This window comes from Chenopodium album, chromosome 10, assembly GCF_948465745.1.
Source record: "Chenopodium album chromosome 10, dcCheAlbu1.1, whole genome shotgun sequence".
NCBI classification, from domain to species: Eukaryota; Viridiplantae; Streptophyta; class Magnoliopsida; order Caryophyllales; family Amaranthaceae; genus Chenopodium; species Chenopodium album.
The window spans coordinates 27,358,590-27,430,678 of NC_137843.1; the positions used below are offsets into that span (position 1 = coordinate 27,358,590).

The 72,089-nt window shown below is 36.6% G+C and overlaps 1 protein-coding gene, 2 long non-coding RNA genes and 1 other non-coding gene across 5 annotated transcripts; 1 reads left to right on the forward strand and 3 right to left on the reverse strand.

Annotated features, from left to right (window-relative positions):
• Nucleotides 1-4,412: 4,412 nt before the first annotated feature.
• LOC145563851 (uncharacterized) lies at nucleotides 4,413-7,164 on the reverse strand. 2 transcript variants are annotated; one of them, XR_014094636.1, is made up of 6 exons: nucleotides 7,014-7,164; nucleotides 6,686-6,821; nucleotides 6,228-6,292; nucleotides 5,490-5,646; nucleotides 5,226-5,378; nucleotides 4,413-4,760 (listed from the first exon to the last, which is right to left on the reverse strand). It is a non-coding gene; the product is annotated as an uncharacterized LOC145563851 (long non-coding RNA). The 2 variants fall into 2 exon arrangements; XR_014094637.1 differs by lacking the exon at nucleotides 6,228-6,292.
• A 20,702-nt stretch (nucleotides 7,165-27,866) lies between these two features.
• Nucleotides 27,867-29,588, forward strand: LOC145562383 (uncharacterized). The gene is made up of 3 exons (XR_014094356.1): nucleotides 27,867-28,322; nucleotides 28,594-28,789; nucleotides 29,341-29,588. It is a non-coding gene; the product is annotated as an uncharacterized LOC145562383 (long non-coding RNA).
• A 6,743-nt stretch (nucleotides 29,589-36,331) lies between these two features.
• On the reverse strand, nucleotides 36,332-36,437 carry LOC145565754 (small nucleolar RNA R71). The gene has a single exon (XR_014095133.1). It is a non-coding gene; the product is annotated as a small nucleolar RNA R71 (small nucleolar RNA).
• A 31,451-nt stretch (nucleotides 36,438-67,888) lies between these two features.
• Nucleotides 67,889-68,568, reverse strand: LOC145565106 (secreted RxLR effector protein 161-like). Its single transcript, XM_081625203.1, has 2 exons — nucleotides 68,338-68,568; nucleotides 67,889-68,257 (listed from the first exon to the last, which is right to left on the reverse strand). The coding sequence occupies exons 1-2, from the start codon at nucleotides 68,566-68,568 to the stop codon at nucleotides 67,889-67,891; spliced, it is 600 nt and encodes a 199-aa protein (XP_081481329.1).
• Nucleotides 68,569-72,089: the final 3,521 nt, after the last annotated feature.

Here is a 72,089-nt window from a genome sequence, read left to right on the forward strand (position 1 = left end):
AGCGATGGCAAGCACCGACTCTGCTAAATGGCAAGAGGCTATGAGATCTGAAATGGATTCCATGTTTGAAAATCAAGTCTGGGACTTGGTTGACTTTCCCAAAGGTTACACACTTATCGGATGTAAGTGGATTTTCATGTTGAAAATCGATAAAGATGGAAATGTATTCATTTACAAAGCTAGATTGGTAGCAAAAGGTTACAGACAAGTTCATGGTATTGATTACGATGAAACCTTTTCTCCAGTGGAAATGCTTAAATCCATTCGGATCCTCCTAGTGATTGCTGCATATTACAATTATGAAATATGGTAGATGGACGTTAAAACCGCCTTCCTCAATGGTATTTTGGAAGAAACTATGTATATGACACAGCCTGAAGGTTTTGTCAACCAAAACAATGCTGGGAAAGTTTGCAAGCTTAAGAAGTCCATTTATGGACTAAAGCAAGTAAGCAGGAATTGGAATCTGCGATTCGATGAAGCCATCAGTAAGTTTGGTTTTATCACGAATCCAAATTAATCTTGTTTTTACAAGAAGGTCAGTGGGAGTGATATCGCCTTCCTAGTCTTATATGTCGATGACATATTGCTCATTGGAAACAGCATTCCGTTGTTAGAGTCTGTAAAGGTCTGGCTCGGAAAGTGTTTCTTAATGAAAGACTTGGGAGAGGCTCAGTACATACTAGGCATCAAGATCAACAGGGATAGATCGAAAAGGATGATTGGATTGAGCCAATGTACTTATATTGATAAGGTACTTGCTCGATTTGGCATGGAGGAGACCAAGAGAGGTCACCTGCCAATGTCACATGGCATAACCCTAAGCAAGAAGCAATGTCCACAGATACCTGATGAGCGGGTAAGGATAAATCAGATTCCATATGCTTCGCTTATTAAATCGATCATGTATGCCATGATATGTACTAGGCTAGATGTATCGTATGCCTTGAGTGCTACGAGCCGTCACCAATCAGACCCAAGAGAGGCCCATTGGACTACGGCCAAGAATATACTAAAGTACCTGAAAAGGAACAAGGATAAATTCCTGGTGTATGGTGGTTCAGAGGAATTAGTTGTTGAAGGTTATACCGACGCGAGCTTCCAAACAGACATAGACGATTTCAAATCGCAATCTGGATATGTGTTCTGTCTAAATGGAGGAGTGTTTACTTAGAAGTGCCAAGTAGAGCACAACTGCAGATTCTACAACGCCGAATACTTGGCAGCTGCTAAATAACTAAGGAGGCTGTTTGGATTCGTAAGTTCGTTGGTGAACTTGATGTTGTACCCTCAATCAAGGGTCCCATAGCCCTCTATTGTAACAACAATGGAGCTATTACTCAGGCCAGAGAGTCAAGGGAATATTAGAAGGTCAAACATGTCAAGCGGCGATTTCACATGATTCGAGAATGGAAATAAGAAGGTGAAATCAGAATTTGTAAAGTTGGAACGGATGACAATGTAGCCGATCCACTTACTAAACCTTTGCCTCAAGTGAAGCACAACAAGTGTTTTGGATGTTTTTGTCCCTCGGGAGAGTTACATCTTAGAGATTGATCCGACTGCGCCTGTACTTGCAAAACAATGGAGACTCCGGGTGATTGGAGCTCCGCCTCCGACGGTCAAGTTAGTACTTGAATGAGAGTAGGAAAAAGGTGCAGAAATTTAGGTGAGATCTTCTCGGATTCCGAGATCAGGTGTTTCTCTGATGTAAGAGAATGTAGGGTATGCTGTAATAAATTGTAGGTGCCCCCAAAATGGGGGAAATCTCCCTATTTATAGGGTAATCGGGAGATGTGCCCCTGATTAGGTCACTCTGACCTAATCCTGCTGGGCTATGCCGAATTACGGCTTTTTTAGGATTTGGGCCCTTGAGGGCCACCTTTTTCTCCCATATTCTAGGAGTGACACGTGTCAAATGGAGATCGGTCCGATTTGGACCAATCAAGGTATGACACGTGTCACGATCTGGTTGGTCCACGCGGCATGGGTAAAATTACCCAAAACAACAAGCACGTTGAGGCAATGGGAATCAGGCATGTGGGAGACTGGCTCTGATTTCCTAATTTAGTGTTTTAGTTAATTATTAACATTTAATGTAAGACACTAAGAAAAACCATTCAAGTTTGGAGTAATATAAATTTCATGCAATATTTTATCACTCTGTTTCCTATTTAATTGTGGTTTAGGATTAAATAATGAGTCCATTCGATTATGAGAATATTCAAAATAGGGTATCAAGACCAGTCTTGGTAAGGAAACACCTATTAAGTGAATATTGAATATTGTAATTGAAAATTATCCCTAATCGAGGTTATTTAAACAATGGATGGTTAATGACCATTTAAGATTAGTGTGTAGATTGATTTATAGAACCGTTTCTTGTGCTACAAGGACATGATCGTCATAAATCATTTGCACGGGTATTGGTTTAGAACCATACTGGATCGACCTATGAGAATACTTTAAGAGATTAAAAATCGTCATAAGTATACTTCTCATTATGGCTATCGGAACCTATTTCCTCGACCATGAGTGTTGTGAGTTCTCTTGTTTGAGTACTAGTCCGCTTTGATGTTGTCAAACGTCTCCCGAAATAGGGGATTATAACGGCAGCACTTGGGCGGCTAGGTCCTCTCAGTAAGAGAAGCTACATTACAAGATTGGGAATGTCCCCCTACTAAAATAAGGAAGATGTCTTTGTTGTTTACAAGGCCTCTCGAATAACGAGACTGTAAAATGCATGGCCGTGCTCGGATGGATTTTAGAAATCATTTGTTTATTGACAGTCGGACTCGGGATCGAGAAACACTTCTGAACATAATAAGGATGACGAATAAATCTTACCTTATAGTTCATGAAGAGACATTAAGTGACATAGGAAAAAGGCTATACACTAAATGCGCACTTCTCCAGAAGGATAAGTGGGAGATTGAAAGGAATGGTGTCCTTCGAACAAGTTTATTATTCCGATAGAGGGTTGGAATTATTAGAAAGCTTATTATTCAGTGAGGTCAAGTGATCAAAATGCCTGGGTAGAGGCCGCTTCCGATCAGTAATATTAATGAATAATTAATATTACAGCTTAATCTTGACTGAACCCTTCGGGTCACACCCAAGCAACTAGCGAACCGAAGCGACGAATTGATTCAGAAGGAATTAATGAGTCGCCCGAGTAATTAATATTTAGAAGTCGAAAATTCGAGCTTGGAGCGTCAAAAGTCGAGTCGATAATAATAAACAGACGAGACAAGAAAACTAATAAATCAACAAATTCCCAAAATACCCCTAGCATCGGAATGCCCTGAGCAAACCGAGTGCTAGGGGCATATAGCCTAGCAAGGTGGCTAGCAAGCGCACCAAGCCGAGCCTATGCTGGCTGGTGCATGCTAGCGCACCAACGTTAGCAGCACCAAGCTTGCAATGCTAGCTAGCAAGCAGCGCGCTAGCATGCTAGCACTGCTAGCAGTGCGTGCGTGCTGGCGCGTAGGGCTAGCCAAGGGGAGCTGCGGCATGGCGCGCCATGCCCAGCAGCAAGCAGCCAGCAAGCTTGCTAGGCTGGCGCTGCTAGGCAACAACCATGCCACAAGCACCAAACGGCCAGCAGCAGGCCTCCGCCAAAGCAGCCTGCACGCAAGTGCGTGGCCTGCTGGGCCAAGTGTGCGGCAGCAGCAATGTAGCCCACACTTGGGTACCTTGGTGCCCAAGTGTGGGTGGCACTTGGCGCGATTTGAGAGGTGGGCTTGGTGGTGTGTTGGCCAGTTTTGGGAGAGGGAGTGAGGAGCAAGTTTGGTCGCCCCCTCTCCAAATGGTCCTCACCTAACCTCTCATGTGAGCTTGAAACTTGTTGATTTATTAGTAGCTTGCTTATTTATTTTATTTTAGATTTAAAATAAAATGAATAAAATCAAAATTTCCCACATTGAAAGATGATGGGAATTTTGAGAGAATTTGCCTATAAATACCAACCTAGGAAGTTGGGAATTCTTCACTTGAGTCAGTGTTGAAAAAGGCATCACAGTGTGAAAACCTTTGAACACTAATTACTCGGGTTTTGAGGTCTGGCCTTGCTAACTCCAAGGCAACAGACCGAGTTCGGTGCTCGCGTTGCGGGTGGACTTCGTTGGAGGTCCTCGTGTGAGCGGGGCTAAGAGCTTTCGAAGTAACAGCTCAATTAAGTGAGCGAAGCACGCTACAAAGGTATTAATCTCTTTCTTAATCTTATTGTTTAAGGTAATTATGCTTTATGGTTATAATTATTATGAGTGTGGTCTTAGCTCGGGTTTCCTTTCGCGGTGGGTCGGCCTCATCGAAACCCAACACAGAGTGCTAACGCCACGGCTATAACAATAATTATAATAATTTTCAACAAGAAAAAAAAGAAATTATACTTATAATAATTGTAATAATAATAACAATCAAATCCAAACTTTATTAATATAAATTGTAGACTTGTACATTGTTAGTTTGTTACCCTTAGTGGAAATTACAAAATTATATAGTATCTCACTAATTAAACTATGAAAAAAATATCAAAATTAAATATTTGTGTGTCGTGTCTTATTAAGTCTTGCTTGATACAATCAATTCAGGCATTCTGCTTTCCAGGCTTGGGGTTGTGCTCATTTCTTCCCCATATTTTTGGTACTTTTATCACCATCTTGTGCCTTTTTCCCATGCATAATAACTTTTTAATTTCCTTACAATAGACCACGACAATAACCAACATTCCACTTTTATCATTAATTCTCATTTGAATCCTGCCATTACACAAACTGCTAATTAAAAAAAAATCAATGTAAAAAATGACAATATGACGTTGATCAGATTATAACTATGTAGAAACAAAGCTATTCCTTAGTGTAGTATGTAACAATGCATAAAAATGAGAGAATAAGGGCCTGATGATATGGAGAGTAACTGAGGCATTGTGAATATGTGGAGGAATAGTAGCTAGAGTACCAACCCAAATTGCAGACAAAAGTGTAAATAAGCTTCAATAAAATAAACGCTATATTGATATATTCATAAAAACAAAGCTTATTAATTCTGACTAGGATATCCTACTGTCCAACTGCCCATGCTCTATCAATTCGCAATGTAACCAACCATATTTTCACACTGACATTTACTCGGCAATGACTAGGGAATTCTAAAATAAAAAAATAAAAAAAGACCAAGGAATTATATTAAGAAAAATATGAGAAAAGAACCCAAATACATACCTCCAAAAGATGCAGCTATAGCAATCGAACCACCAATAGTTCTAGTAGCTATAGCAGCTAGAGCAAATCCACTTGCACCAATGGCAGGTAAAAGGCTTCCTAATGTTAGAGCCACAATGTTCAGCCCTTGAGCAATTGTAGGTGCAACTACTCCTACAATATCAGAAGAGAAATTTAGTAGTGAGAACTGGTTCTAAGTCCTTCTAACTATTTGAGATTTATGATATTTTTAACCAATATAGTCTACACTCTACAGACATATACCTCCAGATATAGCTAACACTGCTCCTCCAACTAAAGTAGCTCCACCAATCATGCCACCTTGCTTCCATTTCACCCTAGGATCACTATCATCTCTCTTTTCGACTTATCCTTTGATTATGATCATCAATGAACAAGCTAATATTATCTCCAATGCTTCCTATGAACAAACAATATTATGTATTTAACAAAAGTAATAGATAGCCCCAAAATTGCAATATATGTTAACAATTAAGGATCCACGTGAGAGTTCCTTAAAAGACGTATGCAATACATTACAAATAAAGGTAAATTAATCACAAAGTAACTTTAAAAAATGTTTATACCATGATGACCAAATGACAACAAAAGTAATATCATGCTATCTTAAATTGATAGAAGGTCAATGAGATGCTCACAAAAGCAAAGGGGCAGTTTCATTTCCATTATAATTTTAACATATCGTATTATATCTTAATCTGATGAATAATAATGATTTAATATGAACATAGATAATATATCTAACCAGCACACACAATCGACCACAATAATACACAAGTATAAAGATTGAACTAAATTAATAATAGCCTGATAGCATTATATTCAAAGATCCTTAATTAAGAAAATAGCAAATTCTTATACTAGGACATACATTATGGAAATACAAACAAGAGAAAGCAATAAACATGTAATTTCATGTTTTCAACTAAATAAAAAATGGAATTTACAAAAATACAGATATTAAGAAGGGTTAAAAAAAACCTTCATAAGCATATTGAGATGGACCCCAACATTAAAGTACTGCATATTATCTTCAGCGAGAGGAGCTACATTAATAGTTCCAAGGATTATTAATTATACACAAACTACAAAACAATTACAATTTAAAAAATAGAACCCAAGCAAAATTACAATCAGGCCTTTTGAGACATAATTATGTCCAACATCAAAAATTACACACCATGGGTAGGTGATGCTCTATAGATTTACAATCCCTATTATTTTTTTTAATTTTTTCTATAGGAACTCCAATTTCAAAGTACAAAATATTAATCAAATAACACAATTCAAAATTCTCAAAGAAAGTAATGTAAGACAATGAAGCAAATATATTTTAGTTTCAATATACAATTTGAAAAAAGAAATCAAAAACATAAATTGCATTTTCAATTAAGAGCTGCAAGAGGTATTAGAAATTGAGTAAGGATAAAAATACTAACCCAAACCCCTGGCGGTGTCGGTTGTGTTAGTGGTGTCAGCTAGGAGGTGTGGCGCTGTTGGTGGCACTGACTTTTGGTGGTGCGGTGGTCTGGTGGCATATTAGATCTCCCTTCGCCTAATCTTCTCGAGGTGTTACTGATGGTGGTCAGACACAAGATCCACGACCATTGGAGTAACACGTGATACAAATAGTGAGTAAATAACAAATTACTAGAAATTCAAATCCACCAAAGATCTCTAGATTGTCTATATTGACAATTAAATCAAAGATAGTTGAACCCTAGATTGTCAAATTGATATTTGATGATTATGAAGAATAATAAATACCTCAACCCAGCTTCAATGGAGGGAAGAAACCCCAGAGTACGCCACTTCATTGGAAAGCTCGGTTCAATGGAGAAGACAGAGAGAGTGTGTGTGAAAGAGAGAGAGAGTATGTATGAGAATGTGCGGAAGAGAGGGATAACACGTAAAGTGGGTCCTCCAACTAGTGACTCACCAAATTCTTGAAAAAATTTGAGGTGCTGATTTATCTAAATTTAAGTGCATTTAAAAATTTCAAATTCAGTACCGTGGCATTAGCATTTTAGGCCATTGTATTAGCACCCCTAATGCAACGGCTTTAAGAAGCCATTGCGTTAGCCCCACCTTTTGATGTACAAAGTTAATGCCGTTGTATTAGGCTTACCTAATGCAATGACAATAAAACGAGCCGTTGCAATAGCTCTTTTTCACCGTTGCATTTGATAAAAAATGTAGTAGTATACTATAAAGGATAGGCAAAGTAGCTTATAGGTTGGCCTTACCTATGGAGCAAAGAAAAGTACATGATGTATTTCATGTATCTCAGTTAAGGAGGTATATCCCTGATAAGTCTCATGTGCTACAACCTGAAACCATTGAGTTAGATCAAAGCTTCACCTTTGAGGAAAGACCTGTCAAGATCCTTGACAGTAAAGTGTGTAGTACACGCAATAAGAATGTCAAGATTGTTAAAGTGCTATGGTCTAACCAAGAGTATAAGGAAGCAACTTGGGAAGCTGAAGATGAGATGAAAAAGAAATATCCCGAGTTTTTTCTAGTATGTTGAGTTTCGGGGATGTAACTCGTTTTCTTTAAGGGGGGTAGAATACGGTTGAATTTCGCGCTTGTTCCTTATATTTTTAGTTATTTTTGTGCTTTTTGAACAATTTGAACGAGTATTTTAAGCTATATTTATCTCAAAGAGTCACAAAAAGGTAAAGGTATGACAAAAAGTACAGCAATATTATACGAAGCGAGGAAAAAGTTTGAATTTCGTTACCAAAGTTTCGAGACGAAACTTCTTTTAAGGGAGGTAGACTGTAATACCCCGTATTTTTATACATATTTTTTTATTTAAATAAGTATTTCGTAAAGTATTTAATTAATTTGAAATGAATTATTTATGGCACTTTAATTATTTATTTAATAATTTTGGAAATACTTTATTTTATTATTTAAAAATATAGTTTGGGGCATGTGATTTTATAAAAGGAAAATTTTAAAGTCAGTCAAATACAAGTTTGAATAGAAAAGAGATTATTAAGGGTAGGAAGGGAATTTATGTAATACCCCGTATTTTTGAAACATATTTTCTAATTAATTAATTAATTATTATTTTCTAAAATGAATATTTTAGTAATTTATTTTACTATTTGAATTTTGGAGCCAAAATGATATTTGAATTTGGGCACTAAAAGTATTTTAAAACTCAATTATTATTTTGGATTTTGTACAAGATTTATTATCTATTTATTTTATTGAAAAACCGGATTATTTATATATATTTCAGATATTTTAATTAAACAAAATTATATTTTATTATTTATTTAAAAGGGCTAAAAATTCCTAAATTATTTACTATTTTTGGATTTTCTATGTGTACAAAATCTGATTTACTTAGTTATTTTATTTAGTGAATAATTGGTATTATCTTAATTAATGATTTTATAAAATAAATATTATTTACACAATTATTTTTAATTCCTTAAATCTAGCAAAAACATTCCCTAAATACTACAATGGAAATCCGAAAATTTATAGCATGGAAGCTCAAAATATTTGCCACCTTTGTTGGGTTTCGGGTAAATTATTTTGGTTATTTGTATTTTTAATTATCTCCTTAAAATCTCTTATTTTCCTCAATTTATTTTTCCATATCCTAAATATTTTATCATCTTATTTTCTTACCTTATATCTCCCTTGATAATCCTCCAAGTAATCTCTTTTGCCATATTATATTTCATGACAACACACCTTCCTTAAATTAATTATTCTTAGTCACCTTAGTATTAAACTTTCCATAATTGTTTAACTTTCTTCTCCAAGTAATTTCCTTAATTCTTTTTACCGTAATTCTTTCTACATTCTCCTACCATAATTCTTCCATTCATGAACATATAAATACCCCCCTCGTACCTCTCATATTCTTCACACCAAAACCCAATTCTCTTCTTCTCTCTTCTTCTTCTTCTTTTCCCTAAACCTTTTCATACTTTGCTTCTCCTCTTTTAACACAAATCAGCCCGTATACCTTTGAAGCCACTTTTCGGGTAATTCTGGTGAATTTTTGGAGTTTTGGTGTATCACGGAAGATTGTTCCTCTCTCGAAAAATCCTTGAGGTTAGGCTCAAGAATCACTCAATTCGGAGTTATATTGAAGGAGTTATGGCCTCTGCAAGTTCTGCCTATTCTTTCCAACGAAAATTCAATTCCCTTTAATCCTATTCCTTTATCTTCTTCATGATTAGATTTCTAAAATATAAATACTTATTTCAAAGCCATAATTTTATATTAAAGTATTATTTTAAAAGAGTTTTATAGTCCATGCACATTAGATTTGAGTTTATGTTGTGATAACCTTATAGTTATGTTATTTGCATGGTGTATTCGTGATTGAACTTTGAAAATGCGAAGTGTTGTTTGATATTTGGAATCAAGGTAAGTTTAGGTGGCTAGATACCTTTGAAAGTGATTGGTTTGAATAACATGTTTTGAATGAATTTATGATGATTAAATTAAATTGATTTGAATTATGATTTTTGTAATAAATTATGTTTGGAGGTATTGATTTTAATTAATATTTATTTTAATAAAAGTATTTTGAATGATTGAGTTTAAAATCATGTTTTGAATGATTTGAATTACTTACCATGTTTAAATAAAGGAAATGATTTGAAAAGTTTGTTAAATTAAATAAAAGGGTTTTCAAAGGAACAGTTATTGATTTTGAAAAGTTATTAATAAGAGATTTTATTCTAAAGTACTTATTAAAAGGTTGATTTTGAAAGCATGACTGAATTGAATAAAAAGGGGTTTGATTTAACCTATTACAAAGGTTGATTTTATTTAAGGATGAGTTATTGAATTATTATTGAATTAAAGTTTTACAAGCATGTTAGTAATCCCACTATGCAGTTTTTGTTTGATAAGGCCTTGGAGTTTGTATGAACGAGTCTTTCCTAAAGAATAGCCTTGAAATAGTAGGAGACTAACTTGAGGGGTGTTCACACTTGGGTTAGGAATTGGTTTTAAAAGAGGAATTGGTTTTATTATTTATTCTATTGAAATATTGGATTATTGGTATTGGATTCAAATCATGAATCTTGGAATTATTGGATTAATTATTTAAATTAGTTTTAAAAGCATGTTTGCAAATAAAATTGAGTTTATATTATCTTGCGCTTATCGAACTTAGCATATTTTGCTAATCCGTATTTCCTATTTGTTTTGGTTCGCCCTGTTTACCGTAATGGTAAGCAGTGTTGACTATTTTCAGGTGGAGTCATGAATGAGCATATGGGAGTCCCGGGATTTGCTTCACCTAGTTTAGGAATGTTGGTCTCGTCTTTATTTTGAATACTCATAACAATGTTACTATTTTTATAAGTATTAATAAAAGAAAGTTAAGTTTCCCCTCCAAGTTTTTGTTATTGAGTTAAGTATTGTGAGTAGCCTTGCATAATCACATGACGGTAATACGCCTAAGTCTATCTCTATGGTATAATTATACGTATTATACTAGTATTTCCGTAGAGGAAGATTTTAGGGTGTTACAATTTAAGTTTAGGAAGGTTTCTAGAGAAAAGGGATATAAATATTCAACACATAGGCAAATTGAACTTTGCCTAGAGCGGAGAATACCAAAGGTAAATTTTTCTCTCTCTCCTATTATTTTCTCTTTCTCTCTCTTATTTCCCCTTCCCCTTATTTTTTTTAGCACCACCGCCAGCCACCACCACACCGCCGGACGACCGTTGCGCCATGAGCAGGCGCCGGCAGCAGCGATGGCACCACCAGCGGTGTGGTAACATCCAGCTGTGGTGTCGGGGCTGCTGCTCGGCACTATTAAAAAAATGTATTTTTTTAATTTTCTTTCTTTAATCCTAAACTCGCCATTATTTAATTGATGTTTTTGGATATTTGTGATGATTTTATGACGTTTGATTATAAGTATTATGCAAATAAATTTTCAGATTTGGTTTTGATTTAAAAAGCCCCAAAATTGAAAACCCTAGGTTTCTAAATTAGTGTATGATGATGGAATTTGGTTATGGGTGGTTTAAATCATTAAATTAGGTTTTTTAAAACATATTTACAGCAAGTTTTAATGATTTAAAAAAAGCTGAAAATTTTATTAGGAAGCCATAATTGAGTTTCTTGAAGGGATTTTTGATTATCCATTAATTGGGATTAAAGTAAGGGGTTTTTAAATAATTTTCAGCTTGTTTTAAATAATTTATGAGTGATTTAAGGAGTGTATATATTGCTAGAAATTTGTGTAGAGTAGACTTTAACGCCTCTTCATAATTTTTTATTGTAGGAGATTTCTAAGTGAATGAGTTCGTATAGTTATGGCGATTTTAAGATCATATTCAAGGTACGTTCGCGTAGTTGGCATTTATTTGATGATGTAGGAACATTCTAGCTAGGCCTTGAATAATTAATTCCAAATAGTATCATGATAGATTTTGATTGAAATTTGTTATTTGGTTGATGTTGGTGATTGAATTATGAAGTATAAATTATTTGTGATGGATTAGTGATTGAAAATAATTAATTTGGCATGTTGTATATGAACCACACTTTTATTATTGGCATGATAGTGAGCATGTTTAATTAAAATAAATGTTTAATTTGGTTTGGAATACTAAAAAGGAATTTTATTTTGGTTTATATAATTTTTATTGATGCTATAAGCATTAGGAGGAGCTATTTAAGTGTCTATGTACACGAGGAATAAATTATATATTGGTGCCTCAACGCTAAATGAATAAATTAGTTATATTTATTTAAGGGTCATGTTGTATGTTGTATGCTTGTAAACAGGCGCAACAAGATAAGTTGTGTGATGATAGGATGAAAGCATGTTAGTGTGTTTAATTTACGCTTATGTACTCAACATTGTTGATTGTGTGTTGTATGTTTATTGGCCTTGTCTTTACTTTGTCCCTACGATGACCCATTTCTAATGGAGAGTAGTGGGGACAAGTAGAGAGGAGCTTTTCAGGTGATGAAACATATTCATAATGGACATGAGTGAAGAGAGAATCATGCTTAGTTTCCAAGGGATTTCGATGTGATTTAATGCTTTGATTATTTTATATTATGCTTTTGAGACTAACGCAAAGGTTTTTAAGTTGTTTAATTTTTTAATAAGGGCCTACAATGGATCCAAGTTGTAGGTTGACTTCGTTTTACTTTGGTTTGACTTTACTTTCCTTTGGTTGACTTTTAAAGGTTAAATGTTTTGAATGTTTTTAAAGACAGTCTTCCGTTGTGTGTCTTTGATAGTTGTCTTAGCCGTTTTCACGGTGGCGATAATGTCTTAGATTTTCCTATTTTAAGTTTTAAAAAGAGCAGGTATTTTAAAGGAAAGGAATTTCTAGGGTGTTACATCTCAAGGGTCTAACACCGAGACTCACACTTTTCTCGATGAGCATGGTAACTATGATTACTGTGTTCCCGATGGGAGCGACTATAGGGGTGATTCTAACTACCCATATGTCGACCCCACCAATCCTTTACCACTAGCATTGCCTTGGAAATTTACTACCTTGGCCCCTTGTCAACAAGAAAAATTAAGGGGCCACTATGGTTGGCCACCCGGCTACACCGGGGAATGGGATACTTATGGTCCCCCATCTGGGTTCTCCTATGATAGGGATGACAACAATGATGATGTTGGGCCTAGTGGTAATTAGTTCCCCCTCTTTGTGCTTTTTCCTCCATCCCTTTTATTATGTGATCTTTTGTTTTGTATTGTATTGTTGGGATGTTGAGATGTATTTTTGTCTAGCTTGGGGGAACATTTTTCTTGTGGGAAAGACTCGGTGGCCAATTTTGTTGTTGTGAATATCCTTGATCTTTAGTGCCTTAATGCCTTGTCATTGCTTGTCTTGATTGATGATGTGGAGTGTTGTCAGTTATGTTGTTGTTTCCTATGAGTGTCTCATGTTTATCTTGTTGAGTATCTTTTTGATGATTATATTGAGATGATTGTTTATGATGATGTTTTGATGATGATTTTGCTCCCTTAATCCAAACCCCTTTAATCCAAAGCTCTTGAATCCAAACTCTATAATCCAAATACTTGTAGATTAGTGTATAGTTTGATTTTGCTATTTTGTTATTTTGTTTTGAAGTTACTAACCTTTTTCCTTGTATATAGTTCCATTTTCTCTTTTATTCTTACTTGGTTTTGAGGTTCATGCTAATGCTTTTTGGAGCTTCATGGAGGTGGTATTTTCCTTTACCCCTGTTTTATTGGCTTAGCTTGGATAACTCGGTGAGATCTTTCTTATTTCTTTCTTTTCTTTCATTGTTTGCTTAGATTAGGATTAGTTTAGGAAGAGTTGAACGGTTCGAGGATGTTTGATCATTGACGATGTTGTCGAATGACCACTTGTTTGTCGATTGGGATTTATATGATATGCATGCATCTTTGTACTTTTCTTTATCTTTTCCTCTTCTTTTCCTTCTCTTCTCTTTTCTCTTTTGGGACCTGGTGTTGCTCCCTTTGATGGATTTGAAACTAATATTGAGTTATTCCTACAACCATGTGAGGTTTAATTCTTTTCTAGATTTCTACATATTTTGTATGAGCGGCACATGAATCCTTGACAATTGTATTCTTTATCTAAAACTAGACTCTTATCTCCCGAGATCGCGGCCAAACCATTTAGGAAGGACAAATACATATTTTTCGGGGTAGTAATTTTTATTTTTCTAGGATAGATTACATTTCTTTATTTTGGATTTACATTTGCCTACTTGCTAATTATTTGAGCCATAAACCTCCTTTTCAAACCGTATCTTTAGCTTTTGAGCCTTTTGTTTCATTCTTGTTTCAATTCTTGGTTTTTGTGAAGCAATTGATCATTATTGTTGGAGATTGTGGTGGATGAGTTTGAAAATTGGTTCTTATAATGTAAGCAAGTTTGTTTTGTGTATATTTTGTGAATAAAGGCCAATACCAAGTTGAAAAAGCTGTCCATTATAGTTAAAAGAGGCAAGGATAATGCAATAAAGTGAAAAATAAATAGAAAAATGAAAAAAAGAGAAAAGGCAAAGCAAATTCAAATGCTTTGGCAAAAGTGAAAAAAATATGAAAATTGAAAAGTTCAAAAATATTTTGATGTAAGTGTATTTCTCCCTATTTTGAGCATTGGGGACAATGCTTCATTTTAGCTTGGGGGGAAGCGTTCTCACGCTTTTTGTATATATGTTTGTGATTTTGGCTTTTAATAAGCTTGGGGGTGTTGATGTTTTTGTTTAATGATTGCTTGATTATGGTGTTGGCGATTGATCACTCTTTGCTTCACAATTTAGGTAAATCACCAAATTTCAAATTTTAGCCTACCTTCACCCTTTTCGCCCTTACATTACAACCCTTTTCAAGACCTTTTGACCTTTTTGGTTTAGTCACAAGTTGGTGGAGGGAGATGTGAGTCAAGCCTATGTAGCGGTGTACATAGTCAAGATGTCGAGTAGCCCTAAAATCTCTTCTTTTCTGACTCCTTCGAGGAATCATTGAGATGCTCACTAGAGGTGGATTTGAAACTAGTTAGGAGAACGTGGTAAGATTTTTTGAGATGAAGGTGAATTGTATTTCATTAGTTCTCTATGCTTAGCATATTTTATGTTTCAATCAACCTTGGATATATTGGAACATGCATACCCTTATTGTATAGAAAGTTGTTTATTCACTTGTATTTCATCATTTGTAAAAGTCCATTTCAAAGGTTATTAGTTTTAATTTTTCCTTTTTAATTTTACTTTCCTTCTTATGATTTGCCTTATTTTTACCTTTAAGAGTTATGGGTCAAACTCTTTGGATACCCTTAAGAGACTTCACTGACGGGAGGAAGATTCTAGGTCGTTGGATTCTAAAACTCCCCCGATCAAACAAAATTTATAACCAAACCTAACCCTAATATAGGGGTAAGTCTAAGTCGAACCCAAGGGAATGGAGGTAAGAGTTATGGTCTTAAGTCAAGCTATTCCGAAGTCTAGGTAAACGGTTTGGTCTAAAACAAACTAATCAACACTACTATTTGAATATGAAAAACGATATCAAGCGATACTAGGGAATTAGGATCCACATGCATCGACAATCATGCAAATTGGGTAATAAATCAATCAATCGAATAATGCGAGGGAAAGTAGTAATCGCAATAAAAAAAAACACTTGAAAAGCTATTTCCTAGGTGCCAAACTAGTGGTCTCTACGAATGACTGACATAGGAACATCACGAGACAAGTTCAACAGATAAGAGTAGCTTCCAAATCAATGTGACGTATCAATGAAAACTATAATGCAATCTAACTTGATAATTAAGGTTGATCACTCCTCAAGACATCAAACACATACACAATTTCTACCAACCAATTTAATCGGAAAATCAAATCAATCAAAATCCCCCAATTAGCTATGAATTATCACTCATACATGCTTCACCACAACCCTAACAAGCAATCTACTCACTACACATTGCAAATTTGAATAGAAAAACTAAACTAATCACCAATTTCATTATCAACATTGTATTCAAATTATCAAAAATCAAATCAAACATTCAACTAGAAATTCCACCAAATATCAAGAATCAAACACTAAAATTGCATTAAAGAGTAAAGAACTCTTACAAAACTTTGATCAAAATCAAAGAGGATGAAGATTAGAAGTAGCAATCATCAAATCACCAAGTTTCTCTCTCTAGAATCTAAGAACCAAAGTTTCCCCAATTTTAGCTTCTCTCTATAAAAATCTAATGTAAATCAAATTCTAATACAATTTTAGTCTAATTCTCTCCCTAAAAATAAGAAAATCTATAAATAGCGAAACTAACAAAGGAGAAGTTAATTAGACATCCAAAAATAACCAGTACAGGTGCACCCTCTCCTCATAATGCGCGGACGCGGAGAAATGGGTACGGAACGGGGGAAGCAGGGTTGCGCGCTCGCGCCTCGCACATACGCGGTCGCGCCTCTACTCTACGCGCCCGCGCCTGGGAGCATGGCAGCTCCTCCGTGCATCCATCGCTGCCTCTGTACGCTCCACTTGATGAACATTGGGGGTGGCAGATTCCAAAGGCCCCCACGGTGGGTTCAACACCATTTTTTATGCCCATGCAGCTTAAGAGCGCAGCCTAGAAGGCTTGGACCTTGCACCCCTCAACACTTGAGCTTCAAAGGGGGAGACCGGCTTGTATCTTAAGCCTTAAAAATCCCGAAAAAAATCCATGGAGATCCTCAGACATCACCTTTCTCCTAAAATCAAAGAAAAGCAAACAAATAAAGAGAAAAAGCGAAATAAACCAAGAAATGCAAGAAAATGGGAAAAACAACTAAGAAAAGCACAAACTAGAGAAAAGACATGTAAAGCTAAAGAAAAAGGGATAAAAGAGATATAAAAGAGATTAAAAATCATCCTAAAAGAGGCTAATTGAGTGCCATAAATGGCACTCATCAAATTCCCCTAAGCTAGACTTTTGCTCGTCCTCGAGCAAAACAAAGGAAAGTGGGAATAGGATGAAAAACTTATTCAAACAAGAATAAGGAAAGAATATAATAAGAATATACACTAAAACTCATTTTCGTAGGAATCACGGTTGTTTTTAGCTACAACAAGCCCTTTGAACCCCAAAGTCGCCAATGAGGACGAGTGAGGTCTTGTAAGAGTATCCAAAGAGTTTAACTTATAACTCTTAAATAAAAATGAGGCAAAAAATGAAAAGGAAACTAAAATCAAAAGGAAAAAAGTGAAACCAAAAGCTTTTGAAACGGACTTTTACAAATAATCAAATACAAGGGAATAAACAACTTTCTATACATTAAGGGTATGCACGTTCTAAGATATCCAAGGTTGATAGAAACATATGATATGCTAAGTATAGAGAACTAATTGTTGGGTTTCGTGATATCCAGCACCACGCGGAAACAAAACCCGACCCCAAGACCCGCACATAAATAAATGCAACTAAACATAAGCATATTAATTAACATAATTAATAAAATAATTTACAAGAGAAAAGAAAGACGATCTTACCCTTGCAGCGTGCTTCGCTCACCCGAGCTTTCACTTGAATGAACACGGACTCAAGAACGGAAAGAGCCCCCTTCCAATAGATTCCACCTTCAAGCACGACCCGTACGACCCTTACCTCGGAGTTTAGCCGGGGCTAGACCAAGAAAGACTAGAGTATTACGAACTCAAAGTTTCTCACCTAATGGGAGATGCCTTATTGAGTTCAACTCAAGTGAGTAATTCCCAAGGTATGCCTTGGGTATTTATAAGGAGTTCTTCCTTGTGAAATCTTCTCATCTTTCAATGTGGGACTTTTTCTCAAAAAGATCCCACATGTAAAGAATGTTAAATTCAATTCCTAATTAAATTAACCAAGAAATCACTAAGTAACAAGTGTCACGTGGTTAGGTGAGGACCACTTCCGCACTTGCTCAACAAGGCAACTCACATCCATTATGAGCTAAGCATGTGGCACCCAACCTTGAGCCCCAAGATGGTTTCGGTTGGGCCGCCATCCATCGGCCCGCGTCCGTAACCCGTCACTCGGGTCCGCGCCCCGCATGGCTGGACGCTGCCACATGGCGCGCTTCCCTAGCCTTTCGCATGGCTGGGCTATTGCGAGGCTAGGGTTTTTACTTGTTACTTGAAGCATTTTCCCGTCTCGCCAATTCCCAAATTTTGCCTCAACTTTTAAGATTTGGTTCCGACGCTCTAAGCTCGGAATCCGATGTCTTTCTTCGTAATACTCAAATGACTCGTTAATTCTTTTTGGGTTAATTCGTCGACACGGATCGTCAACTTGATTGGGTGTGACCCAAAGGGTTCATTCAAGATTACGTTGTATTTAATATTACTAATCGAAAGTGGCCTCCAACTAGGCATTCCGATCACTTGACCTTGCTGAATAATTAGCTCCTTAATTGATTCCGAACCCTCTATTGGAATAATACACTTGTTCGAAGGACACCATTCCTTTTAATCTCCCACTTATCCTTCCGAACAAGTGCGTTTTTAGTGTATAGCCTATTTCCTATGTCACTTAATGTCTCTTCATGAACTATAAGTTAAGATTATTCGTCATCCTTATTACTTCCAAAAGTGTTTCTCGAAATCCGAGTTCGACTGTAAATAAGCAGATAATTTCTAAAATTCATTTGAGCACGGCCATGCATTTTCACAGTCTCGCTCATCGAGAGGCCTTATAAACAACAAAGACATTGTTCCTTATTTGTTCAATAGGGGGACATTCCAAGTCTTGTACTGTAAGCTTCTCTTACTAAGAGGACCTAGCCGCCCGAGTGTTGCCGTTATAATCCCCATGTACGGTAGATGTTTGATAGACATCAAAACGGACTAGTACTCAAACAAGAGAACTTGCAATAATCATGGTCGAGGAAAGAGGTTTCGATAGCCATAATGAGAAATATACTTATATCGATTTTTAAATCTCTTAAAGTATTCTCATAGGTCAATCCGGTATGGTTCTAAACCAACACCTGTGCAAATATTTTATGACAATCATGTCCTTGTAGCACAAGAAACGGTGCTATAAATCATACTACATACTAATCTCAAGTGGTCATTAATCGTCCAATCATTTAAATGACCTTGATTAGGGATAATTTTCGATTATAATATTCAACGTTCACTTAATAGGTGTTTCTTTATCCAAGACATTGTCTTGATACCCTATTTTGAATATTCTCTAAATCGAATAGACTCATTATTTAATTCTAAACCACGATTAAATAGTTTTATGGAATAATTAGTAAATTTTTATTCCACTATGAAACCTTTCAACGTTTCATCTTATGATAAATAGTTTTCCTAAAATGTTTTAAGTGTAATACTCTTCAAAAAACATTAATAGAAATCATACCCATATTTTAATATGCTTGATTTCTTTCATGCAATTGTGAATGTTGTCATTCCCTTGTTTCATAGGTTTAGTTATAATTACTTTGCAGATCTTAGCGTCTTCATTATCGAATACTTTCATAATAAGATGATAAAATTTGAGAGTGTTATGGATTATATGTAATTTAAGATTTATTGTCTAAGTGATGACTCCCACTCATTTTCATGATTTGAGTTCTTAAACTTGACACCCTACAATCATCAACGTTCAACAACGAACTTTCCATTAAACAATTTTCTTGTTATTTCTTTTAAGGAAACAATATTCTCAACATATATTTTAGTAGACTTCCTGATGATGCTTTTCTTAGGTTTCACTCCAAACGGCTCACAACGATTTGGGATACCCTCATCACTTGTGATCATGAAAATTTAACTTTTCGCACATTACACATGGATGCACATCCATGTTACCATTCTCAAGCCACGACGCTTCTTAGCTCGTGCTTACAAATGGCTTCCTTGTTAAGAATCTGATCCTTGTTTAAGGTTATTTGCTTGCAACATCAATACTCAAATTATATTTGTTTCCATGCGTCAAGAACTCATCCTCTTACTTATCCAAGTAATTTGGATGTTCTTGATCATAATCTAACGATCCATTACTTAGATTTATTTTTATTGGTACTTTATACTTCTCATGCTTTAATCATGTAAATTGTGTGACGACTCCATATCATAGCATACATTATCACTACTATAAAAGGAGCCTTTTTTCGACACTATTGCCTCGACGCTAAGGTTGGGGTGTCAACAACAAATTAATGATTCCGTGTGTCCTCGGCGCTTTTTGTTTGGAGTATTTTAGGCTGTTTTTAGCGTCAACAACACGAAACTGTGCCCCGCACGTGTACTCTACCAGGTGAAACCACGCGTTCATTATACCGCCCAAAATCACAAAACCCACCACTCATCATATTTCTATTCTTAACCCTAACTATTTCTAAAAAAAAAATTTCTTCATTCGATCGAAATTCTATGTAAAGACTCATGGAATTATGGGCGAGATTTTGAATTCAGATCTTCTTCCTCCTTACGTTTCACAAATTCTATCAAAATAATTTATATATCTTGCTAAAAATTATTTTCTTTCTCTCAGATCTGATTGTTTGCATAGAAAATTGATTTGCGACTACTACCGCTCTTGGTCTCCTCACATGTTACATTTTTACATTAGTCTTTGTTGATTTTTAACTCCTAATAGTATTTCTTTCATTTTATTTTTTTTGAGTTAATTGATACTAGCAAGTTGCAATTACCCAATTTTTACTCGTTTCAAACCCTATGTTATAGATCTTGTTGAATTTCTGTTTCTTCAAGTAAAACTCTTAGGTTCTAGATTTTTTTATACATTTGTAGATTGCAAAGTTTAGATATTTTTTATTACGATATAAAATAATCGACATTGAAATTTTTGGTTATTAGAGTAAAAAAAAAATAATTACTCTTAGAACTTTATCTTGGTAAACAGGGTCATAGATACCAAATCGTCATTTGATAAGGTCCTTATAATTACAACTATTTTTTCAAAAAATATATCTACAGAATTTGACATGAATATTATCCATTGAATAAGCTCTTCTCTAGAGTATTTTCTACTAAATACTGGTAAATTTTAGTAGGTTTATAGAGGATGTGACTAACCTTTGCAACCTAGCTTCTATTCATTCATCATCTATTGTACTTGGTGTTTGTAATCAATTTTTTTGTCATTTCTTAATGTTTTGTAATTGGTGTTACTCGTCTTGATTTTGATTTCACTAAGCTCTAGAATTTCATTTTCGAGCAATTATTCTTAGCTAAATTTTACCCATCCTTTGTCTAAAGAGCCAATGCCTATTTAATCAATTACAAATTAGTGCTTGTTTGGTTGGAAGATATTTCCCTAGGAAATGGAAATTCCTAGGCAATAGCTAAGATATGTTGTGTTCGGTTGCAAATTTCCTAGAAAATAATATTTTCAAGGGAAATGTAAATTCCTACATAGCATGGGAAATAACTCACCAAGCCCCCTAGGTGAGTGCATTCCTACAATCCATAGGAAGTTATTTCCTAGGAAATACTAATTCTCATGATGTCAACCAAACACTTTTGAAAAAATTTTATGCAATTAGCAAAAGAAAAAAATTTCCTATGGTATATGATTTCATGTGGGAATTTATTTCCCATGTTGAACCAAATAAGCACTTAGCTCTAAGAAAACAAGGTCTTGTTATGCTTCAAACCTGAGGAAAAAAAAAGTTTTCTTTAAATAATTGTTAGGCTGTTGCTATGTTTTGAGATGAAGGTGAATTGTGTTTCATTAGTTCTCTATGTTTAGCATATCTTATGTTTCAATTAATCTTGGATATCTTGAAACGTGCACTCCTTTATTTGTTTAGAAAGAATTGCATCCATTTGTGCTTGTTCATTTGCAAAAGTCCATTCATGAATATTTGTTTTCTTTTCTTTTCTTTTTTGCTTCTTTTTCATGCTTTGCCTTGTTTGTTTGGTTTGTGAGAGTTATGGGTTAATCTCTTAGGAAACCCTTACGAGAGCATCACTCGTCCTCTAGGGCGATCTAGGGGCTTAAATGGCTTGTCTTTAGTTGCTAAAATTGACCGTTATTCCCATAAAAGTGAGTTAGTGTATATTCTTGTCTCTTCTCTTCTTCTTTTGTTTGTTTGAATAAGATCATGATTTTTTCCTTACTTGTTTTGGTTTTGCTCGAGGACGAGCAAAAGTTAAGCTTGGGGGCATTTCATGAGTGTCATTTATAGCACTCATTTGATGAGTATTTAGCTTGTTTTTACCTTCTTTTCATAGCTTTTCTTCTTCATAAATGCTTAGTTTTATGCATTTTCTCTTTATTTCCCTTCTTTCTCTTGTTTTGTGTTTTTATTGTTTTTCTTGTGTTTTCTCCTTTATTTCTCCTCTTTTCGTGGTTGTAGATATTGCACGAGGTTCAAGTCTTGATATTGATGGTTTTCTAAGATGATTTTGGAGTAGGCTCATAACATTGGGAAAGCTTAAGATGCAAGGAAGTGGGTGCTCCAAGTTCTAGCTCTTGCACTCTCAAGCCGTGCCTCATGAAAGGTGGTGTTGAACCCACTGGAGAGTCCATTTGAATCTGCCATGTTTAGTGTTGATCATCATCATATGCGTGCTCTCGAATGCCCTAATTGCGAACGCGTGGCCTTAACACGGGTGCTCCTCTCTGTTTTCCGACTTCGCTCGATTTCGTTTTCCGAACCTCTATAAATATCTTTCTTAACCCGATTTTTGAGAGAAGTTTGGAGACATAATTTTGATCATAATTTTAGCTTAGTAAAGAGCTTCTCTGTCTAGATCTAGGGTTAGTTTTAGGAGTAGAGTTAGAGAGAGAAAGAGAGGAATTTCATTGGGGATTTGAGAGATTGAAGATTCAAGGTGACAATTGTATTAAAGATCTCCATAATCAATTAATGAGTATTTCTAACTCTATCTCATTTTATTGCTTTGTTTAATTTCATGTTTGTTTGGTTTGATTTTGATGTTTGATCTTGATTAGTGTAATTGTTCTTCATAATTTGTTGATTCTTGATTTCTTTAGTTGTTTGTTGATAGATGATGATTCTTGAGTAGTTGTTTGGCTAGGAATTGGGTGAAACTTGTATGATTGATTGATTATGATTAATTTGGGAATTGTGTTGATTGATTGTTGAGATTAAAGTGATTAATGTAAGTTTTCATGTATGTAATTCGATTAGGCCTTGAGAATTATGCTAGATTGCATTGTGATTGCTAATGACACGACCAATTGATTTAGGAATTGCAATTATCGATTGATTTGGTTTGTGATTTTCTTAGTTTTTTATTCGTAGAGACATCTAGCTTAACGATTAGGAGATAGCTCTTTGATTCCAATTGATAGCTCTTATCAATAGTATTCACAACCATTGATTGGCATGTTTGTCCCAAGTTGTTGCAATTGTCATGATTACTTGTTGATTCCCATTCCTAGTATTTTATTTGTTTGGTTGTTTGTTTGTTAGTTGTTAGTGTTACTTCTTTACTCATGACTTCAACCTAGCTTAGCGCCCAATTCAAAGCTCTTGAACATAACCATTCCTTTGGGTTCGACCCTTGACTTACCTCTATATTGATATTTAGATTTGTTAAGTGTTTATAAATTTTGTTTGGCTTAGTTTTCCCCTCGTCAGGAAGTAGTTAACGGCCTAGAACTGGCTCTCCTTCTCCTTCTATAAGTTTGCTTAATCTCGGGATCGTAAGACACCAACAATTAATTTAGTTACAAGGCTACAAGTGTAGCCAAAAGGAAACACACTCTTTTTGAATTTTGTAGTTTTATGGTGAACTAGACTCAAGTAATCAATTAGCAATCAACAACACCGCTCCCCGGCAACGACGCCATTTGATGGGAGTTAGAACGGTCGCACATTCTACACTTTTTCAAACACATTTATTAATAAACACCCTACATACCAAGCACATTGATAAGGGACGGGATATGGTTGCTAAGGATCTTAACACTTAAGCTAATTCGAAGTCTTTAGTGATTTGGGATTCGTCAAGTAGATAAACAAACTATAGTTCTAATTCAATGGATTAAATACACTAGGGAGTGGGACCCACTCAACCAAGGCAATTAGGCAAATAGGGAGTAAAATAGACAAGAGATGGCAAAGACTATATGTAAGATCAACCTCATGCAATTAGGAAACAACTCACACTACTAAACTTAGGTTCCTCATTAGTTTAGCAATAGAAGATACATAATCAAATTGCAATAAGTAATGACATACTCAATTCACATTTCCATGTCAAACTACGCATACCATGTTATCAAGCTCCTGAATCAAGGGTAGCTAATCCTATCATGAAGAACTAGCAAGCAATCTCATACAATCAATTTAATTGCAATTCAAACATCAACACTTCTCCCAAATTTACATAACTAACAAATAGGTTGAGCTTCACCCAACTCCTAGCAAGGAAGACTACTCACAACTCATCTTAAGTAACATGCAAACAAAGGTTAGGGTTCTAACTACTTCAATAATTGGGGAAAAGTGATTAACTAATGAATAAACTATCATCCAACAACAAATTATCAAGAATTAAAGAGATTCAAGTGACTTGCAAATACAAAATGAAATTAGAATTTAAATAGATGAAGGTGGAAGAGATTACTAATTGAAACTTCAATTGTTGAGTACAATGTGCCAAATCTTGAGAATAATCCTTGAAGCTCACTATTACAATGATAAATTTGATGAAAACTAAACTAAATTACCAAAGTGAATTGTTTCAAACTAAGAAGAGCTGCTAAAAACTATGCTACTGTTGTCTGTGTCTCAAATGAACCAAAGAGGAAGTATTTATACTCCTCGAATTACATAGGTTAATCCGTCAAAATAAGACAAATTTCCAGCGAGGAGCGCGCGCTCCTAGATTAGGAGCGCCCGCTCCGAACAGCTGCGTGCCTGCTCTTGCTTGCCTCGGAAGAAGTTAGAATTCAAATAATCGGGGAGGAGCGCCCGCTCCAAAGGCTCTGCACGCCCGCTCCCCTATTCTTCAGCATTGTGGCAGAAAGTATTGGAGCAGGTAGAAGCGCCCGCTCCTCACAGGATGGGATCTTGGGCAGAATATCTTGATTTCGATGGAGCGCCCGCTCCTGGATAGGTGCACGCCCACTCCACCAGGAGCGGATTCTCCTTCCTCTGTTTTCATGCCTTGAACTCCATTCCGAGCTTTGATTACTTGTCAAAGTGAGTCATAATACCTGCAAAACATGGACAAACACATACAAAGAGGGGGTAAGGCCGAGACACAACTTTTATATACTAAACGGGTTAGAAATAGGGGAAAGGATTGCAAAATCGAGTTAAAATCACCGCAGTAAGTGGTAAAATAAACCACTTATCACCTGTATATATGGAAAGTCATGAATGTTAGTCTATGTTGTGACTATTTAGGTTCTATATTATAATTGAATGAATGATTGAGAAGGATAGTTGTATATCGTGGCACATTTGAGAATTAGGTGATAATAATTATTGTTTTGTGTGAAACGTTTGGTCTTTGATAATTTTAGTATTTTTTTTCTTGCTGCTGCTTGGACTCTTCTCTGCCCTCTCTGGGGTATTTTATTTAGCTAATGTTTGTTCTATGAGTCTTTCTCTTTTTTCACTATTTTTTATCTAGCATTTTATTGTTATGCAATTATTATTAGCAAAATTTTACCAATATTTTATCAAAAGAGCTAATTCTATTAAATTAATTACAACTTAGCTGTAAGAAAACAAGCTTTTGATAACTCTTTATGCTTCAAAGCTGAGAAAAAAAAAACTTTCTGTAATTCATTGGGTTCAAGGTTAATTTCTTCCTATACTCTATCAGCTATAGTTTTGTACGTAGTTAGTTCCATGTTTCAATATTAAACAAGAGATAAATTATTTTATTAATGAAATTATACTCTGACATTACAAGCTGCTGACATCTAGCTCTAAAAAAATAAAACCAATAACAAATCTTTGTATAAGTTATGCTTGTTCTCATTTGTTCTTCTCATTACAGGAGTTGTTTTCTTTTCATTGATTTGGCTTGGTGCTCCACTTGCACCTGTAATTGGATAGTAAGTTGACTCCTTTTCTAGCAGCATTTTATGTGGGTGCCTTGCAAAATTTTTATTGCAAGAGTGCAAGTACAGTTTGTTTGATCTTTTCAAAGAAAATGGCTTACATTCCATTGGACAAGGACTCTAAGGTTTCATCTAATGAATCTCTAATTTATACCATCTTTGTCTTTTGGTTCTTCAGAATATGGAATTGTATAATGTCATATTTTGAGCCTATAGAGTCATATTAAACATTGGCAAATGATGTCTTGTCTTCTTAATATGGATGCCTTGATCCTTTGGTAAGCTTTCTACTCCGTAATTGATTTTGAAAGCTGTTTGTGATTTTGGTTTGATTAGGTAAAGACTATTTTTCAGGGAATGTATTCTCTATGTTTTTTTTTTTTTTGGGATACTGCTCCCTAGTGTTACTAATTTAAATATATTATTGTATTTATATCCTTTTACTAATGTCTTGATGCAAATGCTGAATTATGGTGCAGAGCCAAAAGATTATATGGACATCCATGTATGAATAATGAGAAGCCGTGCAAAAGGGCTAACATCTAATGATGCAAGATGACAAGGACGAAAGCAAGATATTTTTTAGCTATGTAAAGATATTATGTCGGTGTCTTGAAATTTGTTCCACTACAACAAGTCACAAATGAAGTATAAGCTGGAATTATATCTGTTGTAATATAAAAAAACTTATTACTATGAGATATTGTATATATACTATGTTATATTTATGTGCAATAAAAATAAATTTAGCCTAGTTTTGCTGTGTGTATATATATTAAAGTATCTTTTGGTAAAACTAGTATACAAGCAATAATTTTTAGTGTGAAATATAATTTTTGGTAAATATACTCTAGATATTGTTTTAAAGAATATGGACAAGTAAAAGCGTCACCAAATTAGATAATTAAGACAGAAAAAGGCGTCGCCAAAATGTTGAATATCAAATACATGAAACTTTAGACACTAAAAAGTGTCGTCGATGATAAGATTCTAGACCCCAAAAAGCGTCGATAAAGTTGAGAGAGTGCACCAACTATTACAAACTTCGACACTTTGTATAAATATTTGGACACATAGTAGCATTGAGATTTTCGACGCTTTTTGTGACACCTAATTTTCTCGACTCACATTTTCTCAACGCTTTTTTAAGCGTTGGGAAAGAAATTTTCAACGCTTTTTTGCGTCGAAAAAAGTGCTTAAATAGCGTCCAAAACACACGGATTTTCTAGTAGTGATGGTTTTAATTGCAGAATTATTCTCAATTTTATTCCATTCATGTGACCTTTTTGCTCATCCAGTTTCACCGAGTCTTGCTAAAATGTTTGCAATGTAATACGGTTAAAAGTGTCCACTAGAGTCTTTCTTGTTTGACTTAGTATTTGCCTAGCTTATACTTAGTCCAACCATTTACATAGTTTTATACATGTGGGTCAAAAGCCTTTCAAAGTCCTCCAATTTATGTTTAACACGGTAAATTTAATTACTCGTTTAAACATTTTATTAAGTCTAAAAAATAGATCTTAATTCCCAATATGTACTAAGTGTTGCCTTTTGCTTAGTTCAATGTTGAAAATACTTTCAAATCTAAGCATTTAGCATTTGATAGTTAATTTAGAACAGAGTTCGTAAAATTCTTGTTGGACCTTACAAGGTTGACTTTTGCTCCAACAAAACTTCTTATCAATAAGAATTTCTATGTTTCTCCATAAGCAAATCCTTTTGATTAACTTTATGAGAAAATACGTTCCAATTCCTATATGCAATGCTTCCTTCAATCCCATAATGGCACTACTATAAAATTGGCCAAAGAGACCTCAAACAAGAGACCATTTAATTAAATGTCTGGTCTCTTGGTTTTAAGAGACCCAATATTTCAGATAAATGGTCTTTTTTTTTTAAATCAAATAAATAAATAAAGAGAGAGACCCTTCATATAAGATAAGTGGTCTCTCCTTTTATTAATTAATAAAATAAATAAAAGAGAGAGACCATTTATTTAGGAGAAGCGGTCTCTCCTTTTTTAATTAAATAAATAAATAACAAGGGAGACTATCTATTTTTTTTTTATGAGGGAAAGGGAGACTATCTATTTAAAAGAAGTGGTCTCTCCTTTTTTTTAATTAATTAAATAAAAAAAAGACCATTTATTGGAGATACGGTCTCAACTTCTTCTAATTAATTATATAAATCTTCTTTTTTCTCTTTTTCCCCTTTTTTATAATTAAAAAACAAGTAAACCCTCAGCTCGTTCATCAGTCTCATTTCTCTCTCTTATTCTCGTTGCCCTTGTCTCTTTCTCTCTTTATCGAGTTTTCAGCGCCACCACTTCCACCACCACACCTTCCACCGCCAGCCCACACCATCTCTCTATTTCTTTTCTTTCCTCATTCCCTGTCTCAAAGGCGATGATGGTTATGGTGGTAGCGATCCGTGGTTGAATTTTTGGAGCTTTCTTCTTGAATCCTCCTGATGGATAGAATTTAATGCTCCAGATCTTAGGATTCATAAGGTCTATCGCATCCGGGTTTTCCCTCAAAAGCATCCGCAGGTATGAAGTTGATTTTTAGGGTTTTGTAATTTGGGTTTTTTTTTTTTTTTAAGTTTTTAAGATTTGATTTAAAATCTGGGTTGCTTTAAAATTATGGATTTGTTTCTGTTTAGGGTTTAATCGAGGAATTTTTAAGTTCAGATCTAATAATTGTTCTCTCGTTTTTCAATTTGTTGATTGTCTCTGAGATTTTCATTCTTTCGCATAAACGAAATAAGTTGACAAGAAACTAAGCTTTAAAAAACAATTCAAAACCCTTGAAATCTCTCAGATATAATTCGTTCGGTCACTTCGGTGAGAAAGATGGGAAGAGCGGTGTTCAAATGGGTGATGCAGATGCACAAGGATGTACCCAGAGCTGCCAAATTCTACTCTGATGGTTTGGGTTTCACCATTAATGTCTGCACTCCTCGTTGGGCCGAATTCAGCTCTGACTCCTTCAAGCTTGCTCTCTTGCACTCTTCCAGGTTTTCTTCTTTCTTTTCTTCCTTTATTTTTGCTGTGTTTTTTTTTTTTTTTATTGAATTTCAATGGGTATAACGTCATTAACCCAGAAAGTTTAGAAATTTGACTGATTTCCATCTACTTTTTACAAATTTGCTGTGAAATTGCATCAGACTTCATACTAAAATTCTTGGACTTCTGATTGATTTCATTTGGGGTGATAATTAAGGGGTGTCTTTATTTTAATGGCAAAATTATGTTCAGTTTGACTGGTGTAATTTATAGATAAGCTTTCAATTACATTAGATGAGAAGAACCCCCTAAACGGCTTGCAGCAAGAAATTAACGTCATTAACCCAGAAATTATGGCTAAATTATGTTCAATTTGATCGGTGTAATTTATAACGTCATTAACCCAGAAATATGGATGCTACTTCTGCTTTCTTTAATTTTGAGTCTTCAATTTTGATTTTAGTTGTGGGTTAGTGTAATTTTAGTTTCAAGTTTGTGTATGCATATATTTTTTTTTTAATAATTGTGTGCTAATTTTTAATCTTTTTGAAAATTTTTCAAGATAAGAAGTGAAGATTAATTTGCTTGTTGATTTATTTGGTTGGCGTGAGGTTGCTACACAAGATTTTAGAAGGCCTTGGTTATAGTGTGAATGGGTTTTTTTAAGTACGGAGTATGAATTTTGTGTAAATTTTGATAGAATATTGATTGTACTCAAATACTTCGTATTAATGAGTTTTTGGGATTGGTTTTGAATAAACTACGTGTATAATTTTCGTATTAATGAATTGTATTTTTGTTTTATAAAAATCATATACGGAGAATATATTAAAACACAAATAATTTTTTTTTTTTTAAAAAAAAAAAGAAGAAAGAGACCATTTATTTGAAATAGGTGGTCTCACTTTTTGAAAAAGTGAGACCGGGTGATCGATCATCTATTTCAAATAGGTGATCTCAGATTTTCAAAAATTGAGACTATCTATATTAAATGAGTGGTATGAGTGGTCTTTGTTTTTAAAACAAGAGACCACTCTGGCCAAAGAGACCTGTGAGCTAGAGACCACCCCTAAGGTAGTCTCTTTGGCCATTTTAATATGGTCTCTTTGGTCAATTTTGTAGTAGTGTGGATTTCTTGAGCTTGCTTTTAGATTTAGCATTATTTAGATTTTCAAAACCCTTATACTATTTTCATAGTCACTTCCAAAATCCTATTTTAGGAAGACGATTTTGGTATCTATTTTGCCATATTCTATATACGCAATTTTGCTAGAATAATCGCGAAAAGACTTAAGAATTTCGATTGGTGAAAAAGTTTTTATCAACACCATAAATTTAATTATATCCTTTTCAACCAACTTAGCTATGTATGCATATACATTTCCACATTTGTTAGTTTTCTCTTTGAAAACTTAATTGTGATTGATGGGTCTTTCACCCTTCATGCAAATTAATCAAGTTTCAAACACGATTTTCAAATATGGAGTCTATTTTGAATTTTTTTTATGGCCTCTAACCATTATTCGGAATTTGGATTTGTCGTAGCTATCTTATAATACATCATTCCCTTACTATCTAATAGTAAATAATATATTTGTAAGTCTCAGGTTTATTTCTAACTTAATCTTTGGTGAATTCTATACCTATACGGGGTAATTGCATCAAACACCGAGTTTCAAGGCGCTTTCAAAGCCCTTTGATTATGTCTATCTTACTCCAACACTTTAGAAGTTTTGTGAGTAATGAATTCGGGTAAAGCCCTTTTGAGTATTCTTGATCAATCATTCTCATGAAGTCCTTCTGAAGTCTTTCTAGATTCTTAGTTTTAGTTTGTTGTAAAGCTCGATGGTCATCGAGTTCATTTTCCTCCTACTTGTCGTTTTGGAAATGTGTTATTTTCTAGAAAGACACCACTTAGAGTAGCAAATACTATGTTTTGCCCGTTGTCTCATTTGAATGCTTAAAAAAAGACATGTACATTGTCTTTGGGTAAAAGTTTGTTGTGAAACAAACAGTTAGCTCTCATTTGAGCTATCTTAGCCTTTATTGAGCCATTATGCTCCCATTGAGCCTCTTAGATCCCACTGTGCCAGTGAGCTCCATCTGAGGCTAAGAGCCTTAGACATATACTTTAAAAGACATTTAGAAGTTATTTAATTTCTATCCATAACTGAATATGATGTCCTTTTTTAGCATTGACATTTTGTTTAGTCTAACATTAGTCATTTGTGCAAATCTGTAAGAACTTTATAGGAAGGGATGTGATCCATCATCGTTCGGGTCATTTTCAAATGGCATCGAGGTCTCTGTGAAGACATAGTATGTTCTTGGTGGAGTTATTTATGAAAATTTCATAACTTCGAGATGGTCACACTTGGATCAAGCAAATATCACTCGATCTAATCTAAAATGTTTTTGATATCTTGCCAAGTCAATTCTATACTTCACTGAACTTTTGAGCTACTCAAGGTCAACTTTGTTCACATTTGATGAATATAGCCATATTCTTTTAAATTCTTTGTGAAACGTTGAAGTAATTGAAACCTTTTTAGCTTTCTGAGTTTAATTGTTTATACCAAGAACAATAGCTCTTTACTTTGTCGGTTTTTAACAAGTAAGACTTTCTTGTCTTAGAACGATTCCGAATCGATCAATTGTCAAGAGCCATATAGCCTTGAGTACGTTTTTGTTAATGTGACATTGCTAAAGGTGTTCGGGACACAAATCATGCCCATGATTTGAACCTTTGTGAGTTTTCATGTTAGGGAAATGTTTGTTTATAATCAAGCATTCTTGACTCTTGGCTTAGACAACCATGTCATTTAAATAAATTCACAACTATTGCTCTTTACTTTGAATGTGAGTCTTTCCGTGTGTAACGGATTGTTTGCTGATTATGGAACATAATAATAACTATTATTTATTTCTGCCTTAGCTTAAAAAGGTCTTTAAACAAAGCTTATGACTTTACAATTGATGTAGCACCACTTGCTTCTTTCCAAGCTTGTAAGTCAATAAATTAGCTTTACTTCAATGGTTTGAGGTCACTATCAAAGTGGAACACTCAAGGAGTATCCGATACTTCTGAAGATAATAAGTTGCTAACTTAATTACAATAACATGAACTCTTTGGTAGAAATGAAATTCATTCATTTTCTTTGTTCCTTGTTTCCTATATTTCTGACTATACATTATCTCATAATCTTTAAAAACCATTTCCTTAAGTATTTTAACTTTTATAATTTGTTTGGAATAATTAAGCATCTAGTGCGCTGTAAAACAAAGTTCCATCGTTTCCTTTAATTCGTACTAGAATTACTACATCAATGAGTTGTACTCATTAGTGTATGAAGCGAAAAGATATGTTGGTTGTCAACTTCTGACAATTTGAGTTTTCAACTCAATACTTCATGTTTATCCAAACTACCTAGTATTTTGAATACATGATGTGCAACTGTCCTTACGAACTTAGATATAAAAGTCATTTATGAGAGGTTGTATTTTAGAAATGCTTTTCTTTTATCTGAGAACTAATCTCAAAGATTTCCTTTACCAATCATTGAAAACAATATAATTTGATTTATAATTCTAGAAATATAAGTGCTAAGTATAACCATTTATCAAGATAATAACATAATAAGTTTGAAATTTAAAAGCATTCATGCAAGCTTTCAATCATATTAAGCGTATTATCCACGCATTAAATTTGTCCTCATTTGGCGAGAATAAGGCGGTTCCAAGATCCAAAAAATCAACAAGTGGTTAAACATGCTTTGGCTTATCTTAACACTTATTATTCTAAGGTAAGCATTTCCTTGCTAATGGCTCCAAGCCATTCTTGGTTTTATAAATCGTCGCATCTAATGCTCTCGTGACGATTTATCTCTTTTTCCACGACATCTAAAGACTCCTTACTGATATTGTTGAGTTTAACCAAAAATCAACATGTATACCCGGTATACCTTACGTTCCTAGGAAAGTAGTGATGCCTCGCTTTGACGTAGCCCATCACTATTCTCATTAGTTCGGCAAGTGTCATTTTTGGAATGACAAGTTTGACTCAATATTTTAGGAACCTAGGGTTTCTATGTTGGCTGATTTAAGTTAACTTAATTAATCATCGAAACATTCGAAAACCTAAACAAGCATCTAACATATCATTCATATATAATTTAAACATAAATATATATATCGAAAGCATAAGTAAAAGATGCATTTGGCAACTAGAATAACCCCTTGAATCTTCAAGTTTTCAAGGGTTTTCATTGAAACTTCAAGGCATCGTCTTCAAAGGAACGCCATCTTTAAGACATCACCAACATATATCCAACTACTAGTTAACTACGATTAGGATTAATCTAAATATTAAGGTATAAAAATACGCAACGGTTTGCAGACAGTATTTAGATTTACAAAAATATATAACGGATCGCAGTCCCTATTTTCTATCCTAATTCGGCCCCACTAATTGCCATTTTCATAAAACCTGTGAGAGAATATATATTCCATTAATCCATTCAGCATATGTGAATGTCTCATGCATTTTACAACAAAAAACAAGTAACAATGCAACATTTCGCACAAACTAGTAACTAATTACGGTGGTAATTCCAATTAACGCGCCCAATGAAAACTAGTCAAAGTTGTTAATCAATTATGTGGTTAAATGCGATAAACAATGAAGCTCCCACTAAATTCCGCATCCAACTTAATTAATCCGATTAATTAAGCCGGTAAACCCATAATTTTACCAAATAAAATATTCTGCAAATGTCGCTTATAGCTCGTGGCCTAGCCTCCATTTTTAATTAAAATAATTTAAACACAATTAAAATAACTAAATCGAAAAAAACGCAAAATTACGTAGCCTTAAAACGCCCAAGTTCCTAGCATCAAGCCTCTCGGCTTGGTGTGATAGGCATCGAGGGTATGGGGGCCTTGTGACGACTCGTGCGCACAACCATAGCTAGTGTCAAGCGTGACCCCGTAGCCTACAGCATCGCACAAGTCGTTATACTGCTTACGAGGCGTGCCCAAGACTCCATGGCCTTCACATGAAAGCCACTCGGGCTTGTTGCTGTGCGCGCCCTCGTTGCCTCGCAACAGCAGGCCACACGCACAAGTGCTCCTCTTTAGTCGCACCAACCTGCTGCCCACGCACACATACTGCACTAGCACGCACAAGCAACGTACCGGCCCACATTCCCTCGGCAGCCACATGCGGGTTGCGTAAGCAACCCAGCTGGCCAAGGGAGTGCTCGTGGCTATTTTGCCTCGTTTTGCGTGTTTGTGGCTCGAGATTATTTCCCGAGTTTTGTGTGTGATGAGTGTCATTTATGGCACTCTTAGGCTAGGTTTTCTTTATAATTTTATTCTCATTTTTAATCCTTTTTGCCGTGTTTTTACATAATAATGCTTCTTTGTGTGTTTGTGTGTAAGTTTAGAGAAATGCATGCTTTTAATGGTTTTCTTGTCATTTTGTTCATTTCTCGACTATTCCTCTTGATTCTTTGTTCCCTTGATTTGTTTTGTAGGTGTGTTGAGTTTCCCGAGGTATGATCACCAAGGAGAAAGCTCGAGCACATTAAAGAAAGTTGATGGAGCAAGGTTCGGGATTCCGAAAGCGCAATTCAAGCTAGCTCTGTGAGGGCCTTGGAAGTTATGCTTTGGCTTGAGGCATTCTAATGCTTGGAAGATAAAGGATCTGCCCAATGATATGGATGCTCCGGAGCGCGAAGATTGATCGAGCAAGCGAAGGAGGCAAGGCCACGAGCACCGAGTAGGGGTGCGCGCACGCGGCACAGGGGGTGCGTGCGCGCAGACCCTCCTGTGCGCACGCGCGGCCTGGTAGTGCGCGCGCACCAGGCGCCCCGCCCCCTTCGCTCGTTTCTTCTATTTATACCCTTAATCTTTTCCTTTTTGGGGGGGACGACTTAATTTGTACTTGACACATATTTTTCCAGATTTTGTAGAGAGAGAAAGTTGAGAGAGAAGCTTTAAGATTACTTGATTGTACTTGAATTTGATCCTTTATTTCAACTTAATATTGAATTTCTTTTTCTCATCAATGAAAGTTTATGAGATTTCTTTCCTTTTAATTTACTTTTATTGCAATTTCTTTTCATCTTTGAATGTTTGATTTGAATTTCATTCTTTGCTTTAGAATTTGTTGAGTGATTGATTTTCTTCTTGATTGAGCTTGAAATGAATATGTTTGTGATCCAATTTGTTTTGTTCTTCAATTTCACCATGATTAGTGAGTAGATTAGTTGCTAGGGAGAAGGGAAAGCATGCTAGATTGATGATTTTTGCTAGTTGATGATCCTTGAATGAGTGAATTATTGCAATTAAATTGGTTGACATGGTTGTGCATGTGATTAATTAGACTAGAAGTGATCAACCCATAAGATTAATCTAGATTGCATTGCAAATTTCAATGACATGAACCCTTGATTTGAGAATTGCTTTAATTGATTGAATTTGATTGTGATTTTCCTAGTTAGCCATTCATAGTGAACCCTAACTTGGCTTATAGGAGATAGCCCTTGAATTCCTTTGCTTGCAACTGTTGTTTGTCCTTTGCAATGTTTGAATTGACTGAGTGATCCTTCAATTAGCATAATCATTGAGCTTGCATGTGGAACCTATATCCCTAGAGTTTAGTATATTGAATTCCTCGATTTATCTAGCTTTATCGATACCTTTGTTACCAACCATATCTTTCATCAATCTTCGAACTGCTTGACGTAGGTTATAGCTTGCACCTACTTATTTCCTTGGGTTCGACCCTTGACTTACCATATATTCGTATTAAGTTGGTCGAGCGTTTATAAATTTTCTTCGGCTCTAGGAAATGGTAGAAAACGACCTACTTTTCCCTACGTCAAAAATGGCACCGTTACCGGGGAATGATATTGGTGCTTTGTTATAGTTGTTCAGTTTATTTCATCTTTAATTGAAAATACAAAAATATTTTCTTTTAGGCTACATTTGTAGCCGTGCTACTAACCATTTCTTTTGAGATTTTATGCATAGAGCACGTGGTCGTTCACTAGAGCCATTTGATCCGAAAATTGAGAGAACTATTGCAAGGTTAAGGGGTGCTAGACGATCTTTGAGCCCTAGCATTTCGAGTGAAGAAGAACCAAAACAAGAGGAACAAACAAGAATGGGAGAGAATCCAAGGGTGGCATTGAAAGAATTGGGGATTCCCGGTGCATATAGATTTGAGAGTGGGATTGCTCCACCTACAACACCGGCAAATGACTTTGAAATAAGACTGGCAATGATCACTTTGATGGAGAGGCGACAATTTAGTGGGGCCAAGCATGAAAGCCCGCTAAATCATCTCAAGGAGTTTTAAAAGTATTGCAATACTATCAAGGTGAATGAAATTTCCCAAGAATTCATCCGCCTCAAGAATTTTCCCTTTTCGCTGATAGGGCATGCCTTGGAATGACTAGACAAGGAAGTCAAGCCGAATTCTCTAAGGACATGGGATGAAGTGACCAAGGAGTTTCTATCCCGTTTTTATCCACAAAAGAAAACGGCGGAGGCTAGAGCTTTGATTCAAGGTTTCAAGCAAAAGCCTAGTGAGTGTCTCTATGAAGCATGGGAGAGATACAAAGAGTATCAAAGAGAGTGTCCTCACCACGGAATTCCTACGTACCAAATTATTCAAATAATCTATGGAGGCCTTAGTTCTCAAGGAAAGTCATATTTAGATGGAGGAGGCGGAAGTCCTATCATGAACAAAACGGAAGAGGAAGTGGTGGACATAATTGAAGACGTAGTGAGATAGTATAGAGATTGGCAAAATGGAGAAAGAGAGTCAACTAGTAAGAGTAACTCTTCGGTGTAATCGGTTGATCATCTAAATGCAATCAACAATCTATCCTCACAATTGACAAACTTGGGGAATGAGATGTCCGCTATCAAGGCGAAGTTGGAAATTGCTACCTACCAAGTTTCAAGTCTTCCCTCCCAATCTAAGGGGAGAGGTATGTCTTCTAATTCTCAACCCCCTCCCTCTTCTAGTAACATGCCTAGTGGATGCTTATTTTGTGATGATTGTGGGTCGTATGATCATGATGTTTCTAATTGCCCTCATGCATGTATGGGTGTTTGTGATGATCAAGATGGAAATGTGAATGAGCATATGAACTATGTGTCAAATAATAATGTTTCAAGGTTTGAGAATCAAAGAGGTCAATGGAATAGGAACTACAACAACCATGGCAATTTTGACAACTACAAGCAAGGTGGTGGTAATAGGAACCATGGGAACCAAAATTCCCGAGGTAACTATAACAAATAAGGTTATAGTAGCCAAAATCATAACCAAAATTATGGTAATCATAACCAAGGATATGGTAACCATAATCAAGGTAGAGGTAATTGGAACAATCAAAATAGGGGAAATTTTCAAATTAATTCTCAAAGGGGTCCCCTACCTGGTTTTTCTCCAAAGGCCCAAAATGATAATTCCTATGTTCAAACCTATTCTTCTTCACATAGAACCAATTTGGAAGAAATCATTGAAAATCAAACAAAGTTGTTGAACACTTACATGGCCGCAAGTGACTAGAAATTTAATGAAATGATGACTCATAATAAGATGCTTGAAAACCAAATTTCTCAACTTGCTAATGCTTTGAAAGACCATTCTAGTCCTTCTTCTTTACCTTCCCAAGGCCTAAATCCCAAGAAACCAGTCAATGCTATTGTCACAAGTAGTGGTAAGGTTCTTGAGGAGAGTTTGCTTAGGAAGAGTGAGACCAAGGAGGGCACAAAAGAGGTTTTGGTTGAAGATGTGAGAGATGGTGCATCTTTGAGTGAGTTTGAGATTGAGAAGCCTAGTGAGGTGAGAATGGAGAAAGAAATTGTAAAACCTAAGCTTCCTCATCCACAAAAATTCATCAGACACAAGTTAGATGAACAATTGGGAAGGTCATTGACATGTTCAAGCAACTTCACCTTTCTTTACCATTTACCGAATTTGTCACCCAAATGCCTAACAACGCAAAATTCCTCAAAGACATTTTAAGTGGTAGGAGGACTTGTGATGGTGTAGAGACGGTGAACTTGACCGAGAATTGTAGTGCAATCATAAGGAACAAGATGCTACCTAAGCTAAAAGACCCCGGAAACTTTTTCATCCCTTGTGCCATTTATAAAATGCAAATTGAGAATGCCTTGTGTGACCTAGGAGCTAGTGTTAGCCTTATGCTATATTCGGTGTACCAAAGACTTGAGGTAGGGGAACTCTTACCTACTAACATCACTTTGCAATTGGCCGATAAGTCAATTAAGTTTCCTAAGGGTAAGGTAGAGGATGTTCCTTTGAGGGTTTGGAAATTTGTTATTCCGATGGATTTTGTGGTGCTTGAGATGGACGAAGATGCTAACATTCCTATCATTCTAGAGAGACCATTCCTTGCTATTTCGAGTGCTTTGATAAATGTGAAAAGCGCTAAAATTTCACTCAAAGTAGGGGATGAGGTGATAGAATTTGATTTGAATGATAGTATGAAGTATCCAATTTCTTCTTTAGAAAATTGCATGTTGATTGATTTTCTTGATCATGTTGTGTCTTCTATGCATGAGCAATTGCGCACTTCTAACGATGCTCTTGAGAATGTTTTGTTGAATAAGGAAAAGATAGGTGCTTCTAGCAAGGAGATGACTTTGTATGAAGATGTGCTCAATGGAAGCCTTGAGGATGTTGAAGAGCAAATGTGTATGAGCATTTCTAGCTAAGAAGCATTGCAAGTGGCTATATCAAAGGAAGTTAAAGGTGTTCCAATGGTTGAGCTCAACCTCTTCCATCACACCTTAGGTATGAATTCTTGGGACCCAACTCCACCTATCTCGTGATTGTTAGCCTTCTTTGAGTGAGCACCAAAATCAAGAGTTGTGTGATGTTTTGAAAAAGCACCAAGGTGATTTGGGTTATACCATTGATGACCTCAAAGGTATAAGCCCCGCTTTATGTACACATCACATAACCCTTGAGCAGGGTGCTCTACCATCTATTGAGAGACAACGAAAGCTACACCCCCAAATGGGAAAGGTAGTGAAGAAAGAGATCACCAAACTTTTGGATGCGGGAATTATATTCCCTATCTCAAGTTCTAGGTGGGTCTCTCCCGTTCATGTTGTCCCAAATAAAAGAGGCATGACCGTCGTCGAGAATGAGAAAGGTGAGCTCATTCCGACGAGGAAGGTCACGGGATGGAGGATGTGTATAGACTATAGACGTCTAAACACGTCCAACAAGAAAGATCACTTCCCCCTTCCTTTCATTGATCAAATGCTTAAGAGACTAACGAGACACAAGTTCTATTGTTTTCTTGATGGTTATTCAAGATTTTTCCAAATCCCTATCCACCCGGACGACCAAGAGAAAACGACATCACTTGTCCATATGGAACATTTTCTTATAGGACAATGACGTTAAGCCTTTGTAATGCTCTCGTAACATTTCAAAGATGCATGATGAATATATTTGGAGATATGTTGGAGGAGGAAATGGAAGTGTTTATGGATGACTTCTTCGTGGGCGGTGTTTCATTTGAGGCATGTCTTTAAAACCTTGAGAAATGTTTGGCAAGGTGTGAGAAGGTGAAATTGGTTTTGTATTTGGAGAAGTGTCACTTCATGGTGGAGGAAGGCATAGTTCTTGGCCATAAGATTTCTCACAAGGGGATAGAGGTGGACAAAGTAAAAATTGAGGTTATTGAAAACCTTCCACCTCCAGTTAATGTGAAAGGAGTTTGTATTTGATGACGGGTTTTATAGAAGATTCATCAAGGATTTCTCGCTCATTGCAAAGCCCCTCAATGATCTTCTTCAAAAGGATGTCGAGTTTGTATTTGATGATAAGTGTTTAGAGGCATTCAATAAGTTAAAGAAGGCTCTAATCTCTACTCCTATTGTTCAAACCCCAAGATGGGATTTACCGTTTGAGGTGATGTGCGATGCAAGTGATTCGACAATTAGAGGTGTCTTGGGTCAAAAAGTGGAATAGAAGCTACATGTGATCTATTATATGTCCAAGACTCTAAATGGTGCTCAAAGGAACTACACCACAACGGAAAAGGAGTTTTTGGCTATTGTTCATGCTTTTGAAAAGTTCCATTGTTATTTGCTAGGTTCCAAGACCATTGTCTTCACGGATCATGCGGCTCTCAAGTACCTTTTTGCCAAGAAAGAATCAAAGCCTAGGTTGATCCGGTGGGGGCTCGAACTTCAAAATTTTGATATTGAGATTAGGGATAAGAGAGGAGCGGAAAATGTTATGGCGGATCATCTATCTCGCATAGAGAATTCTCAAATTCATGATGATGGTTCTCTGACAGGCTAAAGTCGTAATCACCTAATCAAAAATAATACCTAAATCCACTAACTATGCAGATAGGGAAGAAGGATCGAACCACAGGGAAACAAGTCAATTTATTCCTAATTAATCAATACAATCTAGATTATCAAGTAACCAAATTGTTGTTATAAATGGGAACTAAACTACTAAGAGTAAAAGTGGGAAGAAATAAAAGTAGAAGGAAAAATCAATGAATAAAAGACCTAGGGTACATGTTCAACAATAAATAATATTTCAGGGTAAAACATAATAATCAATCGTGAATGCATTAATTAATCAGATCATAAAGGGGTTTCTCAACGTATTACAATCAAAGAGATAATCTACCGGTATTAAATCTCTTCTCTCGAATCTCGACTTAACCATTTATAAATTAGTCTGCTTGAAACTAAGCCTAAACAATCAATTCACATCTCTCGAATCTCAAATCAATATTGCTAAACTCATACAAATTAAATTTGGCCAAATCTAATTGCATAGCATTAAACCAATCAATAGGAAATTAGTCAAGCATTGACAATCAACAATAACAAGCTACCCCTTCATATTTTTATGGATCCCCACAAACCCTAGAAAGAGAATTATTCACACATAATCAAATCTAAACTAAACAAAACAATTAAGGGAGACATGATGAATTAAAGAAATAATACTACTGAAATTAATGGAGAAGAAATTGTTACCAAAGTTACGGAAATAATGAGTTGAATCAAGAACAAAGTATAGAGTTATAAAGAGAGAAACTAAAGCTAAGTAGAGAGAGAAAGTCTAAGAGAAGAGATCGTACACTAATAACTCTCAAATGTATTTATACAAAACTCTTAGTTAATCCTAATTAAAACCAAGTAAATAGCCGAACACATCCTCTCAGAAACACGTGCCCGATCGGGCCCGCCTTTTTCTTCGAACTCTTGTTCTGGGCAGCCGCCCGATCGAGCTAAGGATTGCCCGATCGGGCCTGGCTATTAGTTGGACTTGGATTTGGGCTCACATCTTGGCCCAACTCGAATCTCCACTTTGGTTCTTGAACACTCGATGTCCAATGCTCGGTATTCACACGTCGAGCCCTTAATCACCGACTCGATGACTCTAACCGGCCCTGGGCTATGAAAAGTGGTCGTGCCCTCCAATGCTCGTAGTCGCTTCATAAAATCCCGGGAAAATGCTCCAAAAGTGCAATTTCCTACAAAACTCAACCAAAACTATGAAAACACTAGAAAACACCAATTAGTAATAAAAGTGGCTCCAAAGAGCCAAAAACACTACCAAATATGACCAAAGGACGGGGGTAAAATACTATATAAAATAGACATATCAAACTCCCCCAAGCCAAACCCTTGCTTGTCCCTAAGCAAGCCAATGAATCAAACAAACCATGACTTCACCCCAAATCAAATCAAAGATCCAAAATATAACTCAAGGTCAATCCAACGAACATGCATCAAAATCAATCATTCAAATCCATTCGACTTCCTATCTTCCCTAACAATTGTCAAGTAGAGCAAACCACAAGAGCATATAGAATTCAAGACTAGTGCTCACACACTCAACTCTCATTTATGTGGCGAGTAAAGAATGTAATCGATTGCTCTCCAACCACCCCTTTATTGTGAACAATGCCCTCCCATACTCACAACACTCGTGTGTTTAAAGAGAATAACACTCAACCTAGATAGTCGACTCGGAATACATCAAGTCATCCTTTGCATTCATAAACAACTACCTTCATATCTACACAATTCTATGCACAAAAATCGGAAGGTCTTTAAAGCTTGTAATGTAAGGCTAAGCTAAAGGGTAGGAAATATTTGGGAAAGTGTGAGAGCAAAGCCATGATTAAGGGAGCCATATCCTAATAAAATCCAAGGTCAAAAACAAGTAATGACCAAATCATCTCCAATCACAACTCAACTCCACAAAACTTCACCAAACAACCAAATTAACATCTCACATAATCACCATCACTTACAAATTCACTTACAAAAATATTATATTAAAGAATTAGAGTGAATGTACAAACTTTGAACTCATTCTTTTTTTCTTTGAATTTTTTTTCTTTTTCTTTAAGCAACCTTCACATAGAACATTTGAACATTGAAACAATTTTTCTCTTTTGCTCTTTTTTTCTTTTTATCTCACATTGGAATTTTCAACTTTGAAACATAAATTATCAACATTTTTTTCAAATCACAATATCAAAAGAACAATCACTCTTCTTTTATTTCCACATCGTGCAAATTATATGCACACCACAACTCGCTCACCTCACTAACTAATAGCTCCCCCAATCCAAGCTTGAGACTAGTGACCAATGGGGCTCAAATAGGCTTGTAATGTGGCTAAATAAACAATATAATGAAAGGACACAAGCAACAACATGGGTAGCAAGAAGGGAACAAATGTATCTAAATTGTTTGAAAGAATGAACGCCTTCGTCCTCCACATTGTGCATAATATTGAATCATATAAACATTACTCATAGTCACAAATCAATACTCAGATTCATTGATATACCGGGAACTAACACACATTCCTTACCAAATCAACTAATCAACCACTATATTCACAAGTAGTTGGACAAAATTGACGCATGTTAAGGTTCCAAGGCAATCAAACATCAAATCATGACCAACTAATCCACAATGTTCATTATCAATAACGAAGAGTCAAAACAATTTTTTCCAAGGGGTACAGGGAAGCATGATTCGTTTTCTTCATTGGAACGTATTTTTGTATTTTTTTTTGTATTTTTTTTTTCAAAAGCAATAAAGCTACTCTAAGAAGCATTAAAGAAATTATACTAGAAAGCAATAAAAAGAAGAAAAAGAGAGAGAAATACCATATATACAAGATCATATCCCCACCAAGCCAAATCAAGCAATGCCCTCATTGACTTGGGAGTGTAGCTAGAACTAGCTACTCCTCATCATCATCCTCATCCTCCTCCATCCTAGCATAACCACCACCATGGCTAGAGCCAAAGCCTCCATGACCCGAACCAACAACTCCAAAAAGGACATCGGCCCCATAACCATGGATCGAAGAATAGTCCACATAACTACCGAAAGCACCGGGGGTCGAATACCCTCCTTGGGGGTATTGAAACCAATCAGGAACAAGAGTCTCGGGGGGAATAGCCCCTCGGCGTGCATAATCATCATACATGGGGTATAAACCCCTCTCTAGGTTTCTCTCCACGTGCCCAACCCGTCTATCTAGAGAACCTACTCTAAAGTCAAGGTTTTTAACTAAACCCTCCACCCTTCCTTGCCCCCTGTCGATCCTATCAAGTAGGCTCCTAAAAACCGAAAAGTCCTATGGTGCATTAGGATCGATGTTGTAGTCAAAGGAAGAGGTAGCGATAGGGATATCATGCATGTAGGGTTGGGTTTGTGGAGGAGGTTGGAATTAGGGTTGTGGTTGAGGTGGTGAGTGGTGAGCCTCTCCTTGGTTACCTAGTTCAAAAGTGTAGGTGGACTAACCCTTATCAAACTTGGTCAAGTTTGGGTTAGGCAGTGTGAAGGCTTGATCCCTCCTACCCGACTCTCTTTGAATTATCCACCACATCTCACTAGGTTGAGTCACGCCATGGGTAGGTTGGATCCAGTTGAGGCCTCCTAGGTATTTTAGGTCCATAAGGGTAGGGCCATCTACTCTCCTATGGGCATTTGGTGTAAAACCCATCAATTTCACCGTAATGTGGGTGGCTAACCCACCAAAATAGATAGGGGTCCTAGCCCTACCGGCCTCGGCCGCCTTAGCACTTCTTTGGAAGTGTTGAGCCATCCTAAGTGGGATGTTTAGCTTCTCAATTCTAGGAATCATGTAGGTGCCCAATAATTCTAACTCATCCCTCCTCACTTTTGCCGGTTCATGCCTCCCGTAGATGGTGAGGCCAACAAACCATGACAAAATTTTGGCACGGGATGTTGAATCCAAGTTCCCTTGGCATGTTTGAGGCTTTCTAACACATTCCCAGTTAAAGCTAAGTAGACTTCGGCAAAATAATCCCTAGGTGGCTCCGGAGGCCTATCGGATTTTAACTCAAAAAGTTTACCAAAATCTTTTAAGGACATTCTCACATCATTATTAAGTAGACGGAATTGAACATGATACACAGACGTACTAGACTTAATCAAATTAAATGTAGAAATAAATTCCACAGTCAAATAATCATAAGTATCATAATGTAAATTGAATAAACCACTCATTCCAATTCCTTTAAACAATTTTCCACATGCTTGTCAATTCCTAATTTAGACAAAGTTGGGTGGTGAACAAAACGAGTAGGAATTACCTGCTCTCGATGAGATAAAGCATCCTAGTCTTTTGCTCCAAGCTTGTGACCACCACCTCGCTCCATCCCGGGATTTGGAGCTCCGGGTCAACCGTGGGCGTTGGTTGTTGCCTTAATGGATCACCCCTTTGTGTTCTTGATCTCTTGAAGGCCATTTGAGTTGATTTCTTGACAAGTTGAAGCTTTCTCTCTCTTAGGGTTTCTTAAAAAAAATTGAGAAAAACTAGTGAAAATTATATGTAGAATGTAGAGGAAAGTGAGAGGATGAAGAATATGTAAAAATTTTTGAGGTTGAAGGTTTTTTAATGGAGTTTATAGAGAGAAAGAGTGAATGAAAGAGGAGAAATAAGGAGGAAAGTGAAAAGAAAAAGGAGAAAAAAGTTAAGTAAATCCGGATAAAAAGGCGCGCCCGATCGAGCACAGGTCCGCCCGATCGGGCGAAGCTTCAGATTTTTGGTTTGCATGTTGCGCGCCCGATCGGGCAAGCCCCGCCCGATCGGGTGCGAGGGGGTTTCGATTTTTTGTCGATCCCCTCGCCCGGGATATCTTTTTGGGTCACTCGATTTCTCCGATTTTGTGCCCGATCGGGCGCATCCGCCCGATTGGGCGAATTTGCTGCAATTTCTTCCTTTACTTGCGCGCCCGATTGGGCAAGCTTCGCCCGATCGGGCGAATTTCACACTAGAAATTTGGCTAACTTGCGCGCCCGATCAAGCGTGCCTGCCCGATTGGGCGAATTGAAGCTCAAATTGAACTTTACTCTCGAGCCCGATCGGGCGAGGTCCGCCCGATCGGGCCCCTGCCCAGCTCGGAACAATCATTATTTTTATTTTTTTTAACTTTTTCTCTTTAAATCTCCTTACTTGTTGATTCGAAACCTGTACAAAAACACTTTGAAAAGGTGAAATTACACTCTCCTCCCCTCTCTAAAAAAATAAAAAATAAAAATAAAAAGAAGAAACTAGTCTAGAAAGCAAGAAATACGGGTTGCCTCCCACAAAGCGGTGGTTAATCTAGGTTCCGCACGACCCTCTTACCACAATATTGCTCAAGATGAACCGGAATCGATTAGGTGAAGTAATTCAACTGCACCAATCGTAGCCCCTTCATGGTATAGCTTAAATCTTTGACCATTTACCTTGAACTCATTATCGTGCTCATCGATTAATTCCACAGAGCTAAATTTATTAGCCCTTTTAACAGTAAAAGGACCCGACCACCTTGACTTTAACTTTCCTGGGAAAAGTTTAAGTCTAGAGTTGAATAACAAAACCTTGTCACCCTTTTTGAACTCTCTCGGAAGGATCATCTTGTCGTGCCATCTCTTAGTCTTCTCTTTGTAGACACGTGCACTGTTATAGGCCGTCAACCTAAACTCATCGAGTTGGTTAAGTTGAAGTAGCCTCTTTTCTCCCTCTAGCTTAGCATCAAAATTGAGCTCCTTAATAGCCCAGTATGCCTTGTACTCTAATTCCACCGGGAGGTGACATGCTTTACCATACACAAGTCTATAAGGAGTAGTACCTATTTGGGGTTTAAATGCAGTTATGTATGCCCAAAGGGTGTCATCCAACTTATCACTCCAATCTTTCCTTGATTTTGCTACCACATTTTCTAGAATGGCCTTGATCTCACGGTTAGAAACTTCAACTTGGCCACTAGTTTGGGGATGATAGGCTAAACCTGTCCTATGGTATACACCATACTTCTTGAGAAGCGTATCTAACTTCCGCTTATGAAAGTGAGATCCTCCATCACTGATTATAGCTCTAGGTACTCCAAATCTTGGAAAGATGGTCTTCTTGAAAAGTCTATGGACCACCTTGGCATCATTGGTAGGAGTGGAAATGGCCTCAACCCACTTAGATACATAGTCAACGGCGACAAGTATGTAGCGATTCCCTCTAGAAGAGGGAAACGGTCCCATGTAATCCACACCCCAAACATCAAAAATTTCAACTTCTAAAATCCCAGTTTGAGGCATCTCAAGCCGCCGCGAAATGTTGCTAGTCCTCTGGCAAGAGTCACAAGCCTGCACAAAAGTGTTAGCATACTTGAACATGGTGGGCTAATAAAAACCCGACTAATTAATCTTCGCCACCGTTTTGGTGGGCCATGATGTCCTCCATAAGGTGAGGTGTGGCAACTAGTAAGAATGCCGTGAACTTCCCATTCGGGAACACACCTGCGAAATAATCCATCTGCACACTCACGAAACAAAAAAGGATCATCCCAAAAATAATGCTTAACATCATAAAGGATATTCTTTTTCTGTTGGTAGGACACGTCAGGAGGTAGAGTACCACCCACTAAATAATTAGCAAAATCGGCATACCAGGGGTGTTGTTCTAACCTGCATACAAGTGGTCATCAGGGAAAGAGTCATCTATAGAAAGAGAATCCTTACCCTCATCATACCTGATACGTGACAAGTGATCTGCCACAACGTTCTCTGCACCTTTCTTATCCTTTATGTCCACATCAAAATCCTGGAGCAAGAGAACCCAACGGAGTAGCCTAGGCTTTGATTCTGCCTTGGCGATTAAGTACTTCAAAGCTGCATGGTCAGTGAAAACAATAACTTTTGAACCAACTAGGTAAGATCTAAATTTTTCTAAAGCATAAATCACAACAAGAAACTCCTTCTCCGTAGTGGCATAGTTGACTTGAGCCTCATCCAAAGTTTTACTTGCATAATAGATAGCATGTAAAACTTTGTTCTTTCTCTGTCCTAACACGGTACCTAATGCAAAATCACTTGCATCACACATGATCTCGAAAGGAAGAGTCCAATCGGGTGCACATATGATGGGTGCCGATGTCAATGCCTGCTTTAACCTGTGAAAAGCCTCAAGACACTCGTCAGTAAAATTAAAAGGGGCATCCTTGAGTAAAAGCTGGGTTAGTGTTTTAGCAATTTTAGAAAAATCTTTGATAAAGAAACGATAAAACCCCGCATGACCTAAGAAACTTCTAACCCCCTTAACATTAACAAGAGGAGGCAATTGCACAATCACAGAAATCTTAGCTTTGTCTACCTGTATACCCTTATCAGATATAATATGACCAAGAACTATTCCCCTTGTCACCATAAAGTGACACTTCTCCCAATTTAAGACCAAATTGCATTATTCACATCTTTTCAAAATTTTAGCGAGATTTACTAGGCAAGCATCAAATGAAGACCCATACACACTAAAATCATCCATAAAGACTTCCATTATAGACTCTATGAAATCAGAAAAAAGTACTCATCATGCAACGTTGAAAAGTAGCAGGTGCATTACATAAACCAAAGGGCATTCTACGATATGCAAAAGTACCATAAGGGCATGTAAATGTAGTTTTCTCTTGATCTTCAAGGTGGATCGGAATTTAGAAAAATCCCGAATACCCATCCAAATAACAAAAGAACTTATGATTAGCCAACCTCTCAAGCATTTGATCAATAAAAGGGAGAGGGAAGTGCTCCTTTTTAGTGGCGATATTTAACTACGATAGTCAATACACATACACCACCCTGTAACAGTTCTAGTGGGAATCAATTCATTTTTATCATTTTTTATCACAGTCATCCCACCCTTTTTAGGAACCACTTGAACAGGACATACCCACTTTGAGTCAGAAATAGGATAGATAATATCTGCATCAAGTAATTTCATCACCTCTTTCTTGACTACTTCTTGCATATTAGATTCAACTTCCTCTGGGGTTGAATACATGGCTTGTAGTTATCCTCTAAATTAATCCTATGCATACAAAAATCAGGACTAATACCCTTGAGATCATCAATACTGTACCCAATTGCCCTTTTGTGGGTTCGAAGAACCTCTAGAAGGGAGGAGATTGAACCTTACTTGAACTACCCATACCTCCCAGTTCAACGAGGACCTATCCCTCAATGGGAACCCTTTGACCCTATCGTGGGTCCTAGGCCTTGTTAACCCTATTGGGAGAGTCCTCATATCCCTCCTAGTGCTATCATGGGCATCACCCCGGCCACTTACGACTACAAGCGGCCCGGTGGAAGCGATTATACATATGATCCCGCGAACCCTATGCCTTTCCCGAACCCCGAGACTTTTGGTAGGTAGGGATTATCGGGATAGCTGGTTTTGGAAGATTGGTCTCATTTCTTTGTGATAGACCGTGCTAGGCGGGAGGGGAGGTTAAAGGGGAAAGCTCCTATTGAGGTGAGTGAGATGGCTAGCTCGTTTCGTGTCTTAGAGACCGGTGAGACGAGTTCTCATTCTACCCCTTACCATAGTGCGGAGTGAGTCTATTGTGGCTACCCCCCTTTCTTATGTGCCTTATATGATGTTCTCTTTTGCCTATGTGTTATTAGGTTTGGAGTTTGGGGGGTAGTTCATTCTGAGCTTGGGGGTGATTTATGTTGTTTGTGTGTTTCACTGTTTCCCTCCTCGCAATTGTAGTTCACTCTTGGTCTCTTTTGCTTTTGGTATTGATCTCTGTGTATCTCTTGCTTCTTTGGTGGTGATGATGATGTAGTTTTGCTGATTTCTCTGTCCAGTTTTTGGTATTGTAGTTTGTTCTGCTGATCGCTGTCTGTTGTGTATCTCTGCTTCTCTGTGATTATGATTCCTGATGATGGTTGTTCGATATCTTGTTTCCTGACTCTGCTTCTGTTTGATGATTCTGCTTTCTGATTTCTTTGCTGACCCTATTCCTGATACTATCATATATTACGTACTTTTTCTTTATTTACATTCATTTTATCTTTTATATTCTTCTTTTCTTTTGTATTGAAGTTACTAACAATTTTCTTTGTATATAGTCTATATTCTTTCTCACTTTCCTTCGTCGCTTATGCTTTGGACATTGATGCTTCATAAAGGTGCTCTTTCACTTTGTTTAATGTAGCATAGCTTTGACGCCTGGTGAGACCCTTTTGATCTTCTTTTTTTTCTCTTCTCTTGGATGCTTAGTTTAGGTTTAGATTAAGAGAAGTTGAACGGTTCGAGGATGTTTGCTTTCTAACACCTTAGTGTGTTTGGGAACATTGGCGTTGTAGCCGAATGTTCACTTGTTTGTCGATTGGGACTTATGTGTGTTAGCATGACTTCCTTGTTGCATTTCTACTTCTCTTTTGCTTTTCTATTTCTTATTTTATTCCTCCTTTTATATTTTCTTATGTTTTTCTTTTTCTTTTTGTTTCCCTTTTCCATTTTCTTCTACTTTCCTTTCTACTCTTTGCTTTCTTACATTTTTATTTTATACTTTCCTTTGCAAAAACAAAAAAAAAAAAGAAAAAAAAACAGAAAAGAATAGAAAAGATAAAAAAAAATAAAATTAAAAACCAAAACGGATTTTGTAAATATGAATAAAATGTTTTTGAGGCATTGCTTTTTTTTTTTCTTAAACTTTTGCTTTTGCTTTGGACTTGGTACCACTTGAGCTTGCACATTGGCTATTATTTTTCCTAAAAACAATGGTTTGCACGGTTTGAGAGTATCTTTAATTTGGTTGATTCTAGGATAGAGTATGCTAAGGTAGTCCTTTAAGAACTATTAGGACCTTGACACCGGATTATTTTGTTTTTGAAAACTCGCAATCGTTCCCCTTTGGTGAATTTGAAGCTTTTAGTGAGTTTTTGCCACATCCTTGTGAAGTTTCATTGTTTTTCGCGCCTTCTACAATTACTTGCATGAGCGGCATGGATCCTTGACTATTGCGGACCTTATCTTGAATCTTGACTCATAATTCACAAACACGAAACCGAACCATCTAGGGAGGACAAAGACCATCTTTTCGGGGTGGTAATTTTTCTTTTCTAGGTTAACTTTCTTTATTTTTAGTTCTTGGGTTCACATTTGCCTACTTGCTAACCATTTGAGCCTTTTTCACTTCTTTTCAAGCCACATCTTTAGAACTTTGGGCCTTTTGTTTCTTTTTGTTCCATTTTTGGTTTTTGTGAAGCAAATGATCATGTTCTTGGAGATTGTGGTATATGGGTTTGGATATTGGATCTTATTTGTAAGCAAGCTTGTGTTTTGTATATCTTGTAAATAATGGCAAGTGAATAAATTAAAAAAGTCATCCATAGTTAAAAGAGGCAAGGACAATGAATAAAGGGAATAATGAAAATTGAAAAAAAATGAGAAAAAGCAAAGCAAATTCATAAAGCTTTGGCAAAAATTGAAAAAAAAAAGTAAAAAGTAATAAAACATGAAAAAGTTCAAAAACATTTTGATGTAAATGTTTCTCCCTATTTTAAGCATTAAGGACAATGCTTTGTTCAAGCTTGGAGGGAAGGTCTTACGCTTTTTGTATATATGATTGTGGTTATAGCTTTGAATAATCTTGGGGGTGTTAGTTTGTTTTTGTTTGGTGATCTCCCTGTTTTGGTGTTGAGATTTGGTCAATCTTTGCTTCACAACTTAGGTGTACCACCAAATTCTAAATTTTAAGCCTACCCTCAACCTTTTGCCTTTACGTTACAACCTTTGGGAAAGCCCTTTTGATGTAGTGGTTGAGTCATATACCGAGAGAGGGCATTATGAGTTAAAGCCTAAGGAGAGGGGATGCAAAGTCGAGATATCGAGAAAACCTCAAATCTATTGTTTTTCCGGTTCCTTCGAGGAACTATTGAGACGCTTGCTAAAAGAAGATTTGAAGCCAATTGGGAAAATGTGCTAAAATTGTTTTTAGATGAAGGTGAATTGCGTTTAGGTAGTTCTCTATACTTAGCATGTCCTATGTTTCAATCAACCCTCGATATCTTAGAACGTGCTTACCATTGTTGTTTTAGAAAGTTTGATATCCTCTCGTGTTTTGATCATGTGCAAAAGTTCATTGTATAAGCTCTCCTTTTCTTTTCAAGGTTTTAATTCTCTCTTTTCTCCTTTTATGTTTTGCCTCCTTTTAATAAAGGGTTATGGGTTAAACCCTTACGAGAGCATTACTCATCCTCTAGGGCGATCTAGAGGTTTAAATGGCTTGTCAATTGTTGCTAAAGTTGACCGTGATTCCTACGAAAGTGAGTTAGTGTATATTCTCTTATTCTCTAGTCTTTCTCGTTTCTTGCTTGCCTAATTAATGTCATCATTTTCCTTTAAGCTTGATTTTGTTTTGCTCGAGGACGAGCAAAGGTTTAGCTTGGGGGAATTTGATGAGTGTCATTTATGGCACTCTTAGGCTAGGTTTTCTTTATAGTTTTATTCTTATTTTAAGACCTTTTTGCCGTGATTTTACATAATAATACTTGCTTTGCGTGTTTGTGTGTAAGTTTAGAGAAATGCATGCTTTTAATGGTTTTCTTGTCATTTTGTTCATTTCTCGACTATTCCTCTCGATTCTTTGTTACCTTGATTTGTTTTGTAGGTGTGTTGAGTTTCCCGAGGTATGATCACCAAGGAGAAAGCTCGAGCGCATTCAAGAAAGTTGATGGAGCAAGGTTCGAGATTCCGAAAGCGCAATTCAAGCTAGCTCCGCGAGCTCGAGGGCCTTGGAAGTTATGCTTTAGGTTGAGGCATTCTAATGCTTGGAAGATAAAGGAGCTGCCCTTCTCACGAGCATCGCCTCGAGTGCAGCAATGATAAGGATGCTCAGGGGTGCGGAGATTGATCGAGCAGGCGAAGGATGCAAGGCCACGAGCACCGAGCAGGGGTGCGCGCGCGCGGCATCAGGGGTGCGTGCGCGCAGACCCACCTGTGCGCACGCGCGGCCGGGTGGTGTGCGCGCACCAGGCACCCCGCCCCCTTCGCTCGTTTCTTCTATTTATACCCTTAATCTTTTCCTTTTTGGGGGGGGGACGACTTAATTTGTACTTAACACATATTTTTTTAAATTTTGTAGAGAGAGAAAGTAGAGAGAGAAGCTTTAAGATTACTTGATTGTACTTGAATTTGATCCTTGATTTCAACTTGATATTGGATTTCTTCTTCTCATCAATGAAAGTTTTTGAGATTTCTTTCCTTTGAATTTACTTTTATTGCAATTTCTTTTCATCTTTGAATGTTTGATTTGAATTTCATTCTTTGCTTTAGAATTTGTTGAGTGATTGATTTTCTTCTTGATTAAGCTTGAAATGAAAATGTTTGTGATTCAATTTGTCTTGTTCTTCAATTTCACCATGATTAGTGAGTAGATTAGTTGCTAGGGAGAAGGGGAAGCATGCTAGATTGATGATTTTTGCTAGTTGATGATCCTTGATTGATTGAATTGTTGCAATTAAATTGGTTGAAATGGTTGTGCATGTGATTATTTAGACTAGGAGTGATCAACCTATAAGATTAATCTAGATTGCATTGCAAATTTCAATGACATGAACCCTTGATTTGAGAATTGCTTTAATTGATTGAATTTGATTGTGATTTTCCTAGTTAGCCATTCATAGTGAACCCTAGCTTGGCTTATAGAAGATAGCCCTTGAATTCCTTTGATTGCAACTATTGTTTGTCCTTTGCATTGTTTTAATTGATTGAGTGATCCTTCAATTAGCATAATCATTGAGCTTGCATGTGAAACCTATATCCCTAGTGTTTAATATATTGAATTCCTTGATTTATCTAACTTTCTCGATAGCTTAGTTACCAACCATATCTTTCTTCAATCTTCGAAGTAGCTTGCACCTACTCATTCCTTTGGGTTCGACCCTTGACTTACCATATACTCGTATTAGGTTGGTCGAGTGTTTATAAATTTTCTTTGGCTCTAGGAAAGGGTAGAAAACGACCTACTTTTCCCTATGTCAGTGTGACGTATTTAATCAATTCTAAATAATTTTAGAATAAATATTATGAGCAAAAATGAAAAATAAAATATGTCTAACTCAAATAAATTCAATTTCAAGTGCATAACAAAAAATAATTCCAATAATCAATCCTTAATAATCTTGGTTTAACTTGGTGCAACAAAATTGATAAGGGCTAGCGAATCTCATAATTAATTTAACCATTCATAAATTAAAAATGAGTTTTGACAAAATTAAAAGGAGGTTGGAAATATGAACTTCAAACATTTAATAAGAATTCCAACATCAACTTGTGCATACTTGAAAAAATTTACATCTTCCAACATGAAGACTAATTAAATTTCATTCACAAGTTTGAAACTCTATGACTTTAATCAACTTAAGTAAATGATTAAATCAATAAATTTCAATAAACAATCATGGAATCTAGTAATATATAAAGTTCCCACCATTTAAAATTAAAGATTGGAACTTTAATACTTGAAAGCTTCAAATATAAATTTTTCACACATAAAGCAATTAATTTGCAATTTGTGAAAGATTAGCCAACTACTTGAGCACTAATTATAACTTGATAATAATGCTCAAAATAGGCTTATATATGTCGTAGGTTAACAATAATAACCAAACATATAATGAACAATTAATATGCCATTAAACAATCAAGGGTTAGAGATTTAAAATTTTTCGATAAAATGAAAAAACCCTCGAATACAGTGTTTTAGAGCAGAATTTGGCTTCTGGACAACCCTAGAAGAGTCAAAAGTGTTCCAAAATATCGATTCCACCCAAAATTCACTAATCTTTAGTCGAAATCTGGGTTTTTGAGCCAAAATTCAATTTAAAATCGAGCTTAAAATAAAAAAGCTTCTTGTCTAATTAGCAACCATAACCAGAAATTTAAAGCCATTTAAATCACCTTAAAAAATTAGTTACATAAATTAAATGAACCTGGCTCTAATACCACTGTTGGATTTCGCGATGTCCAACACCACGCGGAAACAAAACCCGACCCAAGACCCGCACATAAATAAATGCAACTAAACATCAGCATATTAATTAACATAATTTACAAGAGAAAAGAAAGACAATCTTACCCTTTTAGCGTGCTTCGCTCACCCGAGCTCTTACTTGAACGAACACGGACTCAAGAACGGAAAGAGCCCTAAATGTGGCCCCTCCAACGGAATCCACCCTCAAGCACAACTCGTGCGGCCCCTATCCCGGAGTTTAGCCGGGGCTAGACCAAGAAAGACTAGAGTATTACGAACTTAAAAGGTTTTCTCAACTAATGGGAGTTGCCTTATTGAGCTCAACTCAAGTTAATTCCCAAGGTATGCCTTGGGTATTTATAAGCAGTGCTTCCTTGTAAAATCCTCTGATCATTCAATGTAGGATTTTTTCTCAAAAACATGCCACATGGAAAGAATGTTTAATTCAATTCCTAGTTAAATTAACCAAGAAATCACTAAGTAACAAGTGTCATATGGTTAGGTGAGGACCACTTCCCTACTTGCTTCCCAAGGCAACTCACATCCATTATGAGCTAACCATGTGGCACCCAACCTTAATCCCCAAGATGGGTTCAGTTGGGGCGCCATCCATCGGCCCACGTCCATGACCCGTCAACCGGGTTCGCGGCCCGCATGGCTAGGCGCTGCCAGCGTGGCGCACTGACACTTAGCGTGCTTCCATTGTGCGCGCTTCCCTAGCCTTTTGCGTGGCTAAGCCATTGCGAGGCTAGGGTTTTTACTTGTTACTTGAAGATTTTCCCATCTTGCCAATTCCCAAATTTTGGCTTGACTTTTGAGATTTGGTTCCGACGCTTTAAGCTAGGAATCCGATGTTTTTCTTGGTAATACTCAAATGACTCATTAATTCCTTTCGGATTAATTCGTCGACACGGATCGTTAACTTGATTGGGTGTGACCCGAAGGGTTCAGTCAAGAATAAGCTGTTATATTTATTATACATTAATAGTACTGATCGGAAGCGGCCTCCAACTAGGAATTCCGATCACTTGACCTTCCTGAATAATTAGCTCCGTAATTGATTCCGAACCCTCTATCGGAATAATAAACTTGTTCAAAGGACACCATTCGTTTCACTATTGAGACACAATTCACCTTCATCCCAAACAGTCTTACCGCGTTTCCCCTACTAGTTTCAAATCCACCTTTAGTGAGCATCTCAATGATTCCTCGAAGGAACCAGAAAAGAAGTGATTTTCAAGGCTACTCGACATCTTGACTTTCCAATCGCTCCGTAGGGTTGACTCACATCTACCTCCATCGACTTGTGACTCAACCAAAAAGGTCAAAAGGTCTTGAAAAGGGTTGTAATGCAAAGGCGAAAAGGGTGAAGGTAGGCTAAAATTTAAATTTGGTGGTATACCTAAATTGTGTAGCAAAGATTGTCAAAATCACAACACTAAAACCAAGTAATCACCAAACAAAAACACCAACACCCCCAAACTTATTCAAAGCCATAATGACAAACATATATACAAAAGCGTAAGAATGCTTCCCCCCAAGCTTAAACTAATCAATCTCATCCACCAAATACTCCAACAATAAAGACCAAATGCTTCACAAAAACCAAAGATGGAAACAAGAATGAAACGAAAGGCTCAAAAGCTAAAGATGTGGTTTGAAAAGAAAGGTATATGGATCAAATGGTCAGCAAGACGGTAAATTTAAACCCAAAATAAAGAAAAAAAAACTATCCTAGAAAAGTAAAAATCACCACCCTGAAAAGATGTCTTTGTTCTTCCTAAATGGCTCGGTCGCGATCTCGGGTGATGAGAGTCAAATTCTAGATAAGGTAAGCAATAGTCAAGGATCCATGTGCCACTCAATCAAGAAATGTTGAAAGCGAGAAGAATAGAAACCTCACACGATTGTAGCAAAAACTCACTATTAGCTTCAAATCCACTATAGGGAGCAACTCCTTCGTACCACAAACAAATAGAATCCGGCTACAAGGTCCCAAAAGGTCTAAACCGCTATCTTAGCATACCCTATCCTAAAATCAACCAACTATACTCTCAAAACATGCACACCGATACAACATAGGAAATTATTCATTCAAAAGTAAAAACTCGGATGGTATTATGTCCAAATCAAAGGCAAAACATCAAAAGAAACAAAAGTGATTCCTCAAAATATTTTTTTTAGAAAAAAATTGAAAGCAAAAGGAAAAATAAGAGAAGGAAAAGAAAAGGAATAGAGAAAGAAAGGCGAAAAGATGCAAGCAAGACATGTAAAACCTAATCAACATACAAAAGGTCATTCGGCAACATCGCCAATGACCCCAAACACCCTATGGAGTTATAAAGCAAGCATCCTCAAACCATCAACTCATCCTAGACTAATCCTAATCTAAGTAAAAAAGAAAGAAAAAGAAGAAATAGAAAGATCTCACTGGGTAGTCAAAACAATGCTAATATAGAGAAACAAGGGGAAGCATAAACCTTCAAGACGTTCCAAGAAGCAAAAGCAAGAATTATACGCCATGTGAGAAATAAAAGAATATATACAAAGAAAATTGTCAGTAACTTCATCGCGAAAGCAAAATATAACTAAGCTAAATTAGAAATGATCAATCAACATAAGATCAATATCACAGCATAATCATCAGACAACATCATTATCAGATAGAACCTCAAAATCAGAGCCGCAGTGAACCACAAAAGCAAAGGGGAAACCAATGAAGCACACCCAATCATAAAAATACTCCCCCAAGCTTATAATGAGCTACCCCCCAAGCTAAAATGCTAACAATAAGTAGGCAAAAGAACAATAACAATGCAAAGCAAGGAAATAAGGGGGTAGCTAACATGGTATCACTCGGCGCTATGGTAAGGGGTAGAATGGGTACTCCCCTCACCGACCTCGGAAAAGACTCGGCTAACAACATCATCCATCTCTATTGGCCCTTTAACTATCAACCTACTCTCTCTTCGAGCCTTATCCATAGCAAAATAGTGGGACCAATCATCTAGACTCGGCTCACCCGATAGCCCCCATCTACCAAAGGTCTCGGGATTAGGGAAGGGGTTAGGGTTAGCCAGTTCATAGGCAAAGTCACAACCCCCGGGCCTCTTATAGTCATAAGTGGCCGGAATGGTCCCTCGAATAGCAGTGGAGGGCATATGAGGCCCCTCCCAATAAGGATGGCAAAAAGATGGCCCTTGGTCCGGATCATAAAGGACCCATGAAGGCACATGTTCTTGTTGGACCAGGAGGTAGGGATAGTTCAAATATTTCCTAATATGCAAATCATAAATTTGCCGAGCTTGACAATCATAACCAAGGACAAAGTCATTTCCTAAAGGGGAAGCATTTAACACATTAGATATGGAATCAATTTTAGCATGCAAATTAAACTAGGTAAATCAAATTGAAAAGTATAAGAAGAAGAAGAAGAGATCATATGAATACCTCCCCGAGATACAGGGGACAAATCAAGAGAGAGAGTGTGAACGGCAGCATGCGGATTGATGCAAAGGATGGGTGGAGGACTCCTCTTGAGAGATGGGTCGATAGGCCACTTGTTAGGCTGCCAAGGAAGAGAGGTGTCCAAGCACCGAACGATGGCCTCCGGATGCAGGGATCGAGCACCAATCGGTTGCTCTTGAAACTTTCCAAATGTACATATCCTCTTTAGAAGTCAGCTCCAAAATTTTTTAATTGATCAAATCATAAATGTTGAGGAGATAGGCAACAACTTCTCTCGGCAGTCTCGAATGGTCTCAAGAGAAAAGATCATTTTCTCATACTTCTTTTTTAGAGAAAGAGCGATGATAGTGATCAATCTTCCCAATTGAATGCTCCCGGAGAGAAAGACACTGTCACGAATATCAATAAAACGATCTAGCAAGTGAATCCCAAAGTCAAGGACCTCGACATCCCCAAATGGTTAATCCGCTAACCATAACCAACTTAACTCCTCCCTAGAGATGGCACCAAGGAATTCTTTCGAAAAAAAAGCATAGGTAAGTAACCTATTGAAATACCCCAAAGTCGGATGAATAATTGAAGCCGCTTTGGAATTTTGAGGTCGATAAGTTCCTTTCACCGATATATGTCTCCACCACCGACCCTCGTTATACCCATGATCACGTTGTAAGTCCTCGAAGGCCGGGTAGATGTAATTGGTTTCTTCCAATGGTGCGGGGAATTTGAAAGCGGAATAAAATGGTCATTATTGAACATTTGGAATGTTAGGGTGCGAGCAAGTTCACCACCATCTTCCTCATGCACTTCGAGAGAAAAAGGAATTCAAAGGTAAGACGGGCATATGTAGGTGCACTGAGACTTATAAAGTCTTCCAATCCTAAGTTTCGAGCCAACCGTCCTACATCATCATCGATCCTTAACTTCGTTGTTTTTTATGGATCATAGAATCTTGTTGAAAGGATTTTCCAGGGAGAGAGACGAATGAAGTTCTCCAATGTTCATGCTTGGTGAACTCTATGTCATATGTTTCGCTCACATTGGAAGGAGGTGGAACAACCTCTCGAGAACTAGAGCTGTGAGCCCTTTTGGGATAGTGGAGCGGTGACATCTACATCATAAGCAAACCAAAGCATGGTTCAAAAGCATGAAAGACATGGTGCTCAAAAGATATTGCATAGCAAGAGTTAATGAATCCACAACCAATATTGAAAATAGAATGGGTAAGTTGACACACAACTAGTATGGAAGCACATTCAATCAACAACATATGCAAGGATTGATGGACCATCAAGAAAACAATGAGCAACAACATTCCACACTAGCATCCACGACCATTTTCAAGGAAGATGAAAAACAATAGTGGTATCAAAATTGTAGTTCAATCAAGCAAAACCATGGCAACATAAGTTCATATATGCATCAATAATCATCATCAATACCAAATTAGGGGTCATGAGATAAGCAAAGTAAAGACACCATTAGAGCATAAACCAACACATTCACATCTAACATGATAATTCAAGGTGAGAAATTTATCATGAAAATCAAGAGAAATAGAGAATTCATACCTTGAATGAGTGGAAAATTTAAATTAAATGGAGCAAAGTGCAAAACTACTAGATTTCAATCCTAAATTGCAAGTTTCAATATCCAAATTAATAATACTCAAAACTCCAACTTTGGAGAAAGACAATCAATTGGAGAGCATAAAATTGGGGATTTAGAGTGATTATCAACTAATTAAAATGAACAATGATGATTCTAGATGAAATATAGTAGCAAAAATAGTGAAATTGCTTAAGCACAACAATGGAAAATGAAATAGAATGGATGAAGAATGAGAGACAAATTAGAGAGGTGTGCATAAGAATGCACGCATCAGTTATTGCACGCCTGCGCAAAAGGCACGCGTGCCCGTGATAAGTGTCACTTATGTCACTATTTTTTAGGATTTTCTAGTTATTCTTTCATAGTTTTGATATCTTTTTATTTAGTTTTAATAATGTTTTATTACATTTGTCATGTTTGCGTGTGAAATGTCGTTATTGCTTAATTTTTGCTTTTCTTGCATATTTTTGTTGCTTATTGCATTAGATTAAACTTTATTGATTTTTTCATATGTTTAGGAACACTTAGATAAGTTCATTGTTCAAGATTGAAGAAATATAAAATATAAAAGAACAAGTAATGAAGAAATGTGCACTTGATTTGCAAAGATCGAACTTCAAATGCCTATATCTTTTTCTTTACAAAACATTTTGGAGTGATTCCAATTGGAGATAAAATCTTATCTTGAGAGCTTTCCAATGGCAGGTCATATGCTCAATCCCGATGTAAAAAGAGGGAGTTATATTCGTTTGAAGCTGAGCATTTGGTTAATGAAGGGAAGGGGAAAATGATCATTTTTGGTGGATATGTTTAGAAGTCGATATACACATCTGTCATCGCGTAATTTTCCTTGTAGGAATGACCTCACCTCTATCATTCTCTACAACGGTCATACCTCCTTTCTTTGGGACAACGTGGACTGGGGAAACCCATCTAGAGCTAGACATGGGGAATATGCTGATTCCCGCATCCAATAGCTTAGTGATTTCCTCCTTAACTACCCCCCCATTTGAGGATGTAGCTTCCATTTCCTTTCAATGCTAGGTGAGGCGCCCTCCTCAAGAATGATATGGTGTGTACATAAAGTCAAGCTTATACCTTTGAGATCATCAATTGTATAACCCAAAGCACCTTGGTGCCTTCTCAAAACACCACTTAACTCTTGAGCTTGACTCTCACTCAAGGAGGAGCTAACAATAACGGGAAAAGTAGAATTGGGGCCTAAGAACTCATACCTAAAGTGTGATGATAGAGCTTTACCTTCCTTAGTTGAGGCCGCTTGCAATACATCTTGACTTGAGATTCCCATCCGAATATGATCATCACTCTCTTCCATGCTCTCATCAATGACACTCTTAAATAACGCCATATCCTTGCCATGCTCACCTATTAATATTAGAGGTGAGCAAGTCCTCATGCATGGAATTCACACTAGTATCCAAGATTTTAACTCTCATGCAATTTTCAAGTGAAGAAGAAGGATATTTCATGCTTTCATTCAAATTAAATTTAATGATTTCTTCTCCAACTTTGAGAAATATTTTAGCACTTTTAACATTGATCATGGCTCCCGATGTAGCAAGAAAAGGTCTACCAAGTATGATAGGAATATTAGCATCCTCATCCATTTCAAGAACAATAAAATCAACTGGAATCACGAACTTCCTTACTCTCAAAGGAACATCCTCTACCTTACCTTTTGGAAACTTAATTGATCTATCGGCTAGTTGCAAGGTAATGTTGGTAGGAAAAAGTTCCCCTAATTCAAGTCTTTGATAAACTGAATACGGCATAAGGCTAACACTAGCTCCTAAGTCAGACGAGACATTACCAATTTGCATCTTATAAATAGCACAAGGGATAGAAAAGATTCCGGGGTCCTTCCACTTGGGCGACATCTTGTTCATAATGATTGCACTACAATTCTCGGTCAATCTAACCGTTTCCGCCACATCACAAGTTCTCTTTATACTCAAGATGTCCTTAAGGAATTTAGCATAATTTGGCATTTGGTCAATCACATCGGTAAATGGAAGGGTAAGATGAAGTTGCCTAAGCATTTCTATGAATTTACCAAATTATTCATCTAATTTGTGCCTATTAAAATTTTGGGGATATGGAAGCTTGGGTTTGACAAATTCTATTACTTACTCTTTTTCTTTTTTCAATTGGTTTCTCACCTACATCCTCACTCAAATAGCTTTTTACTTCCACATCCTCAACCAAAACTTCCTTAGAACTCTCCTTAGCCTCACTCTTCTTAGGCACTCCATCATTAAGAATCCTACCACTCCTTGTCACTATAGCATTTATTAGTCACTTAAGATCTAAACCTTGAGATGGCAGAGAAGAAGGGCTAGCATGCTCTTTCAAAACATTGGCCAATTGAGAAATTTGATTTTCCAACATTTTACTATGAGCCATCATGTCATTAAACTTCTTGTCACTAGATGACATGTAAGTGTTCAACACCTTGATTTGATTTTCAATGACATCCTCCAAACTACCTCAAGAAAAAGATGGTTGGTCATAAGAGGTATCACTTGGGCCTTAAGCCTTTGGAGTGAAACCGGGTAGGGGACCCCTTTGAATGTTATTTTGAAAATTGCCCCGATTTTGGATACTCAAATTGCCTCGACCTTGATTTTGGCCATTTTGATTATGATTACCATGATTTTGCCTTGACCTTGGTTTTGACCACCATAACCTTGGTAGTTATAGTTACCTCAGAAACCTTGGTTTTTTTGGTTTCTATAACCCCCATTGTGGTTATAATTATCGAAATTCCCATTATGATAGTTCCTATTCCCATTATTCCTTGTACTATCAAATCTAGGTCAAACATTGTTATTAGACACATAATTCACATGTTCATTCTCATTGCCAACATAGTCATTACGTCCATCAAAAGAAGCATTTGGACAATTAGAAGCATCATGATCATATGAATCACATATATCACAAAACATATAGCTACTAGACATGTTGCTAGAAGAGGGAAGGGGATTTGAGTTAGGAAATGTACCAATACCCTTATTTTGGAGGGAAGAATAGGTGCTTGAGATGAAGCACTCTCAAGTTTGGCTTTGATGGAGGTCATTTCTTTCCCTAATTCCGAGATTTGTGAGGACAAGTTGTTGATGGCATTGATGTGATCCACCAAGTACACCGAAGCACCGCTTTTTCTTGTTGCTTTACGCTCATCATCTTGCCAATCCATATAGTGCCTCACCATGTCTTCAATGATATCCACCACTTCCTCTTCCGTCTTGATGAGTGTCATTTACGACACTCATTTAGCCTCTTTTAGGATTATTTTAAATTTCTTTAATAGCTCTTATATCTCTTTTTCTTTAATTTTATCATCTAATTCTCTGGTCTGTGTTTTCCTTAGTTGTTTTCCCATTTTCTTGCATTTCTTAGTTTATTTTGCTTTTCTCTTTTATTTGTTTGCTTTTTTTTTTTTTAATTTCAGGAGAAAGGTGATGTCAAAGGATCTCAATGCAATGGCTCTTTCTCGAGAATTGTAAAGCTTAAGATGCAAGCCGATATCTCCCTTTTTGAAGCTCAAGAGTGGAGGTGTGCAAGCTCCAAGTCTTCTAGGCTGTTCTCTCAAGGTGCATGAGCATCAGAAGTGGTGTTGAACCCATTGTGGGAGCATTTGGAAAATGTCACCCCCAATGTTTCATCAAGTGGAGCGCATGGGGGCATTGATGGACGCACGAGGGAGGGTTTCCCTACTCCCAGGCGCGGCCGCGCATGACCTTGGCGCGGCTGCGTAAGGCAGGGGCATGGGCCCGCACGAGCAAGGCGCGGGCGCACAACCCCTTCTCCCCCATTCCGTACCCATTTCTCCGCATCAGCGCATTATGAAGAGAAGGCGCGCCTGTACAGGTTCCTTTTGGACGACTAACTAACTTCACCTTTGTTAGTTTTACTATATATAGATTTCTTCCTTTTTAGAGAGAGAATTGTTTCAGAATTGTATTAGAAATGTATTAGGATGGTATTAAAATTGTATTAGAAATTGAATATAATTAGATTTTTAGAGAGAGAAGCTCAAAATTGGGGAAACCTTTGTTCTTAGATTTTAGAGAGAGAAACTTGGTGATTTCATGATTGCTACATTTGATCATCATTCTCTTTGATATCGATCAAAGTTTTGTAAGAATTTCCTTCTCTTTAGTACAATTTTAGTGTTTGATCTTTGATATATTGTTGAATTTCTAGTTGATTGTTTGATTTGATTGTTCATAATTTGATTACAATGTTGATGATGAAATTGATGATTTGTGTTAGTTTGCTTTTCAATTCTATAATGTGTAGTGAGTAGATCCTTTACTAGGTTTATGGTGAAGCATGTATTAATGATAGACAATTGCTATTTAGGGGTTTTGATTGATTTGATATTGTGATTAAATTGGTTTATAGAATTTGTGCATGTGTTTGATTTGTTGAGGAGTAGCTAACCTTGATTATCAAGCTAGATTGCATTATAGTTTTCATTGATATGACACATTGATTTGGAAGCTACTTGTTATTTCAGTGAATACTACAAGAAGGGGGGGGGGGAGGGGGGTTGAATTGTAGTATGATAGATTTGTCAAACTTTTTGCGGAAATAAAACCAAGTACGCTAAAGGAACTAAAAGTGCAAGAGAGATTTCACGTGGAAAACTCCTTGGCCCTAATCAAGGAGAAAAACCACAACCACTAGGGATTTTAGGAAAAAGAATCTTTACTAGAATTGGGAAAAAGGACCTATTACAAACTAAAGACTCTAACTTTGAGTTCCTCAATGAACCCAAAGCCCCGAGGAACAAGTCACCCCAACTTGTTACTCTTCTCTTCTCTTCTTTTTATCACTTCTAATTTCTCTTTCTCTTCTAACTTCTCTTTCTCCTTATCACTTCTCTTTCTCATAAACAGGAGTTCACTCAAACTTCCCAATTCCCCTAAATACAACTTGAAAAGATTAACTCTAGTATAAGGACTTTAGAACACTCTATGTCACTAGTGTGGAATTGATTCTTGACTCGATTAACGAAAACAAAGATTGAAATCTATTTGAGCAAGGGTTAGTTTTTCTGACTGAAATCATATGACTACTTATAGACCAAAATTCGTTCAGGAAAAACTTCTTTGTGCAGCAAATCCATAATGCCACTACTCCCACCCACTAAAAAGATCATGTCCTAAATTCAAGGAACATGAACTCCTCAATGTGAAAGACCATGACTTAAGAAAGATCATGAGAGTATGCTGCAAGATTTGGAAAACAAAATAGATTTTATTTGATCAACTCATATTCAAAATAACTAAAATAAATTCCTTTTTATAAAATAGAAAGATAAAACTTTAAACTCAACTGTTTTCCTAAAAACTAGCTTGCAAAATATTATCGACCAATTCCACACATATATTTCGAGTGTAATATTATCCTTACACTTACATAATCCTAAAACATAAAATCTTAGTCTGCATGATTCTCTGATGAAACTTCTTTTCTGAGGCTTCTGTTCCTTGGAAGGAACTTCTCTTCTCTAGTGATGCTTCCACTCTAAAGCTTCTGTTCCTTGAAGGGAAACTTCTTTTCTCAAGTCTTCATTTCTAAAGCAATATTTCCTGTGAGGGAACTCGTTTCTTTTGGATTACTTTGTTTTTGGCTTTCTTGTTCCTCATGGAATCTTCGCAAGACACTAAATTCTCCTAGTCTTTGCAACTGATCACACACTCTAACAATCAAGCTCTTATTAGTTTGTAAATAAGTTAGGTTGTGTCATCATCAAAATGACAAAGTTCAATAATATTCCCCCTTTTCTATGATGACAAACAATCCAAACTTATTTACAAGGAAACAAAAATAATCCTACCTAAAAGAAAGAAAATGCAAAAACAAAACACAATGTAGAAACTAAGAAAGAAAAACAATACTAAAACGAAAAACTTGTATTTGGCCGACTTGTGAAGACTTCGAACATAGACCATAGAATGATTAAGTTTCCTTGATAGTTTATATCTTTTCCCCCTTTTGGCATTATCAAAAACCAACACACAAGCAATAGTATACCATAAAACAGCACCAATCTAAGCGGTTTGGTGTTAAGACAGGAAGCATGCATAGATAACAGATATTCACAAAGCATATAGGTAGAGCAAACATAGATATCATCTAGAACCGATTTAAAAACATCAGCCAAGTGTACCAAATTCACAAGTTTAGCAAAAAAAAAAAAAAAACAAAAGTACCCATTAATTACAAACCAAAGGAAATTGTTCCCAAAAGCAAATAGAGATAAATTTAATCAAAATAAAAAGGCAGCAAGGTGAGATAGGTTTATGAAGCAATGCTTTGGTCATCATCAACAACATGATCCTCCAGCTTCTTGCTAATTTGAGACACAATGTCCTTGACAGTGGACTGTCTCCCCTTTTCAATGCTTGTGACCAGCTTCTACAAGTCAGCATCAAGAGTGAGCACACTCTTCTTCAGTTCCTTCATCTTTGGTTGATACTTCTTCTGTTCCTTGAGCACTTTCTGAAGAAGTCCCTTCACCTCCTTCAAACTCTCCTCATTGCGAACCCTGTACTTGCATATGCACGCCTGCAAGAAGTAGGAGTACTAGGAATTTTCTACAAATCCTCCGGGGCACCAAAAAAATCGATGCATACTAGAATAAGATTCTCCTTATTTTTCAACAACCTCAAACTTTTTCTCCTTTTCCTTCCCTCTGTTTCAATTACTTCTTCTACATCTTTCTTGTCATCCTCTCCCTGCTCTCCCTCAACCTCATCTTGAATATCCTGGACAACCTTCTCAATCACCCCTACTTCCTTCTCTTCGTTGACTTCCCCATTAACTACAACACTCACCTCTTTTGGCCTTTTTTCTTTTTCTTCTTGCACTAGTTCAAAACATCCACCCACAACCTTTAGTTTATGATTTTCAAGGAAAAAAGGTTGCATGTATTCGCTTATTTTGAGAGGTAGGGTATCCTTTTAGGCAAAAGAAATGTCAAAGCTTTCAAAGACTAGGTGAGAAGGTTTCCATATCCAACCTTCCATTTTTTTGGAACACAGTGGGTAAGGTAGGTTTTGGATCATGATAGAGGGGAAATTGATAGGTATTTTTTGGGCTAGGCAGTAGATCAGGGTTGCATCAAGTTTGTTGGCACTATCTCTCTTTTGAGAGCTAGGGATTATGTCATTAAACACAAATTTCAATAGGATTTTGTGAAGAGGGATTTGGTCATTGTGATTTATATAGGTTTCCTCTGGGTCACCTCCAAGATGCTCCACAATTTCATCAATATTAGCATCAAGAAGGGGGTTTCTAACGACATTGTTTTTGAAATATAAGTCATACCCAGAATTAGACACATCAAACAACTCAGCCAAGTACACCGCGTTAAATTCAATTTCCTTTCCATTCTCCATGCTACGAATAGTACCCTTTGAATACTTAAAGCTTCTGCAAAACTCTTTCATAGCATCAACATACATACTCCGATTAAAACATTCACTCAATAGATTTACCCAATTTTGAAACTGAAGCAAATTAAGCAATTCATACAATTTAACAGATTTACACAAAGGTATGAGTGTCAAACCTGTCACAAAGTGCTCAGCTATATTCTCTTGCCTTTTCATGGTAGCAGGATTGTCTTGATAGTTTACACCCATTTCTGGAACACTTTCCTCTCTTCTTGCATGTCATCGGCTTTCCTTTTACGAGAAGAATGGGATTTGGTGGTTGATTCGTTCTTTGGAGGCTCAGGGATCTTTTTGACTGAGTTTTCGAGAAGGTTTTCCTTGGTGATATCTTGAATAGGGTTTAGGTTTGCTTCGATTTCGGCTTATGTTTTTTGTGAAATATCCATGGGAGAGAAGTTTTGATCTGAGTGAGGAGTAAGAAGGTAATTTTTGAGTGGTATAAATTTTGGTGAGGCTGACGTATTTTTATGGTGGAGGTAACTTGGTGAGGTGAATTTGTGAGGTGTCGTTTGGAGTAGGTGAATTGAATTGAGATGATTTGACACTCTATTTATTGCTTAGGGAAACACAAACCGTGTTTTATGAGATAAGCGCATGTGGGTAACTTTTTTAACAAAAGATAAAGATGAATATTAGATGCATTCATCAAAATTTGTGTTTAGAGAGAGAAAAATAGGAATTTTAAAAGTCAGTTAAACACAAGAATTTTATTTTTTGAATTTTCAATAAGGAACACTTGTAAAACTTGGTACACGGAACAATTCAACAAGGCTCATGCAATTAATTAAGGACTTTCATAATCTATGCCTTTCAATTTAACATGCCTTAACAAATATTGTTCCTGCTCACAGGCCTATCTCACTATGTAATTAAATATATAACACTTATGCACATTATACAATCTTTAAGCACGTCAATTTTAGTTTCATACCTGAGGGAACTTGATGCATTTTTCTGAATTTAACTTAATCATCCCATGTTCCATTCTCATCTCCTCATTTCTTTCTCTATTCAAGGGTTTTGTTAAAATATCTACAATTTGATTGTCAATTTGGAAGAAATTTAATTTAATCAAACCCTTTTCAACATTATCCTTAAGGAAATGATGCCTTATATGAATATGCTTAACTCTTAAATGATGGATTGAATCTTTAGATATTCAAATTACACTAGTATTATCACAGTAGATAGTAATGCAATCAAATTTAATACTAAAGTCACGTAACTGTTGTTTAATCCACAAGACTTGAGAACAACATGCAGCAGCTGCTACATACTTAGCCTCTGTAGTAGACAATGCAACAGTATTTTGTTTCTTGGAACACAAAGAAACTAAACAAGAGCTGAGGACCTGAACCATACCTAAGGTGCTTTTCCTGTTGACTAAGTCACCAGCATAGTTAGCTGATGTAAATCTTCTAAGCATAAAGTCATCACTTTTAGGATAGAACAGACATAGGTCATCTATTCCTTTTAGGTATCTCAGAATTCTTTTAACAGCTGTTAGATGTGATTCCTTAGGATTAGACTGAAATCTTGCACACAATCCAACACTAAAGGAAATGTCAGGCCTACTGGCTGTTAGATATAACAAAGAATCAATCATACGTCTGTGTAAGTAGTTTGATCCACGCTTGTTCCTAATGGATCCTCATCAAGTCTCGTTGCCGTTCCCATGGGTGTGTGATTTGTCTTAGCATTATCCATGTTGTATTTCTTCAGAAGTTCCTTCACATACTTCTGCTGGTGAGTCATAATTCCTTCTGATGTTTGCTTTATTTGAAGTCCAAGGAAGAAGTTTAATTCACCCATCATACTCATCTCAAATTTACCACCCATTAGCTCAATAAAGTACTTCCACAAAACACTGTTAGTTGCTAAAATATAATATCATCTACATAGATCTAAACAACTAAAAGATTAGTTCCTCGAGATTTAAGAAAAAGAGTTTTATCAACTTTTCCTCTTTTGAAATCATTTTTTAGTAGGAACTTTGAAAGCCTTCATACTAGGCTCTTGGAGCTTGCTTAAGCCCATAGAGAGCTGTATCAAGCTTGAAGACATGATTTGAAAATTTTGGATTTTGGAAACCTAGAGGTTGTTCAACAAAAACCTCCTCATTTAAGAAACCATTAAGAAAAGCATATTTCACATACATTTGATAGAGTTTAAAACCCATAAATGAGGCAAAAGCTACTAATATTCTAATAGCTTCTAATCTAGCTACAAGAGCAAAGGTTTCATCGAAATCAATACATTCCTGTTGGTTGTAGCCCTTTACTATCAATCTGGCCTTGTTCCTTACTATAGTGCCTTGCTCATCCAACTTGTTCATGTACACCCATTTGAGACCAATGATTTTCTTGTTTTTTGGCTTTGGCTCAAGGTGCCACACTTTGTTTCTCTTGAACTCATTTAGCTCTTCTTGCATAACTACAACCTAATCAGTATCTCCCAAGGCTTCTTGATGATTTCGAGGCTCTAAGATGGATAGAAATGCATGGAACGCATAGAAGTTCCTCATTTTCAATCTTGTTTGAGTTCCTCTCCCAATATCACTGATGATGAGATCAGTAGGATGGGAACCTTGATATTTGAACGACCTAGGTTGAAATTCGCTTGCTGGAGCTCCAATTAGAGGAGCTTCTTATTCTGTTCCTTCTACTTCTTCTTGTTCAGGAGCAGGTTACTCTTCTCTGGTTTTCTTTTGAACTATTATCCCTATCTCTTATCAATCCAATTTCGAAATCATTATCTTCTTCTTGTTCCTGCACACTCACAAACTGGTTAACTTCATCAAAGATTGTGTGAATGCTTTCCTCAACACACATTGAACTCTTATTTTAAACTCTATAAGCTTTGCTATTAGAGGCATATCTAAGAAATGTAGCCTCTTCACTTCTTTCATCAAATTTTCCTAGGTTTTTCTTACCATTGTTATGTACAAAGCACTTACAACCAAAGGCTCTAAGATGAGATATGTTTGGCTTCCTTCCCCTGAACAGCTCATAGGGATTTATGTTGATGATGCTTCTAATTGTTACTCTGTTAAGTATGTAACATGCTGTATTCACGGCTTCAGCCCAGAAGTTCCTTGGTAGTCCACTTGCAATCAACATTGTCTTTGCCATTTCCTCAAGTGTTCGATTCTTCCTTTCTACAACTCCATTCTGTTGGGGAGTCCTTGGAGCTGAGAAGTTATGATTCATACCATTTTCCCTGCAAAACTCATCGAACTCCATTCAAATTCATTTCCGTGATCTAATCTGAGATGGATTATGGAGTTACCACTGATTTTCTGTATTTTCTTAGCAAAAACAACAAAGTCGTTAAAAGTTTCATATTTACTAGCAAGAAAAATAACCCAAGTGAATCTGGAATTTTATCAACAATAACTAACACATATTTCTTGCCACTCCTACTTTGAATCCTCATGGGACCATACAAATCCATATGGATTAATTCTAGAGATTTTGTGGTACTCCTCATTTTCTTCAATTTAAAAGATGAACGAACATGCTTGCCTTTCACACATGCATCACAAACTTTGTTCTTTAGGAACTTAATTATAGGGAGTCCTACAACCAAGTTCCTTGACATCAGTTTGTCGAGTAATGAAAAGCTAGCATGTCCAAAATGTTTACGCTAAAGCAGGGGATCATCTTCAACAACACTCAGACATGTAAGGTTGTTCCTTGGGATTATGTTGAGGTCAACAGTACATGTATTCCCTCTTCTTGTTCCTTCTAGAACAACCTTTCCTAACTTGTTGTTGGTGATGTTGCAAGAATCAGAAGTAAACTTACAATGTTTCCTTTATCACAAAATTGTGATATACTGAGCAGATTATGCATTAAGTCCTCGACTAGGAATACAATATCTATAGAATGAGACTTTGATCTTCCAATCTTTCCTTTTCCAACGATCTAACCCTTTTTATTATCCATAAAGGTTACCGTTCCTCCAGGGTAGTCTTCTAGTGAGAGGAATTTTGATTTATCACCTGTCATATGCTTTAAACACCCATTGTCGAGATACCACGAGTTGTACCTGACGTAGGGAAAAGTAGGTCATTTTCTACCCTTTCCTAGAGCCAAAGAAAATTTATAAGCACTCGACCAACCTAATACGAGTATATTGTAAGTCAAGGGTCGAACCCAAGGGAATGAGTAGGCGCAAGCTGTAGCCTAGGTCTAGCTACTTCGAAGATTAAAGAAAGATATGGTTGGTAACTAAGGTATCGAGAAAGCTAGATAAATCGAGAAATTCAATATACTAAACACTAGGGATATAGGTTCCACATGCAAGCTCAATGATTATGCTAATTGAAGAATCACTCAATCAATTCAAACATTGCAAAGGACAAACAATAGTTGCAATCAAAGGAATTCAAGGGCTATCTCCTATAAGCTAATCTAGGGTTCACTATGAATGGCTAACTAGGAAAATAACAATCAAATTCAATCAATTAAGGCAATTCTCAAATCAAGGGTTCATGTCATTGAAATTTGCAATTCAATCTAGATTAATCTTATAGGTTGATCACTCCTAGTCTAATTAATCACATGCACAACCATGTCAATCAATTTAATTGCAACAATTCAATCAATCCAGGATCATCAACTAGCAAAAATCATCAATCTAGCATGCTTCCCCTTCTCCCTAGCAACTAATCTACACACTAATCATGGTGAAAATGAAGAACAAAACAAATTCAATCAAAATCATATTCATTTCAAGTTTAATTAAGAAGGAGTTCAATCACTTAACAAATTCTAAAGCAAAGAAAGAAATTCAAATCAAACATTCAAAAATTAAAGGAAATTGCAATAAAAGTAAATTCAAAGGAAAGAAATCTCACAAAATTTCATTGATGAGAAGAAGAAATCCAAGATCAAGTTGAAATCAAAGATCGAATTCAAGTATAATCAAGTAATCTTAAGCTTCTCTCTCTACTTTCTCTCTCTACTAATTCTGGAAATATATATCTCAAGTACAAATTGAGTCGTCCCCCAAAAAGGAAAAGTTTAAGGGTATAAATAGAAAAAACAAACAAAGGGGGCGGGGGGCCTAGTGCGCGCGCACCACCAGGCCGCGCACGCGCACAGGTGGGTATGCGCACACGCACCCCCTATGTCGCGCACGCGCACCCTTGCTCGGTGCTCGTGGCCTTGCCTCGTTCGCTTGCTTGATCAACCTCAGCGCTCCCGAGCATCCCGATCATTGGTGCACTCGAGGCGATGCTCGTGGGAAGGGCAGCTCCTTTATCTTCCAAGCATTTGAATGCCTCAAGCCAAAGCATAACTTCCGAGGCCCTCGAGCTCGCGAAGCTAGCTTGAATTGCGTTTTCGGAATCCCGA

Bases quoted from the DNA above. Each gene is read 5' to 3' on its own strand.
- LOC145565106 (XM_081625203.1), bottom strand. From the start codon at position 68,568: ATGGGTGGTAAATTTGAGATGAGTATGATGGGTGAATTAAACTTCTTC. The intron at 68,258-68,337 runs GTATGATTGATT...GCAAGATTTCAG, and splicing joins ATCAAACTACTTACACAGAC to TCTAATCCTAAGGAATCACA.